The sequence below is a fragment of the Pecten maximus genome, chromosome 11, assembly GCF_902652985.1.
Source record: "Pecten maximus chromosome 11, xPecMax1.1, whole genome shotgun sequence".
Classification (NCBI taxonomy): Eukaryota; Metazoa; Mollusca; class Bivalvia; order Pectinida; family Pectinidae; genus Pecten; species Pecten maximus.
In genome coordinates, this window is record NC_047025.1 from 42,524,213 (window position 1) to 42,596,301 (window position 72,089).

General features: G+C 38.6%; 2 protein-coding genes across 2 annotated transcripts; one reads left to right on the forward strand and one right to left on the reverse strand.

The window, feature by feature from the left end:
* Positions 1-6,732: 6,732 nt before the first annotated feature.
* On the reverse strand, positions 6,733-19,346 carry LOC117338627. The gene is made up of 8 exons (XM_033899983.1): positions 19,282-19,346; positions 18,887-18,974; positions 17,460-17,625; positions 15,357-15,424; positions 14,765-14,907; positions 14,465-14,538; positions 13,207-13,347; positions 6,733-7,652 (listed from the first exon to the last, which is right to left on the reverse strand). Exons 1-8 carry the CDS (start codon positions 19,344-19,346, stop codon positions 6,733-6,735), a joined length of 1,665 nt encoding a protein of 554 aa, XP_033755874.1.
* Positions 19,347-53,462: 34,116 nt separating this feature from the next.
* On the forward strand, positions 53,463-54,101 carry LOC117338628 (basic salivary proline-rich protein 1-like). The gene has a single exon (XM_033899984.1). It carries the CDS (start codon positions 53,463-53,465, stop codon positions 54,099-54,101), a length of 639 nt encoding a protein of 212 aa, XP_033755875.1.
* Positions 54,102-72,089: the final 17,988 nt, after the last annotated feature.

The following is a 72,089-nucleotide window of genomic DNA, read 5'->3' on the forward strand; positions in this document are numbered from 1 at the left end:
TATTTTTATTAGATATTACAATTATCATGCATGTTAATTTCATTGTACAAATGTAGTTATCCTTGATATCATAATGTACACACACAGGATTGTTTTTTAACAAATGAGCAGGTTAAACATGGCAATTTAATTCGAGTCCTAGTTTGTCTTTTTAGCGACTATTGACAAAAAACAAATAAGCTTACGAAACTCGCAGGAACAATTGAGGTCTGTACTAGTCCCATTGGTCAAATTATTTGGAAATACTGTATACCTGGTATGTTTCGCCGGGAATCGCCCCGTGTTATTTTCGCCCTTGAGCAACACAAAAGATATTCGGCCCGTTTTAATTTCGTCCTAAACTACAATTAAGAAATGTCTTTTCCTCGTTCACAATCGGAAAATTCCGTTCGGAATTCTCGATACAATTGCACTCGGAACACTCGGGATTTATCGAGTTCCCCCATTTTCTTTTCTTTGCATATCCCGTTGAGGTGTGAAATGTAATCAGGTGTGAAATATACTTTTAGCCTATATTGATTCAAATAGTGTCAGGTATGCATGGTCGATTTTAAGCAAACACGATCAGTGGTAAGTTCACCGTGCCGTGACTAAATAGAAGTCTACTGACCAGTGTTTTTTGTTCATTTTTCATCGATGGAAGCCACAAGCGATGGTGAACTCAAAAAATAAGTCTTCACAATGGCAAGATATTGATGCTATTTTGTGTGCATCATTTTAGAAAATGATTGCATTTTAAAAGTTACTTACTATTTATAGCTTTTTTAAAAATCAAATATACTAAACCTAGTATGCTGTCTTAGCCAATATTCTCGATTTAACTCCACGTGATATCGCAAATTTACTAGGCCTAGATTTAAATCAAGATTTTATTTCACATGCATAGATTGGAATAAAACAATAACTTATTTTATAAATTTAGTGTAAATATATAACACGTGTTGCTTGTAAAGGATAAAACACACTTGAATAGTACGAGGGTATGTTTTGGATCTGACTACAATTACCCTATGTACGATAACTTATAAATCCTGCAATTGAGCTTTAAATTTTCGCCGTCATCTTAAATTCGCTCTATCATCAAAGGGCGAAAATTACCAGGTATACAGTAATATACTAAAAATTATACAGCACTTAATCGAAATAGACTTTATTTTATTACCGGTTTTTTTTGTGTGTTTTTTTTGCGGTAAGCTGATTTACAAGCTGAGTTGGGCATTTTTCGGTAGAATGATTCCGCAGCTAAGATGGCGATTTACGGTAGGATATGATTGATATTTACGTTATGATGATTCCGAAGCTAAGAAAAGTACATGTGGTAGACTGATTCCGTAATTTGGATTCTATAGCGATTGTCTTACAGGTTCTTTCTGAAGCAATTACAACTTAACTCTTTGCTTCATTTATTGCCAGAGAGGAAGGTTGAGACATGTTCAACAGGGAATTAATATCTCACAGTAACAACATAAATCTCTGTCATACCTATGTAGGCCTATCCTAAATGTCTGCCTCGGAAATTGTATGGATATAGATATCTGACAACTAAGGTAATGATGAAATTCATCAGATATAAGCATTAAAAACAAATTGAGTTACATACAGTAGAGCTAACATAAAATAAACTGCATAATACCGCTTTTTCCTCCTGCCAGGATACCTCAGTGATACGAAGGGCCTAATGCTGACCCAAAAAAAATAAAATCTTAATGAGGAGATAAAAAGACCCGTAATTAAATAAGTTTTATTGTTTCCAAAAGAAAACTGAGAGACTGCGTCAAAATCACACAGTCATCTATATACTCGTACCGACGATTCTTGTTGGTTGGTTGATGTCATGAAAGGACGGTGTCTCTTGAAAACCGCAGCCTCCCAAAAGACACATACGCACTCGCCACACGCATACATGTCGCACGCACGGGAGGCCGTCCTTAAATGACCTTAGCCTTAGCCATAGGACGTTAAACAAAATAAACCAAACCAAACCTCTTGAAAAGGGTCATCGCCGCTTTATATTGTTATTTTATGTCGTAGGTTAACATTTCCGTATATCATGATAGTTGTCCTATTCCCAATATGATGAGCGCTAAGCAGGAGAAGCAACTACCATTTTTAAAGACTAGTATGTCTTGGCTTGGGGACAGAACCCAAAGCCTTCCTCACAAGGGCCAATCTGATTAAAATGTAGATGGTCATACTCACTACGTTACATGAACGTCGTGAGAATGATCATCTATATTTTAATTAGATTGCACAGGGGCGAACACTCAACAAAAGTGAGGCATTGAGTGAATTAATAAAGACTTGCCAGTACAGGTTTTTAACTAAGTAAAGCATTTCACTGATACATAGCGATTAAATATCTACTCTCGTTTTCGCCATTGCATTGCATATCCATCGTGTTCCGTCCGTCGTCGTCCGCCGTGCGTAAGACTTTTTCTTTCAAAACGCTACTCCTCCTTTACCCTTGGGTGGATTACAACTAAATTTGGTGTGAAACATCATAGGGGGAGGGCAATCATATTTGATATAAATGAGGCTGGTGTGAGTCCTGGGGCCAGAGAGCCGGGGCCCAGAAAAGGGAACTTTTGTGAATCTTTGCTATAAAATCCTACTTCTCTTTACCCTTTGGTGGATTACAACTAAATTCGGTGGGAAACATCATTGGGGGAGGGCAATCATATCTTATTTAAATGAGGCTGGTATGAGCCCTGGGGCCAAAGGGGTGGGGCCCGATAAAGGGAACTTAGGTGAATTTTTGCTATATAATCCTACTCATCTTTTACCCTCGAGTTGATTACAACTAAATTTGGTGTGAAATATCATTGGGGGAGGGCAATCATATTTTATATAAATGAGGCTTTGGTTTGGTTTGGTTGATTTTGTTTAACGTCCTATTAACAGCTAAGGTCATTTAAGGACGGCCTCCCGTGCGTGCGACATGCATGCGTGTGGTGAGTGCGTATGTGTTTTGGGAGGCTGCGGTATGTTCGTGTTAAGTCTCCTTGTGATAGGCCGGAACTTTTGCCGATTTAAAGTGCTACCTCACCGAAGCATACTGCCGAAGACACCCAGCGGCACACCCCACCCGGTCACATTATACTGACAACGGGCGAACCAGTCGTTCCACTCGAAATATGCTGAGCGCTAAGCATGAGTAGCAACTACCATTTTTGACTCTGGTATGTCTCGGCTAGGGGACAGAACCCAAATGAGGCTGGTGTGAGGCCTGAGGAGAGGGGCCCTAAAAGGGGAACTTTGCAATTGTTTTGCTTTAAAATCCTACTCCTCCTTAATGCTTTGGTGGATTTCATCCAAATTTGGTGTGAAAAATCATTGGAGGAGGGCAATCATATTTCATATAAATGAGACTGGTGCACGTGTGAGCCCTGGGGCCACAGTGGCGGTGCCCGAAAGGGTAACTTTGGTAAATTATTGCTTTAAAACCCTACTCTTCTTTAACTCTTCGTGGGATTACATCCAAATTTGGTTTGAATTATTACAAGAGGATAACAATCACAGTTTTTATAAATGATGCTTATTGTAAACCTGGGGACAGAAGGGCGATCGAGGCCCCAAAAGGAGAACTTAACAAAAATTTTGCTTTAAAATCGTACTCCTTCTTAGTGCCCCTATTGATTACAACCAAATTTGGTTTGAAACATTTTAAGGGAACAGCAATCATAATCTATATAAATGAGACAGGTCTGAGCCCAGAGGAAAGAAGGATGGGGCACCCAAAAGGAGCACTTAGGTTAAATATTGCTTTTAAATGCTACTCCTCTTTACCGCCTTAATTGATTACAACAATTTTCAGTATGGAACATCATTGGGGAAGGGAAATCCCTAATTGATATAAATGAGGATTGTCCGAGCCAGAGGGACAGATGGACATTCCCCTAAAACGGGAACTTGGCTGACATTTTGCTTTACGATGCTGCTCCTCTTAGATGTTAAGAGGACGTTAAACTAAATAAACCAAACCAAACCAAGCTCCTCCTTTAAGCCAAAAAGGATAAAAAAAAACAGATTTGATCTGAAACATAACTGCCTGCATATAAATAATTTATGGAAATGATGCTGGATTGAGGGGTGTGTCCCCGCTGTAAGTGTTTCAGATGACCGTTAAGGCCCATGGGCCTCTTGTTAGATAAATGACTATTCTTGGTATCGCCCATTTCTTTTCTTCACGTCTTCCTCGCCTCCCTATAAGTCGCGATACAGAACATCGATCAAACACTCCTTTTTTGTTTTGTGTTTTACGATTTACTTTAGTACTGTTTAACAATTTACAATATACAAAATTAGACAAAATTAAAGACCAAATTGTTAAAAATTCAATCAGTACCTTATATACTCATACCATTAAAATATATAAAATAACGGTTGTAAGCTAATTGGATGTATATATCATATTCCATGGTCAAGGGCAATATAAGCGACAGAGAAGCTATATCATATTCCATGGTAAAGGGCAATATTAGCGACAGAGAAGCTATCAAACAACCTCTTCATACAATTTACGCTATAATATCTACCACGAATTTGTTTAAAATCTGCAAATAACACCGGGTAAAGATTTTATTAAAAAGGAAACACCAAATCGTAAAAAGATTAAAGGTGGTTGATCACCGCTGAGGCAAATGACAATTTTCGGGTTAAATTGAATAGTGCAAAATCAAAAATTAACTTTGTCCTCAATTTAATTCCGCCTAACGATGGGTTCCGAAAAATGAGCAACTATTTCAATAAAGATTGCAATCCCCGACTTAACTAAATTGTCGAGTGACATACGAATGAAAATCCAATTCAAGGCTCTTCAATCCCTTAATGCAATGCGAAACTTCATACGCACTCACCACACGCATACATGTCGCACGCACGGGAGGCCGACCTTAAATGACCTTACCTGTTAATAGGACGTTAAAAAAATAAACCAAACCAAACCAGTAAACAGAAAATGGTCACTTATTGATAGAGCACGCCTGTGTCAATACATTTCTAAAATTTCCAAATAAACTGTATTAGATTGTCATATCAAAAAGGGCATGACTACATAACTCTATGATCACTTCCAACTCAAGAAAAAAAATCGATTGGATAATGCCTATGAAACCTCGTTGGCAGCCATATTGATGCTAATAACCACAAGTGACAAGTACAGTAATGGTATTTGATGGGAAAGCTGAATCATTATAAATGGGATTAGCATATTGTTTAATAATTCACTTATATGTAATAAACAAAGTATTCATACTTGATTTAACGAAAACGTATTATGACACCTACAAACAATTTATATCTGAAAAATTTAAGTTACAGATAATCACAAGTTTTAAAGTTTTAAAGACATCACATTTTTATAGAGAAAATGATAAGAAACCATATATGATTATGTTCTTGAATTGTTTGAGAGGTGCCTGGTTAGCGAAATGGAGTTTGAAATCCAAATAATTCCAATACTGTTTGATGAAATAATAATTATCTTTCCCCTTATACGTGTATGGCCAACTACGAACATCACTGGTCAATCTTGTTAGTTGCTACTGCTGCTTAGCGCTCAGCATATTTGGAGTGGGACGACTGGTTCGCCCGTTGTCAGTATAATGTGACCGGGTGGGGTGTGCCGCTGGGTGTCTTCGGCAGTATGTTTCAGTGAGATAGCACTATAAATCGCAAAAGTTCCGGCCTATCACAAGGAGACTTAACACGAACATACGGCAGCCTACCAAAGCACACATACGCACTCACCACACGCATACATGTCGCACGCACGGGAGGCCGTCCTCAGCTGTTAATAGGACGTTAAACAAAATAAACCAAACCAAATCAAACCATCTTGTTATACCTTACACGATGTTGTATTGTTAAGCTCCACTGAAACGTTAATAATCAAATGTTAGGAAATTGTTTCATAAAAAGTACGTTAAAAATTAATCACGAGCCTGTTGGACTTTGTACATGTTTTTACGTTGCACCCATTGTAATGTTTTGCACGATATTATCAAAAAACAAACATAATATATTTAATAGTATAGACTCATTTAACATAACGCAAGCGTATACTTAATTCCGACGTAATTATACGGTATGCAGTAAGGTCCCAAATGTTACACTCCCAGCAGCTATTTTTGGTACAAGATAACACCATTGTCAATATAATTATATAAAGTATGATTAACCTTTAGCATTTCGACATTTGTGTTATAGCAGATAATGTTAAACATAAAGATTTATACGGGAATGTTACTATTGAATCCCCTCGTACAGTGTACGTACAAGCGCGGCAATTTTCCTATGAAAGAAATATTTGCTGTAGTGTAAGAGTACTCACCTGATAAATATCCACAAATGGAGTTAAAAGCATCCGTTTAATCCGCGAGCATTCGAAGCAATATACAAACAATATGAAGTAAAAACACAGCTGAAGTATCGGTGATAGGCACTGTGCCTTATACAACACCAAACCAATTAAAACTAAATGATAATAAACTGTAACCTCAAACATTCATTTATCGAAATTTAAGTAAAATGAATGCTATCCCAATATCGAGCGTGATATATAAACAGGTTGTTGGTTACACTATATTTGTTTTATATTTGGTCAGTCACATATAAAATGCAGCCATTTTCACACCAATTACGAAAACCAACAAACATTTTGGGGGGAAATCAAATTTTCTTTTAATATCAATAACGACATACTAATTTGACAATATGTAGAATGTATATGAATTACAGTTCTGTCGCCTTGCGACTACCTACCCCGTGGGTGTTTGAGTTAAGGAGGTTCATACGCGGGTTACCACTGAAACTCACACGGGACATCAACATGCTGTTCGGACTACTGTTGTGGTCAAACGACCGCCGGTATTCCTTCACTTTACATATTAGTTTTTCGATGTTTCTTCTGAATTTTTTCCCTGTGGCACAATAAAGAAAAAAATTTATTGAATGATTTGTGTACATCAGCAGTTCTGTGATAGTTTTAGCGAGAGCGAATCGGGCTATCTGTTGTAGTGTGTTTAACTGATTATCCATTAAAGCGGTCACTATCAGAGATACGTTGTTTGGTAAAGTCGTTACCATGAATGTGAACGATACAGCCAATAACATCAGCGTTAATTTGATACTACCCTCTGTAGGTAACTTTTTCTGTAATTGATTATTCCTTCCTGATTTACAATTTTGTAGCTGACACCGGAATCGTCGTGCCAATAGTACCTGCCTGATGATGAGGAAGTTGAGAATGGCCAGTATAAAACATGGTACAAATGAGTAGATAGCGGCATCCACCCAGGGCCAAACTTCCGTTAGGGCGTATGTGTACCGCTCATTTGCCTCGCACGTAGCAATGTCCGAGCCGTTGGTTTTGGTTATGGACAGATCCACGGTCCACATAAAGTGGACATTAATGGCAAGAATGGTGAGAAACATGACAACACTGACTCTCCGAGCCTTTTGGACGCTACACAGGACAGTAGCCTGAAGGGGATGGCATACGGCAATATAACGCTCCACTGTAACTGCCACAATTAGCCATACCGAAAAATCACTAAAAAGGTAACTCACCGTCACTGTTAGCTTGCATAACCACGCCGCGTGGTCTTTGATGTCCACCCCAGTCAACTCACCCGTCCAGCGCCTCAGTAGTCCTATATACAGAACCAAAAGATCAGTAAGGGCCAACACTGCCAGGTAGAAGTATGTAGATACCCGAGTCATAGACTGGCGGAGAACGAAAAAAGAAAACAGATTGCCCACGGTACCTATCAAGAGCAGTATTGGTGGTATATATAAAAGAAGTGTTTTGTTTACTCTGTAGGCATGGTAGTCCATTAAGGGCACTTCATAGGTATGAACGAACATGCTTTTGTTTGACATGCGTATGCTCACTGACTCGTACATTGGTATGTGAGAGAGACTCTCGCATGCAATGTAATCACAACGTTTAAAAAACGCAAGCTGTCAAGTAAATTGAAGTGTCAAAGGAGAGCCGCAGACACCCGACTTTTCGGAGTGTGTTTTCCTTTAAACTGATTTTACACATTTTTCCGAGCACCTTTAACATAATCCTGATCACGGTAGTATGTAGCATGTTTCCAGGAGCGGAAGTGATGAGATGATGCACTGAGTGTGAAGATTGTTGGAGACGAGGCGCTGATTGGGACCATGCTGTATCAGGGCTGGGCCACACACCAGTTCACCACGGAGAGACTGGCGCCACACAAGTTGACAGACTGGAGACATCGAAATCGATATGCGGAGTTGAATCCTATTGGCTGGTTGCACTGTCATTGTAATCCCGCGTTTGCTATCCATCTCTATTTTGTTCTTCACAACAGTATTTCGGTATTTATTTGCTATATTATATCCCCCGTTAGTTGTTTTCCATCAGCATCTGTACATTAGAATTTTCTGTTTTCATTCACTCTATAGCATATCCCCCTCACATTACAAAAGGTCTATCAACAGTGAAATGTCATTAATTAATAACTGATATTAAACGAAACAACGTCAATCAAACTATTTCTGTAAAAACACTTAGGTACACACACGAATACAATAAACAAGATATTCCAGAGGGATCTTGGCGCCAACCATTGAATGATCTATATAGGCTCCATGTCAGATTGATCTCTCTATTTTTCCCTTCCACTTACTAATCTGTGTAAATTGAGAAACGTCCCTCCAGTACTTTACTGCCTTGTAGGTAGGGCGTAAGAATTGTACCTGCTGCCCCCATTGCATGATCATAAGAGGCGACTAAATTTGGGATCTTATCTTTTCTCTTAACAGCTTTCTTCTTCCTAATGTCTCCCTTGACAATGCCTCACTTTTGGCCTTTAGTTGAGCGTTCGCCGCTGTGAGGAAGGCTTTGGGTGCTGTCCCCTAGCCGAGACATACCAGAGTCTTTAAAAATGGTAGTTGCTGCTCCTGCTTAGCGCTCAGCATATTAGGAGTGGGACGACTGGTTCGCCCGTTGTCAGTATAATGTGACCGGTTGAGGTGTGCTGCTGGATATCTTCGGCAGTATGCTTCAGTGAGGTAGCACTATAATTTGGCAAAAGTTCCTGCCTATCACAAGGAGACTTAACACGAACATACCGGAGCCTTCCAAAACACACATACGCACTCACCACACGCATGCATGTCGCACGCACGGGAGGCCGTCCTTAAATGACATTGGCTGTTATTAGGACGTTAAACAAAATAAACCAAACCAAAATATAAGACAGCTTAAGAATCTTAAGACTCACCTTACTCACACCCCAAGTAGACGAAGCATGCATACATACCCCTATGAGGTTAGGTCCTGTAGTCAATGTGCCAGACGGAAACCTGGTCCTGGGTTAGGTCGTTTCCCATTAGAGTCATCTATAACTCAGGTTTCTCAACCCTTGGACAGAATAGCAGTAGACATATTAGGGGACTTCAGGAAACTGAGAATGGGAATCTTAACATCGTAGTAGTAAGTGACTATTTCACCAAATGGGTGGAAGCATATCCAGTAAGAGACCATACTGTCCTCACGGTTGCGCACAAGTTATGTTCAGAATTATTCAGTAGATTTGGGGTAACAAAGCAAGTACACTCAGACCAGGGTAGAGAATTTGAGAGTGAATTATTCAAACTAGTTTGTGAAAAGCTGGGAATAAAAAAAACGAGAACATCCCCTTATCGTCCGCAGTCTGATGGTCTAGTTGAACGCCTGAATAGAACCCTCTTACAAATGCTATCTATGTATGTGAATGACCACTATAACGATTGGGACGATCATCTCCCTTATATTCTAACAGCATACAGAGCAACACCACATGTTAGCACTGGGTGTAGCCCAAATCTCCTAATGTTAGGACGGGAGATAAATCTTCCCATAGATATAATGGTAGGGATGCACCCTGGGGAAGCTGAAGTCCGTGTCATAACCTGTATGTGGACTGGCTCCAGAGTGCAATGAGATAGGCTTTTGTAACAGCTAGAGAAAATCTAGGAATAGCTGCATCTCGGCAGAAAAAAATATTATGATAGAGGTTTAAAGGCCCGTCAGTATAAGGAAGGGGATTATATCTGGCGATGGTACCCCCAGGGCTACAGAATAAACGTGGTCTTGGTTGGTCAGGACCCTATAAAATAATTAAAAAAAACCGTCAGAAGTAACATACCAGATTCAGAAAGCCCCAGGTCACAATCCAATAACAATCCATGTAGACCATGTTAAACCCTATCAAGGCAATACAAGAGATCCCAGAGGGATCTTGGCGCCCACCATTGCATGAACTTTATAGGTTCCTTGTCAGATTGATCTTTTCTCAACTTTTCCCTTCCTCAAAGTCTTACTAATCTGTGTAAATTCAGAAACAGCCGTCTGGTACTTTTCAAACAAGGGGAACCTATATATAAAGTTTAAGATTTAGCGATAGCGGCTGTCTGTTGTTTTCGGATTGGTCCCAAAATGCAACACCAAGGGGAACCTACATATGAAATTTGAGAAAGATCCCTTCAGTACCTTCTGTAAAATAGCGATAACAAACTTCAATTGCCAAAATACAAGATGGCTGCCTGTCGGCCATGTTGTTTTCCTATTGGTCTCAAAATGCAATATGCATAACTAGGTACCAAGGGGAACCTACATATGAAATTTGAGAAAGATCCCTTCAGTACTTTCTGAGGATAAGCGATAACAAGAATTGTTTACGGACGGACGGAGGGACGGACCACGGACGCAGGGCGATTTGAATAGGCCACCATCTGATGATGATGATGATGGTGGGCTAAAAACATCAGATGTATGGCTAGAATGAGAATGAACCATTAGGAGGGGGTACGGATGATGAGGGAGAAGGAGAGTATGAGTACCATAGTCCAAGGGAGGTAACTACGCCTGTGAGGACCAGGGCTGAAAGGATTATTAAACCAAAGAAAATATTAACACCGGAATAATAACAAGAGATCCCAGAGGGATCTTGGCGCCCACCATTGAATGATCTTCATAGGTTCCATGTCAGATTGATCTTTTCTCTTTTTTTCCCTTCCTCTTACTCATCTGTATAAATTGAGAAACATCCCTCCAGTGCTTTTTAAACAAGGGAAACTTGTATATACATATGAAATTTGATATTTGGCGATAATGGTTGTCTGTCGACAATGTTTTCAGATTGGTCCAAAAATGCAATACAACGGACCAAGGAGAACCGACATATGAAATTTGAGAAAGATCCCTTCCTCAGAAATAGCAATAACAAACTTCAATTGTCAAAATCCAAGATTGCTGCCTATCGGCCATGTTGTTTTTCGATCGGTCCCAAAATGCAATATGCATAACAAGGCACCAAGGGGAACCTACATATGAAATTTGAGAAAGATCCCTTCAGAACGTTCTCAGAAATAGCGACAACAATCTTCAATTGACAAAATCCAAGATGGCTGCCTGTCGGCCATGTTGTCTTTCCATCGGTCCCAAAATGCAATATGCATAACAAGGCTTGGTTTGGTTTATTTTGTTTAACGTCCTATTAACAGCTAAGGTCATTAAAGGACGGCCACCCATGGGTGCGACATGTATGCGTGTGGTGAGTGCGTATGTGTGTTTTGGGAGGCTGCGGTATGTTCGTGTTAAGTCTCCTTGTGATAGGCCGGAACCTTTGCCGATTTAAAGTGCTATCTCACTGAAGCATACTGCCGAAGACATCCAGCCGCACACCCCACCCGGTCACATTATACTGACAACGAGCCAACCGGTCGTCCCACTCCAAATATGCTGAACGCTAAGCAGGAGTAGCAACTACCATTTTCAAAGACTTTGGTATGTACGGACGGACGGACCACGGACGCAGGGCGATTTGAATAGCCCACCATCTGATGATGGTGGGCTAAAAAAAAAAGTTTTGGTTAGAGCTAAAAACTTAATTAAATACTAAATATTACTTTTGATTTTGTCATTGTAGGTAACACAGTTTTGTCACTTTGCCATCAAAGATGGATGTTGTCCAACTGTTTGTAGACAAGGAGAGGGAGGAACTGGACAGCGATATGCGAGTATGGTGGACAGAGGGAGGCCCAGGCATGTTCAGACAAGGTTTATGAAACATACAAACAGATGCGAACCCATTGGGTAGAGGTGCACAGAGCAGAACTGGTCAACTACCGGTGTCAGGTGTGCTCATTTGTTCAATACTGTAAGCAACAGCTCACCAGGCATTATGTGAGGAGACACAAAGTAAACCTACAGGAGGCCAAGGGCCTGGTCAGTGATACAAAGGGAGTGGTGGGACCCAACAAAAAATATGTCCACACCGGGGGATTTGTGATCCCTCTGCGGCCCGTGACTGAGCGGGTGGCAGCCAATAGGGAGAGTGTGTCGCGCCAACGGCGTATGGCTGCGTCATCTGGCCCAGGGGTGCCCAAAGCTCATCCGGTGCACCGTTATCATAGGGACCAAGAGGGGAAGTACTTCGCCACTACGAGGACCAGAGGCTGGGGAGCTAGCAAGGAGGAGGAAGTACTTGACACTGGCGATGACGACTACCTAGATTTGATGTGGTGATGACAGGACCAAAGAGAGTGAAATTGGGAGACATTGGACATTTAGTCCTCGCGCGCGTGTGAACATTTTCTTTGGATTAATTCTTCAGTGCTAAATGATTAAATTATATCTATAAATTTAAAGGACACTCGAACCGCATTTTCAGCAACAGAGACATTATAACATTATTATTTGTGCTGGTTAATTGTTTTGTATTTTATATTTACCAAGTGTTAAACATTTGTTATGCTTGATTTACAGAGCAGATATACATAGTTTTGATAGACATTTATTTGTGTTAAATTTTGATATCAATTTGTTAGATATTGTTGCCAGTTAATAATATTTTTGATAGATCTAATCCATTTACCTGCTATGTTAATTGTTTGCAGGAATTGATTTATTTCAAATGATTTTTGGATCTCATTTTATAGCGGGGAATATCTTGTTAAAATTGAGTTATGCCGGGGTTTACCTTTGTTTTTTTTGTACATAGATAGCTACCTTTTTCAAAGAACGGAGGAGTGTAGCGGGGGTGCTATTATTTGTGTTATGTTAGGTTATTATTTATGTTACATTAAGCTGACTAAGCGTTATGTTCAATGTTTAATTATACTGGTCAGCTTTATACAGGTAGTCTGTGTCAGTGTACTAGGGATTATTGGAGTTTGTACTCTATGTACCTGTGACGTATTTGGCTTGTTGTTTGTTTCTGTACACGTGTCCTGTGCGAGGTCTGTGTTTTTCCCGTGCTTCTGTCTTGTGTAACTTGGTCTCGTCTGGGTTTCGTCTATTTTCCTCTTTTTCGATTGGTCCACCGTTTCCTATTGTCAATTTTATGTATAAGGTTGTGTTCCTATATTTCGGTGAGCAGAGCGCTGGATTAGTTTCCTGTGGTGCAAACCTTCTCTTCTCTGCGGTAGGTACTTAGGGTTAATTGGGGGTTATGTTAGGTTCGTTAGTTTAGATTATATCATTGTGGGATGGGGAGCTATAAAGCCGGGAGGGGGTTAGTTTCGTAGCTTAGCTATTAATAGATATGGGGGTTTTCCTTAGTTGTTAGGTCTATTATTATCGTTCTGTGCTCTGTATATTTGTCCTATGTTGTAAATACTGACATGTTTCTCATAATAAATTGTTAAATTGTATTTCTATAGTTCTTGTCCTCCTTTCCGAAGCTACAGTAGAAGTATTTACCCATCGACCCTGGGTTGACTGGTGTACAGGGCGAGACGTTTATTTTCCATACTTTCAATCTAATTAAAATCTAGATGGTCATTCTCACTACGTTACATGAACATCTAACAACATCCCATAAGTGGTCACGTTGTGATGACCTTTGATATATGTATATTTTACTTTCAGGGCGTCAATTTGTCATCCATCGAAGCAAGCCATTTCGTCACAGCATGCATCTGAAGCATGGAAGAAGACTTATATAGGCTTGGCGTGTTGTCCGATTCTTTGAACAATGCTGTATTTGCATGCATAAATATTTGTATTTATTATATATGCATTGCTCATAAAATATTTTGAAATAAAAACATTGTCAAAATCCAAGATGGATGCCTATCGGCCATGTTATTTTCCGACTGGTCCCAAAATGAAATATGCATAACCAGGGACCAAGGGCAACCTACATATGAACTTTGAGAAAGATCTGTTCACTATTCCTTTTTGAGAAATAGCGATAAAAAACTTCAATGGTCAAAATCTAAGATGGCTGCCTGTCGGCCATATTGTTTTCTGATCAATCCCAAAATGCAATATGCATAACTACAGACCAAGGTTCGGTCCTTTCCGAGAAATAGCGATAACATACTTTAATTGTCAAAATCCAAGATGGCTGCCTGTTGATTTCCGATTGGTCCCAAATGCAATATGCATAACTATGAACCAAGGGCAACCCACATATGAAATTTCACAAAGATCCCTAAGTACCTTCTGAGAAATAGCTATAACAAGAATTGTCGGACGGACGCAAGACGATTTGAATAGCCCCACCATCTGGTGGGCTAAAAATTAGAAATATGGCTATTATTATTCATATCTTATTGACAGACTTGCACAGAAATGTTAACGTTTCTAATATGTAAGCAGTTTGGGAAAAAGAAGTTTTACAAATGTTGTGCCGTCTAGAGAAATGAGGATGCGGTGGCTGAAGTAGGCTTTTTTTGCGGAAAAAGCCCAGTATGACACAAACGAACTTGAACAATATACTAGAAAATCAAGTGTACGAACTTTCGGTTTTTCAAGATGAAGATATAGAAAAGACGTGCCGAAAGATCCACGGTTTCCTCAAATCGGACCTGGACATTGAAATAGAAAACGCCGATATTGACGTAGCACATAGGTAAGTACAGATCGGATAAATCATCGTGAAGCTAATGGAGCAGAAGAAATCTTACTCCGAATGGGAAGATAACTTATCAAAACCTTACTAATTTCACAATTTAACCATCTATTCATAGCTCTTCCAAACCCACATGATACTTATATAAAAAATATCAACAATATATTAAATGAATTTCTTTGGTGTGGAAGGATAGATAAAGTTAAACGTGATGTTATAATTCAATCATACAACGAAGGTGGTTTGAAAATGATTCATTTGCAATTTTTCATAACAGCCCTAAAAGCAACGTGGGTAAGGCGGATGCAAGAATGCAAGTTGGATGTGCATTACAGATGAATATATTGATAGGTTTTCTTAACTGTGGAATCCATAAACTTAAAATTACACTAGAAGAATGATGTACTAGAAGCATGGTATCAAACAGTAGCCTCATCCAATATATATAATCAACAGATTTGCAAAAACCCGCTATGGAACTATAATATAAAAATAAGTAATAAACATGTTTTTGGTCAAGAATGGTACAAGAAAAGAGTACTGTTCTTCTGTAATATTATCAAGTAAGATGGTACATTTTATAATTTATGTCTGCCCTGCAGGTAGGGCGTAAGAATTGTACCTGCTGCCCCAGTGGATCATAAGAGGCCACTAAATTTGGGATCTTATCTTTTCTCTTCTTTCTGAAAATGTCTCCCTTGACAATGCCTCACTTTTGGCATTTCGTTGAGCATTCGCCGCTGTGAGGAAGGCTTTGGGTTCTGTCCCCTAGCCGAGACAATCCAGAGTCTGATAAAAATGGTAGTTGCTGCTCCTGCTAAGCGCTCAGCATATTAGAAGAGGGACGACTGGTTCGCCCCTTGTCAGTATAATGTGACTGGGTGGGGTGTCCTACTGTGTGTCTTCGGCAGTATGCTTCACAAGGATACTTATCACGAACATACCGCAGCCTCCCAAAACACACATAGGCACTCACCACACACATGCATGTTGCACGCATGGGAGGCCGTCCTTAAATTATCTTAGCTGTTAATAGGACGTTAAGCAAAATAAACCGAACCATTATAATTTTAAAGATTTCCAACAAAGATTTGATATTAGATCCAATTGTTTGACATTCCATAGTATAATAAGAGCAGTTAAACATTTTACAAATCGTAAACAAGAAAACTTTTCTTTGAAAAAGTAGATCAGTTTAGCCAATATACCTTTAAATTTTAACAGTATATTGAAAAGGAACAAAGGTGTACATGATATATATAGTCTTATGCCATAATGAAATAAAACCTACCTCACAAACGAAATGGTCTGTAATTTTCAATATCCAGGAAAAACAATGGAAAGAAATTTATGCCTCTCCTTTCAGAACAACACTCAATATTAAATTAAGATGGTTACAATATAGAACTAATCATAGAATTATAACGACAAATACACTTCTACATAAAACAGGCATAAAACAAAATCCAACCTGTACCTTTTGTAAAACAAATCCAGAAACCATTGAGCATCTTTTTGGGGATTGTAATCAAGTTTGTTCTACATTGAGAGAGTTTTAACAACTGCTTGCAACTAATAACATTCAAATTGATTTTGTAAAACAGGAATTTATTTTTGATACATTTAGTTTTAGGGCAAGGATCAGATAAATGGAAAAGTTACGGGCATCACGCACAACTTTTTAAAAGTTATCAAAACTCTTCCATTTTAGGCTTTGGTTAAAGCTTAAAACCTCTTTTTGTTTGTTACCAGTAAAAGATAGCTTACTGTATCATTTTGAAAAGAAAATGCTTCAAAGTTGAAAAGGGAAAAAGTGATGGATGTAACATTGACAATTAAGATCGAGATTTTTTGCTAGTTATGGCATTTTTTTAACAAATATTTTCACTTTATCTGAAGAAGCATACCAAATATTATCTAGCCTTTAATTCCTGCAGGATTTACATATCTTTAATTAAAACATTATAACCCTTTTTTGTCAGCGGGATGGATGTAACGATATCAACAGCTATTTTTAATAATTGGTTTGAATGTTAGAAAAAAGAATTAGCATACCTTGTAATTATTTCAAGAAATTTAAAAACTTGTTACTTTAAAGAAGAATCTCTATTGTTTCAATAATATATAATCAAATATGTATTGATTTATTTATTGTTTCTATGTATGGATGTAACTTTTGACGGATTGACATGTTGATAAACTGACACTTTGGTTGGACGTAACAGTTTGACAAATAACACTGCATTCAAAATGAAGACCAATCTTAGTCCATTTGTTTTTCAATACAGACCTTGTTTTTTGATAATTTACATTACATTTAATGAATTTAAGGTTTGGATAAAAGTGTGTTTTTTAATTCAAGAAACAGAAAAATAACAAAAACGTAAGTTAAGTGTAAATTTTCAACTTTAATATTAACTAAAGACACGGACATCATCATCTGTTGCAGCATTGGAATCAAAGGTCTGAAAAAGAAGAAATATTTTACATTAATTAAGTTGCATTGCAAATATTGTATAATGAAATAAATATTCATTACAGAATCTCTCACAACAAGTTTTGGCTTCAAGTACATGTACCTACCTTCAAATTTATAATAGAACCTTGACCCAACCATCTCCAGTGAAGGTGCTGAAAGGATTTTTTCGACATCAGATGGCAGAACATTGTTTAATATAGTGTTCTGCACCCATAGTTTTCCTTTCCCCTTTTTCTCCGTAAAGAAATGGACAAGGGGCCAATTCTCAACCTGAAATCAGAGAACACTGACAAACATATATATCGCTCTTACATACATGTATAACATTTAATAATAATTGTGTTCATCAATTACTGATCTCTATTGAGTTAATTTGTTTTAATAATTGATTATTCAGACAATATACTCTTATTAAACAGTCTTATAGTACCATACATGGACATATTTTAGAGAACAAAACATGCTTCAATACATTCCTTGATATGTGCATGTGGACAGTAAAAAAAATCATTGACTTAGATGTAATTTAATAATACTGTTTACTAAGAATCAAGGATATTTTTTAGAACTTTGAAAAAAAAAATTATTACAAAATTGCAAGAAATTTCAGATTACCATGTTAAGATCATATATTTTTGTACATGTACATGTATGTATGGAGATCAAAAATTAAAATTTGAATGAAATGAACACAGCAGATCGATGGACCATCTCATCAACCACTCCTTTAAATCTAATGTACAACTTTCTCTTAGCAATACTTCCTTCTGATACTTAAGATTTCAGGAAATATTGCTATTTAAAAGATAACAAATGAACTTTGTAACATAACAAAATATAGAAGCGTGCCTCAAGAAAAAAACCGTTAAGACCTTTTTCTAATTGGTTGCTTGTGAAGTGTTTAAATTTCGCGGTTTTAAAATCCAAATGTATTTGCGGGGTTTTGAATTCGCGATTCATTGTTATTAAGTGTACAGTGTCTATTGTACATGTAAGTACTAAACATTTTGCTTGGGGATTTATATTCGCGCACTTCATAAAGATCGGGAATATAGCGAAAATTAAACATTTAACAGTACTTGTCTTGACATAATTTAAAATTTAATATGTAGATCTATATTATTGGTATTTTGTCAAAAACCTGCTAGTAAGATTAAGACATTAATATTATCAGTCCTTTGGTAAAAATATAGGGGAAAATAATTTTGAAAGATTTAAAGTGTTTATACTTTTAACACGCTGCTATATGATATGCAAAAACACAAGCCATCAAAATATAAACAAAAGTTTACCAATAATTCACTTACAACAGCAGGATACATGGAAGTGCCATGCTTGATAGAGACATAAATCCCTGGGGTAAAGCTATCATGAATAGAATGCAGGGATATGGATAACTGGGAAACAGGAATGATATTATACAGAGACAGATGATTCATGAATACAAGAAATTGTACTTGTAATGTTATACTGTCACTCGGTGCATCCACTATAAACTGACAATCTTTCACCAGCATTCCGTGGCGTGCACATGCATTAATTGATCAAGAGTAAGGACTTTTGAACCTTTGTCCACTTTCTTAGGTTGCATTCCTCTGCCTTTTAATCTTTCTCTATACCTGAAAAAGGCAGTACAACATTCTTAAAAAGTCAAATTGTTTCTGCAGTGTTGTTATATACATCACCCATACTCGTTATATCTATTTATTCCAAGTTAATTTACTTTGCAGTACTTAGTAACTTTATATTTATGTAAAAAGATATTAATCAATTGACGACAATTTGCGGGATTATTTATTTTTTAGCAATTGTGATAAGCAACATCGCATGACTATGTCTGCAGTTCGCTTCTAGGACTGAAATAAATAACACATTTAACACATTTATTTCACATATTTTCTGTTTACAACAGACGTTGACATGTACCTCTTTTGTCTCTCCTTTGACTTGGCATTATCTTCTTCAATTTGCGGGCCCTGCAGGTAGGGCATAAGAATTGTACCTGCTGCCCCCATTGCATGATCGTAAGAGGCGACTAAACTTGGGATCTTATCTTTTCTCTTCTTTCTTAACAACTTTCTTCTTCCTAATGTCTCCCTTGACAATGCCTCACTTTTGGCCTTTAGTTGAGCGTTCGCCCCTGTGAGGAAGGCTTTGGGTTCTGTCCCCTGGCCGAGACATACCAGAGTCTCTAAAAATGGTAGTTGCTGCTCCTGCTTAGCGCTTAGCATACAAGGAGTGGGACGACTGGTTCGCCCGTTGTCAGTATAATGTGACCGGGTGGGGTGTGCTGGTGGGTGTCTTCGGCAGTATGCCTCAGTGAGGTAGCACTATAAATCGGCAAAAGTTCCGGCCTATCACAAGGAGACTTAACACGAACATACCGCAGCCTCCCAAAACACACATACGCACTCGCTACACGCATACATGTCGCACGCACGGGAGGCCGTCCTTAAATGACCTTAGCTGTTAATAGGACGTTAAACAAAATAAACCAAACCAAATATACTATGAAAATAAGTATTTCAACTATTTAGAGTTCGTCTGTAACAATTGACAAAATGTGCATACAAGGTATAGTCAAAATGTTACATCCGCACGGCTATAAGGTGGTCAAGGTGTGACGTCCGTTCATTTCATTTATTTAGTTCTGATACGCGGAGGCTACATAAAAATAATTGTTAACTTTTTTCAGTTTTGTAAATAGTGAAATATCCACGAAATAAAAAGTTCTCCATTTACGGAAATATCTTTTTCGATGGTATTTTGAACGCCTGTAACTATTTACTTGCATGTGTCAAGATTGGTTGTCAACCCATTACGTCCATTCGCTATGGTGTGCTGCTGGGTGTCTTCGGCAGTATGCTTCAGTGAGGTAGCACTATAAATCGGTAAAAGTTCCCGCCTATCACAAGGAGACTGAACACGAACATACCGCAGCCTCCCAAAACACACATACGCACTCACCACACGCATGCATGTCGCACGCACGGGAGGCCGTCCTTAAATAACCTTAGCTGTTAATAGGACGTTAAACAAAATAAACCAAACCAAACCATTCGCTATGGAATTGTCAAAATGTTACGACCGACCAGCGCAATCGACAAATCATCCATTTACTCGAGATATCTGCAGCATGAACCAAGTTGTCTGGTTTAATATGCATTTAAAGCGTATTGGATAACAAATGGGACTATAATATTATCCTGCTGTTATGATTTCGTCATTATAAATTGATGTGTCGCCCGTAACTAAAGGAAAAGCATGGACCGATTGAGTGTACTTACTCACGCGGCAGCCATCTTCCAACACCTACAACTTCTGATGACGTACTACACACATTAGGCATCTAAAGACGGAAACGGCAGTACGTGTCTCGAAAAAATATCCGGGATCATTAAAATATTGATCACGAACGGCCGTAACGAAATTGGCCGAACTTGACGTTGGAATTATAATGTATTAAATTATTGCATAACATAGATATAATTTTTAAACAATACTTTATTTTTAATACTATTTTAGTTCTGGTGTTTTTCATTAATGTACCTTTTACTTATGTTGAAAACCACACTTAATTTACCAGATTTGTGAAGACAATTTGTTGACCGTGCGTACGCATGTGGGTTAATGTTGCATTTATAATTAAAAAGAACAAAAAACGTCATGTTTAAATATAAATTCAACATTTAATGATTTCCCGGTTAGTTCTGTTTGTTTTCTTGATCGGATTTTAATGTTAGGTGTCCAACGTCTTTATCGGGATGTTTTCGTCGTTCCTCGTGTTCTCGCGTGGTCACGTGACCGGCACGAAGAACTACATTAACACTTGGTCGGAAAATATGGCCAGAGCACCCGACTAACGTATTTTGTCGTACAGACAAATATGATACACTTATTCATCGTGCTAAGAAACCGAGAAAAAGTGCTGTACATTCTTCTATTTATTCAAGTACGGTTACATAACGGCGTTATAAACTGGTGTTAATTGACGAAGTGCCGATTAATTGACTACTTTTTAAGTAATATTGACAATGTTTGTCATTTTCGTAAGAATGTACAGCACTTTTCGTTGTTCTCATACAATTACCTTCACGCTCTTACCTGTTTCATAAGTATTGATTTAGGGTAGTCGGGTGCTCTAGGACGATTTATAGGCAAGTGTTAATGTTCATTCTCCAATATTGGAACTCTTCAGTGTTTTAAGTATCGAAATCGGCATATCGAAACGAACGAACGTTAATAAACGAATGCAATGGATCGTCATTAATTCAATTAATTATTTACATATGATTTCCAAAGACATAAGGTATAGTTAGAAGTTTTCGGATGTACACATGCAAGTTTGTAAATTCGTCATATTGATAAAACCACCGTCCTCGTCGTTGCCATGACAGCCGATCGAAGCTGCGATCACGAATGCACTGACAAAGTGAAAGTTGAAGTATTTTTCGCAACATGCCGTTTAAACTTAAAATTACATTCACACCTCATATTGATTGGGGTTGTTTAATCATACCTGATCCATTGAATTATCAGAAAACTAACAAAAACACTAAAAACCACAAAATGAAGCCTTCGTGTCAGGCAGTGCAGACACAACGCGGGATCTGTAAACAATGTGACGTCATTGGAATGTACAAGTTGCAACAATGTACAACAATGTATATTTTACATGAATACACTAATGAGCAAGAAAACGGGACGCAACATTAACCCACATGCGTATGACGTCCGTCACACCAAATTTCGGCTTTCGTTTTTATACCTTTAAACACGCTATTCCTTGTTCTATATTGTCTTTTTATCTAATTTGATATCTTATTTCAATTTGTTTGAACAAATTTCCCCCATATCTTCAGTGACAAAATTGTAAAATGGAACTTTGACACACTTGGGTCTGATTGCTCTTACAATCCACTCAAGTTATGTTGACATTTTAAACAAATCTGAATGTTTTATCAATTTATCAGCATTTTAAATCAGCATATTATTTCCGATGTATCTATAACTATAAATGAAAGAAAACAACTATTCAGATATTGTATACATATCATTTTAATGAATTGGTGATATCTCATGTGTGACGCCCTAACTTTTCCATTTATCTGATCCTTGCCCTTTAATGAAGCCGATTTGATTGTGGATAATCTTATTTTACTACTGATTAAACAATACTTGTTTAAAATGAAATGTTTGGAAAATAATATTAACATTACAAGTTTAAAGAACCATTTACTCTTTGATCTCAAATCCCATAAAGTTTTAATAACTAGGCATAAGGCGTACAAAAATAACAGACTTACAACATAAATTGGAAAAATGGCTTCTCTTATGATTTAATATAATATTTCAATATAAAATATATCATTGCCATATTATACATGTATATACGAATATTAAAGACATTGAAGTATGTGGCTTGCTATCCCAACCCCCGTGTGTGTGAATGTTTATATTGATAGGCAGATACACTTTGTATATTCTCTTGATATATTGATATTGTTACATTGTATAAGACCAATTCAGCCAAATTGACCCACTTGGCCCCGCCCCTCAGGCCCCCCGGGGGGTCAGCCTCACCATTTGTAGAATTTTGGAACCCCACCCCATAATGATGCTACCAGGTAAATATGAGTGATATCCATTACTTAGTTTCAGAGCAGAAGTCGTTTATATCAATTCTGTAAAACTGACCCTTTTTGGCCCCGCCCCTCAGACCCCAGGGGGTCAGCCCCGTCATTTGTACAATTTCAAATTCCTACCCCAAGGTGATGCTACCAGTAAAATATGAGAGATATCCTTTGTTTGGTTCCAGAGAAGAAGTCAATTATATGAATATAGCCAGATTGACCACATTTGGCCCCGCCCTTCAGGCCCCTTGGGGGGGGGGGGGGGGTCAGTCCCATCATTTGTACAATATAAATCCCAACCCCATAGTGATGCTACCAGGCAAACATGAGAGACAGGCATTGCTCGGTTTCAGAGAAGAAGTCGTTAATATCAATAAAGCCAAAATGACCACATTCGGCCCCACCCCTCAGGCCCCTGGGGGGTCAGCCCCATCTTTTGTACAATTTTGAATCCCCACCCCATAATGATGCTACCAGGCAAATATGAGCGATAGCCATTGCTTGGTTTCAGAGAAGTCGTTTATATCAATATAGCCATATTGACCACATTTGGCCCCGCCCCTCAGGCCCCTGGGGGGTCAGCCCCATCATTTGTACAATTTTGAATCCCCACCCCATAGTGATGCTACCAGGCAAATATGAGTGATAGCCATTGCTTGGTTTCAGAGAAAAAGTCGTTTATATCAATAGCGCAAATATGACCCCTTTTGGCCCCGCCCCAGAGGCCGCCAGGGGGTCCCCTACCCATAGGGATGCTTCTGACCAAATTTGGTCAAATTCTGATGTGTGGTTATGAATTATGGTTATGAAGAAGTCAATTGTTGACGGACGGACGACGGACGCAATGGTATGGCATAAGCTCGCCTTGGTCCTTTGGACCAGGTGAGCTAAAAATGTGCCGTTATAACAAAATACCTTTTATATGCTTTAGATCGATACAATACAATATGTGGTTCATGTTATAATGTTCAATACACGTGATGCACTGACTCTGGTCCTCGTGCCTAAATATTATCGATCGTGAGGAAGGCTTGAGGTGCGTCCTTAAATGACCTTAGCTGTTTATAGGACGTTAAACAAAATAAACCAAACCAAACCAGCTTTGGATTCTGTAACCTTGCCGAGACATAAAAATGGTAGTTGCCACTCCTTCTTAGCGCTTAGCATATTAGGGAGTCGGAATGGTTCACCCGTTGTCAGTATAATGTGACCGGGTGGGGTGTCCTGCTGGGTGTCTTCGGCAGTATGCTTAAGTGAGTTATCACTATAAATCGGCAAAAGTTCCGGCCTATCACAAGGAGACTTAACACGAACATACCGCAGCCTCCCAAAACACACGCATGCACGGGAGGCCGTCCTTAAATAACCTTAGCTGATAACAGGACGTTAAGCAAAATAAAACAAACCAAGGACGGACAAGGTCAACCTCGTTTGTCTGGGCGACTTTCTATAGAAAGGAAAACATTCACGGATAGTTGCTTTGGTCGATTGTAATTTGTTATACACATATTGATTCTAATTTTGCCACTGTGATTGAAAGACTTTTGTCAAAAATGATTAAACATCGATAAAGTGAAGCTGTGATAATACCGCTTTTGCGGCGCGACTTGCTTTTCATTACCAGGTATCCCCGTAGGTCAAAGAACCCAGCAAAATATAACATGGCAACTTTAAGAAAGATTGTGGAGTGTCTTTGGTACCGAGAAAGTGTCCAGCGATAGAGACCCTGAGTAGATAACTGTTATCGTTACATTGTTAGCTCTAATGTGTTCAAGGGTGAGGTAGAAAGAATGGGCTTCTGGTAAGAACATTGAAACATCATTTGAAGGTCGACATCCTAAGGCTGCATCTGTCGTAACCATGGCTGCGGCTATCTGGTTATTGTCTTTGGAACCATTATTCTAGAACGATTGAAGATCACTATTTCTGACTGTAAATCTAAGATGGATGTTTTGTTGGTTTTTTTAACACACAAACATTTAATTCCCCAGAACATGTAAACATTGGAAGGCTGCCAAGGTTGGGGCCTTGGGGTCGGCCTTCGAAATATAAACAATGTCCCCGCACACGGGGGCTCTCACTCGCCACACATGATACACATCTCATTTTCTCACACTTAAATTACCACATGACAATAACACAGACTATTCCAATAAATTATAATTAGCAGAAGTTTTTTCTAAAACATATATACTTATTGTTTTATTACAATCAACTTTAATTGTTATTGAACTAAATTTGAATAACATATATTGTAGTAAGGCATACTTATGACGTATTTCCATTTAATACAACTTTTTATTCCATTTCGTCGAATTAGTTTGTATAAAATTCACTAATTTGACGTGAAATTAAAAAAATGAGATAGTTTTTTTTTTTTTTTTTTAACATGTAATATTTATATAATTATTTAAAACAAATATCCGGCTTGGGTGAGTCCGGTCGGCTCATTGTTTATCACCGGCCATGTGTTTCCGCTGCAGAGTGATGGCAATGTGTTTTGCTCGCGATCGTGTTTTCTGCGATTATGGAGTTAAAGATATTTTTGTCGTATATATGGATGTAAGTGTTGTTATATTTTGCATATGTATGCTGTCTATTCAAAACATATACAACCTAATACCATATTGGCAACCAAAAAAAAGTGCGCCACGTGTCGGTCAGCTTGCAGGCTTGGCCTGCTAGACAACATAAAGTTTTAAAAATAAATATATTTCCATTCATATATATAGATCATTCCATGAATCCTTTATTATATATATTATTTACATGTATGGGTTTATATTATATATCTGGTATTGACTACGGTTATTTGTGATGTTAGCGTGTAATGTATGTAATTGGGTCATTCACAGCTGGGAAAAAAAGGTATATAAATCTTGGCCATGCTTGTTCTAAGTATTGTGTGTGTCTGTGCACGTAGATGTATATTGTCTGGAAATGGTATTTAAATCTTGATTCTATTATTTCTGTACTGATTGGTGTTAATTACTGTATTAATTAATTTTCCCTTTCAATTTCAGTGATCATGACTGTTTTCAAGAGGTGTGTTTAGTTTTGAAATATGCAGTGTTTTGGGATAATACTACGCTGAGAGAAATTGAAGAGCAGCTTTGAAGATTGGAGAAAAAGTTATTAATATGTTCCATCATCAATAAGTATTGTTTTAATGTAACAAGTAGGTTTATTTTTTTTGGTTTTTGCCTTACTTATGAAATATCCTTTGTAAATTGAATATCCTATTATTGTTAGCATCAAGTTGTTGTCATCACAAATCGGATATTGCATTTTATAACCAATTACAATGGTTTTTAATGTAATCATGTTTTTGTTATAGCCAATTTGAGCAAAAAAAAAACATTTATTATTCTATGAAAGTTAACTAAGTATGAACATTTTACGAAGAAGTGTTCATAGTCTTCAAAAGGATTGTTGCATGCGTTACAGTGTGGATCAGGCGATACTTTCCATTGATGTAATATTTGTTTAGTTGTCAGAATTTTATTTAATAATTTCCATCTGAATTCCTTCAATTTATTGTCTTCTATTTTGTGAAATATAAAGCTACAGGCATATGTAAAATGATTTTCTGTTAGATTTAGGGAATTTATCCAGTATAGATAAGAGATTGGATTTTCTGATCGGATTTTTACAAACTGTTTGTATACATTTTGGTTTTTACTTTTAGTTATGTCTAACTTTGATTGTTTTAATGATTTTATTGTTATTTTTTCTTATTTTTTCACAGTTATATTTTCTATTTGGATGTTGCTGTCTTTTATTTTCTTAATCCATGCATCAGGTATTGACTTTTTTTATCTGGTTAACTTCACTTATCCAGTTTGTTCTTTTTCTTAATTTTGCAAGTATTATATGTTCACTTATATTTGCATTATTGTCCAAAATATCTTTAACTGTTAATATATCAGATTGTATCCAATTTTTGAAGCATAAACATTTCCCTTTAAGTTTTATAAATCTATTTCCCCAGATTATTTGTGCCAGAATGTCTTTATAATCTTTTGGCTCCTGGATATTTGAGTTTAATGTAGTTAAGGTTGATATTATTTCATAGTAGAAAGGTGAAATATCCGCTACCCTTTCTGAATGTTTCAAATTATCTAAATTCATTTTACATATAAGCAAATTCCCTCCAAATCATTTTCTGCAGCCAAGTATTTCTTAATCCAACTTATTATGATGGTATTTATGTGTGATTTTATGTCTATCATGTTTAATCCACCTTCAATATAGCTTCTTATAATTGTTTTTCTCTTGATTGTTTCTCTCTTTCCATCCCATATGAAGTCAAATATTAGCTTTTCTATTTTTGTAACTATATGAGTTGGGGTATATATACCGGAATATAGATAGGTTAGTTTTGGAATGATGAGTGATTTAATTATTTGCACTCTCCCAATGATTGACAGTTTTCTTTGTTTCCATAGGTTTATTGTTTTTGTGATACTTTCTATTTTTTCTAGCCAATTTTTTTTCATCATATCTTTATTATTTAATCGAAAATATACTCCTAGTGCTTTAATTGATGTTTCAGACCACGTGATTTGTTCAAAATTGTCTTCTATTCTAGCTTGGTTCCCTAATCTTAGGCCTTTAGATTTTTTCTGTTTAAAATCAAACCAGAATATGAACCAAAAGTTGCAATGATATTAAGTGCTTTTTGTATATCTTGTTTTGATCTTAGAAAAAGGGTTGTATCATCAGCTAGTTGAGATATCTTATATGGTCTTTCTTGTGTAGGATGTACTTTTAAACCGTTTATTTCTTTATTTTTCCTTATGTTCATTGCCATTACTTCTACTGCTAGTACGAAGATTAATGCAGATGCAGGACATCCTTGACGGATGCCGCGTGAGATGTTAACTGGTTCTGATATCCAGCCTCTATTGCAAACGTTACATGTGATGTTTCTATATAATAATTTTACCAAATCTATAAACGACTTATTGAATCCAATTTTTTTCAAAGTTTCAATAATAAATTCCCATTCAATGGTATCAAATGCCTTCTCAAAATCCAAAAACAAAATAGCACCACTAATATCTAGTTTTTCAATATTGTCAATAATATCTTGTATTTGTCTGATATTGTAGCCAATGTATCTATTTTTGATAAAGCCATTTTGATCAGAGTTTATAATTTTAATTATAAAGTCTTTCTGCTAAGCAGCGTGCTATTATTTTATAGTCAGTGTTAAGGAGAGTAATTGGGCGCCAGTTCTTTAAATTGAGTGGATCCCCTTTTTTGTAAATCAAGGAAAGTATTCCTTCTCGTTGTGATTTTATTAGGGTTCCCTTGTTGTAACCGTCATTGAAACATTTAGGTAAAAAGTTTTTAAGATATTTTCAAAATTTTCTATAAAATTCTACAATTAACCGATCTGATCCTGGTGATTTGTTTAGTTTCTTGTTATTGATTGCTTCAGTTCATTCTTCTGTCGTTATTAGTTTATCACATGATTCACCTTCTTCTCTAGTTAGGGTTTTTTCAAATGGTGTTCTCTCAATATATTGCTTATTTCTGTTGGATCTATGTTCTTGAGGTATATAATATCTCATAAAATCTTTTCAGTCTATTTAAAATATCACCTGTGTCATTTAGTGTGTTTTCATTTTCATCCTGTATTTTTTAGATTGATTTTTTTATTGTCTTTTATTTTCTAATGATAGGAAGAACTTTGTATTTTTTTCTCCTTCTTCGATCCATTTAAACCGTGATCTTATTTGTGCACCATACGCCTTAGCTGCATATACATTTTCTAGTTTTTTTTCTCAGTTTCAGTTGTTCTTCCATGTTTTCATTACTTTTATACATATTTTCTAAATTTTCCTTCATGTCTTTTATTTCATCTTTTCTTTGATGAGCTAGTTGTTTGCTAAATGATATACTTTTTTCTCTTATTTCTATTATACATAATTCCCAAGCTTTTTCAATTAAAGTATGGTTTTGAACTGAAATGTCCTCTGGACCTCTTGTTTAGTAAGCTGTTATTAAGCTTCCAGTACCCAGGCCCTCTTTGTGTTATTTTAATGTTGATTGTTAATGAGACTGCTTGGTGATCAGTTACTTTCATCATTGCTGGCCTTATGTCTGATTTTATTATTTTTGGTATTAAGTCTTCTAAGAACAAGTCTATTCTACTTGCCGCTCTGTTGGGAGTTTTTTCTGCGCCAGGTGTATTGCTGTGTTTTGGGGTTTTTTTATCCGCCAAGGACCAACTAAGCTGTGTTCTTTTTTCAATGCCTTAAAGTTATATACTGGTTTTTGTACTCTGTTTATTGATTTCCTATCAATGTTTATATCTTGGATTTCATTCCAATCCCCTCCTATAAGTATGTGCCCTTGGGAGAATTCTGATAAGAGAATTTAGTTTTTTATAGAAGGTATTTCTGTGATGCCTATCGTTTGGTGCGTATATATTTACTAGTGTAAAGGTGATATCATTTGCTTTTGTGTTGATCATTAAAATTCTGCCTTCTTTGTCTGACCATATATTTATAATTTCATTTTCTAGATTATTTTTAATGATAGATACCCCTCTGCTCTGACTTGTTCCAAAACTGTGTTGTATATAACCGTTCCATTCTGTGTTTACATATCTATTGTCTTTTTCTTCAAAGTGTGTTTCTTGTAAAAAATATTATGTTAGCTTTTTGTTGTTTTATCCAATGCTGTAATCTGCTTCTTTTTTGTTTGTCTCTAATGCCTTGTGTGTTTATTGTTATGCAGTGCATTTTGTCTCTCATGGTGATTTTGTATATATAAATGTATATGTAGACTGTATATGTGATTTACACACAAATATGCTTATGTACATGTATATATATTTACCATATATTTCATGTATTGCTTCACACTTGTACAGGAATATTTTATATATTACTTCCTGTGCACCTATGAATATTTCAAGCATATTCTGGCATATTTCATATATTACTGCAACCATATTTCTACATCCTATATCTTTAAATTCACACATGTATTTTTCATACTTGATATGTATTATTGCACTTAAGCATGTGTACATGTATATCTCAATCATTCATGCATACACACATACATATGCATACATCATATATGTTAACTGCATAAAATTCAGTATCAATAGAATATGGATTGGTTTGGTTTGGTTTACCTTGTTTAACGTTCTATTAACAGCTAAGGTCATTTAAGGACGGCCTCCCGTGCGTGCGACATGTATGCGTGTGGTGAGTGCGTATGTGTGTTTTGGGAGGCTGCAGTATGAACCTTTGCCGATTTCTAGTGCTACCTCACTGAAGCATACTGCCGAAGACACCCAGCAGCACACCCCACCCGGTCACATTATACTGACAACGGGCGAACCAGTCGTCCCACTCCTTGTATGCTGAGCGCTAAGCAGGAGCAGCAACTACCATTTTTAGAGACTCTGGTATGTCTCGGCCAGGGGACAGAACCCAAAGCCTTCCTCACAGGGGCGAACGCTCAACTGAAGGCCAAAAGTGAGGCATTGTCAAGGGAGACATTAGGAAGAAGAAAGTTGTTCAGAAAGAAGAGAAAAGATAAGATCCCAAATTTAGTCGCCTCTTACGATCATGCAATGGGGGCAGCACGTATAATTCTTACGCCCTACCTGCAGGGCATTCCCCGTGGGTTGTGGTAGGGTTTACCGCAGCGTTTAATCTGGACGTACCAACAACTGTATCTAGAGATATTGACCTTGAACTGCTGGGATCTAAGCCCGTAGACCCCCCCCCCCCCCCCCCCCCCTGTGCTTAATGTAAAGGGAAGTAACTCTGGTTTTCGTCTTTGTGGAATAACATAGCGTTGCCCACCCGCATTGTCCTGTGAACTACTCGAGTCAGAATCGGAGTCAGTGTTTCTACCAGACACTTCATTATTCCTCCACCGGGTTAACGGAACTCTGGGAACTTTGCGGCTCACCTGTTCCCCCAGTTCATCAGATTAATATTATGAAGGGCAACAACATATTCCGATGCAGGGTTCGTAGTCCCCTTTTCGCACCGCACCTTATATACAGGTATCTCGGAATAGGCGATACAGACCACCCTATATGGATCATGCTCCTATCTGTCTGCTAGATTGTGTTTCCCCTGGAAACCTACCTTTCTAACTAGCACTCTGTCCCCTACCTCTATGGTACAATTCCTGACCTTAGTATCATACCTAGCTTTGTTTTGGTCAGCCTTATGACCAGCTTCCCTAGATGCAGCTTGGTATGCATACTCTAGTTTCTTTCCGAGTTTGTTGACATATGAGTCATGGCCGGTCACACCATCGCTGCCCTGACCAATGCCTAGAAATACATCTATGGCAAAGCCTAGGGTGCCACCCAAACATCAGAAAGTATATCCAGTAGAGTCGCTTGTTGTAGCGTTGTAGGCATGGACCATTGAGGAGACATATGGTTTCCAGTCTGCCCTTTTTGTCTTCTGTCAGTGTAGCTAACACATCCAGGAGAGTCTGATAAACCTCTGCGGAACAATTCACCAAAGGGTGATAAGGTGTGGTGCGGGTTTTCAGGACTCCAGCGAGATTACATAGTTCCTTCACAAGCTTACTCACGAGGTTACGACCTTGGTCGCTGTGCAACTTCTCGGGAAAACCATAATGGACTTTGAAATTCTCATACAAGGCCTTGGCTGTGGTGTAGGCGGACTGATTACGACATGGCACCGCTTGTGCGTATCGTGTGAAATGGTCAACAATAACCAAGATATTCTCATATCCACCTTCTGATTCTCTAAACTGAGGAAATCAATACGAACCATCTCTAATTTCGAACTTCGTATGGAATGAAAAGAGAGAATAATGTCAAAAACATTCGAAGAAGGGAGTATGGATATTGTTGATATAAAAGGCTTTATTTTCAGCAGACAAATAAAATCAATGTACAAGATAATAAAAAGTGAAAACGACACATGTAATGTGATTGGTAAACACTGGATTAGCTATTTAGATGAAAAATACAGAGAAGATTACTTCTTGTGCAAGCTATCAGACATTCGAACACTAGATTTATCCAAAATTCCAGTTTTTTATAGAAACCTTATTGAAGCATGGAAATATTTTCAAAAGTCCAGCCTCTCCAACATTATCAGAAATGGTATACTTGATCAGCCCATCTTTGGAAATCATTGTATCCAGTATAACAGAATGCTTATATGTTTTACTTCCTTTCTAAAAAGTAACATTTTTAGGTCATCTGACCTATAGCCATCGTGCTTCGTCCGTCGTCGTCCGCCGTGCGCCGTCCGTTAACTTTTCACATTTCACATTTCAATCTTCTTCTCAAGTGTCCACAAGTGGGATTAAGCTGAAACTTGCCAGAAATGATCCTGAGATAGTCCTGACCAAGTGTTGATTTTTTTCGGGTCGGTCCAAAATCCAAGATGGCCGCCATAGCCGCCATCTTGAAAACACATTTTAAACTTCTCAAATTCTATCGGGTGCTATTGAGCTGAAACTTGCCTGAAACTTGACCCTGATATGATCCCGACAAAGTGTTGTTATTTTTCGGGTCGGTCTGAAATCCAAGATGGCCGCCATCTTGAAAACATATTTAAAACTTCTTCTCAAGTTCCACCAGTGCTATTGAGCTGAAACTTGCCTGTAATGATCCTGATATGATCCCGACCAAGTGCTGTTATTTTTTTGGTCGGTCAGAAATCCAAGATGGCCGCCGTGGCCACCATCTTGAAAAACACATTTTTAAACTTCTTCTCAAGTTCCACCAGTGCTGTTGGGTTGAAACTTCCCTGAAATGATCCTGATAATGATCCCGACCAAGTGTTGTTATTTCTCGGGCCGATCCAAAATCCAAGATGGCCGCCAAGGCCGCCATCTTGAAAACACATTTTAAACTTCTCAAATTCTATCAGTGCTATTGAGCCGGAACTTGCCTGAAATGACCCTGATATGATCCCGACAAAGTGTTGTTATTTTTCGGGTCGGTCTGAAATCCAAGATGGCCGCCATCTTGAAAAACACATTTTAAACTTCTTAAGTTCCACCAGTGCTATTGAGCTGAAACTTGCCTGGAATGATCCTGATATGATCCCGACTAAGTGCTGTTATTTTTTTGGTCGGTCCGAAATCCAAGATGGCCGCCGTGGCCACCATCTTGAAAAACACATTTTAAACTTCTTCTCAAGTTCCACCAGTGCTGTTCGGTTGAAACTTCCCTGAAATGATCCTGATATGATCCCGACCAAGTGTTGTTATTTTGTCGGGCCGATCCAAAATCCAAGATGGCCGCCATAGCCGCCATCTTGAAAACACATTTTAAACTTCTCAAATTCTATCAGTGCTATTGAGCTGAAACTTGCCTGAAATGACCCTGATATGATCCCGACAAAGTGTAGCCCTGCAGGTAGGGCGTAAGAATTGTACCTGCTGTCCCCATTGCATGATCGTAAGTGGCGACTAAATTTGGGATCTTATCTTTTCTCTTCTTTCTTAACAACTTTCTTCTTCCTAATGTCTCCCTTGACAATGCCTCACTTTTGGCCTTTAGTTGAGCGTTCGCCGCTGTGAGGAAGGCTTTGGGTTCTGTCCCCTAGCCGAGACATACCAGATTCTTTAACAAGAGGCCCAAAGGGCCTTAACGATCACCTGAGACTTGAAATATTTCAGTTAATTTAATTGACCCTTTTTGGCCCCACCCATCAGTTCTTGGGGTCAGTCAGGGCCAATATGTGCATATCATTAAGCTGTCATCCCATGCTGATAATTTTAAGAAAGTTAGAATGAATTCCAATCTTTAAAAATGGCAATTGCTACTCTTGCTTAGCGCTCAGCTTATTTGGAGTGGGGCAACCGGATGCTCTTCCGGTTACAAGCTGGGCTGGTTTACGTTCGCTTGTTGACATTGCCCTGCAGGTAGGGCGTAAGAATTGTACCTGCTGCCCCCATTGCATGATCGTAAGAGGCGACTAAACTTGGGATCTTATCTTTTCTCTTCTTTCTTGATAACTTTCTTCTTCCTAATGTCTCCCTTAACAATGCCTCACTTTTGGCCTTTAGTTGAGCGTCTGCCGCTATAAGGAAGGTTTTGGGTTCTGTCCCCTAGCCGAGACATACCAGAGTCTTTAAAAATGGTAGTTGCTACTCCTGCTTAGCGCTCAGCATATTTGGAGTGGGACGACGTGTTGGCCCGTTGTCAGTATAATGTGACCGGGTGGGGTGTGCTGCTGGGTGTCTTCGGCAGTATGCTTCAGTGAGATAGCACTTTAAATCGGCAAAAGTTCCGGCCTATCACAAGGAGACTTAACACGAACATACCGCAGCCTCCCAAAACACACATACGCACTCACCACACTCATACATGTCGCACGCACTGGAGGCCGTCCTTAAATGACCTTAGATGTTAATAGGACGTTAAACAAAATAAACCAAATTCGCTTGTTGACAGATGCTAGCAACGGTCTGCAGTTTGGAATCATGTACGTAAAGGTAAACATAGCATGTAGGTATGGGACGCAAGTTAGGGCATTATCGTTCATCAAGTTTTAAAAGTAGACGAGAGAAGATTTTGACTGGACAAAGAAGGCGATGGCACGCGGAGAGAGTGAGAGACGTGTTGTGGAGTTAGGGGTATTTGCTGATGGTTTGTCTGGTTGTAAAACGTGTGGAATACCCCTAACTATATCACATACGACGCACATATTGAACTATGGCCTCAGAGCTTTATTAAAAATTCCCTGCGACAACACTGTGTAGACCTATGAATACTATTCCAACGGAAAAGACACGACCATCAAGTGTTTGACATGAACACAAAGTTAGCCACAGGTAAGTGTGTGTGTGTGTATATTTTTTTCATAACAGCAACCTGTAGTAGGGGATAGCCTGCAGATTGCCATCCATATACATGTATTACATATACATGAGGCTTAATGAAGATTAATCCCATATCTGCATGTAGCTAATATTGTAGACTATTTACGATGATTTCATTATATTAGCTCAAGAAAAATATTCATTTTTTATTTTAATTTCACCTGAACATATAGACTCTATTGATTTTAAAATAATTTGCTGCCAAGTGCCTATTCTACATATCTGATTCTTGCAAAACTGGAATATCAAAACATAGACCTAACGTTTATGAGAACAAAAATGTAACACATTAGGTAATTGAATATTGGAATATTTTTTTTTTTATTAAATTTCATTATTTGAAAATAATCTCTCTTGATTTAGTCTAGCAGTATAAGCTTAAAATTATTGAACCATATAATATTTATAATGCAAGTTGAATATTTTTTTAAGTTTTAAATTTGTCTCTATAGACCAGGATATATATACCTGGTAATATTATATAAATCCTCTATTTTGGAACCAAAAACATTCACTATATTTTATATGTAGCAAGTTGTAATTGTAGATACTGTACATAATGGTACGGTCACTTTCTAGTTTGACTTTAAAGGAGTTTCCCTTAGCTCAGTCATGGGCCAGTAAATTGAGGGTCACATGTTTGGGCCAGACTGGCTGCTCTCTACTATTCCTTGAACTTTTACATGTACATATAATAAATAAGCGAAAGTATGAACAAAATTTTAAATCACATTAAAATATTCTTAGTGTTCATTTTTTAACTATATGATGCTTACAGTGTACATGACAATGTGCAGTAGGACACTCTTTATATAGATAAACCTCTGAGCTACATGTACATATATCAATACATATTGTTCACTTAAAGTTTAACTTAGTGTCATATTCAGTAAATACATGTACATGTATATAAAAGTTTATAATGTACGGTGTGCTGTGGAGCTGTTGCACACTTTTTTTAACTATTGTAGTATCTAATATACAATATGTAAAACAGTACATTCTATTGATACTTTCTAGTTATATATTATTATTGAAAACTGAAAAAAATAGTGAATACCTCGGTATTGCAATTTTATATCAACAAAACATGATACATGCATTAGCTGTCATTTCAAGTTCTACATTTATCATACAATTATAATTTGACACAATTTAAGCAATTCTCAAATTTATTCTTCAATTTATAAGTGTGCTACATGCAGGCATTTGAACTACACAAGTGAACATTTTGCCAATATCACTTAATATACCAGCAGTTAGCCATGCAATGCTTGATAGAAGACAACGAGAAACTGGGGAGGTAATGGAGGCACTTGCAAAAGAATCAACAGAGCAATGGATGAATGAGGGGAAAAATATAACAACAGAGTAGGATTTATACATAAATTTGTGTTTTAGACTTCCAGTCTTTAAATAAGATTACTGAACATTCATGGTTAACACATGTATGAGTGAAAATATCAACCTAGAACAATTTAGATCTTAGTAGAAATTGAACAATATTCCCGATCAAAATAAAAAATCTATAATATTAACATGAAATTCGACTATAACAAAAAGACTATTGAGTCATTATGAATTTTTATTTTGAATCATTAAGTTTAACAGATAACAGTATATTTTTAGAATGAGTGTTACTTACACAACAATTTTTTTATCGGGATGACAGAAGACAATATTGAAGTTTCTGTAGACGCAGGTTGGCAAAAGAGAGGCAGTGGGAAAGCATATAACAGTTTGTCTGGTATGTATATTTCAATAATACCATGATACTCTTTCATATATATGTATCTTGTCAGGTACAGGTAGGTCTATTCCACCCGAGGGGAGAACATTTTATAACATAAACACCAAAATCTGATTCAGCAATAAACTCCAAATGGCAAACATATAGTTTGCGCATGAACTAAAACATCTTATTTAGTGAAGGATTAATTTTGAACAAGGTTCAGGTTTTACAACACTTTATGATACCTCGGGTGGAATATATCCCCATCCTTCACCACAACATGCATGTGTGAAAGAGTCTGAGTAAAGTTTATTTTTTGACTTAAATGTTTTTGACTATAGTATTATAGGCTCCTTGTCACTGAAACATCTTTTTGGTCGCAGGGGCTTGGCAACATTTTCCAAATGATGGTCCATATATATGTTTGGACAATCATGCCAAGCCCCTATGTTTTTGGTCATAAAAAAACTCACTTACATGCAGTTAAGGTGATTTATGTACTATAAGTAGGTCATTGTTACCAAAATTCTGGCAATTTTTGAAATAAATAATTCAGTTATCACTAAAATGCTTGTCTGAGGACAATTTCTGTTCTAGGTGTGTGTGAAGCATCTACATTATGTCATTTATTTATTATAAGATTTTGTTCTGTACAATTATAGGGCATTGTTCTATGATTGGCAAAAACACTGGCAAAGTCACTAACTACAGAGTGAGGTCGCGATCCTGCAAAGTGTGTACAAGTGCGGATAGCAAGGACCAGTCACCTTCTGACCACGACTGTAGAAAAAACTAATGGTTCAGCAAAGGCAATGGAGCAGGATGTGATCGTAAACATGGTATCAGATTGCATAAACAGAGGCTTTAAAACACAGACTATAATAGCTGATGATGACTCCACAACAATTGCTAGGCTGCAACAAAATGTAAATGTCAACATAAAGAAAATGTCTGACAAAAATCATGTTTAAAAGAATTTCAGCAAAATCTTGTACACACTTCAAGCGATAAAAACTGACAACCACCATCATCAGATATATAATTAAATGTTTTAACTATGTAATTGCACAAAACAGTGGAAATACTGAAGGAATGAAGAAAGGTCTTGATTCACTGTCCAGACATCCATTTGGTGACCACAGCTTATGTGATAAAACCTGGTGTCGATTCATATCAAATCCAAAGGAGGTTTCCAGATCTCTTCCTCATGGCAAACCTATCACTGACCCGCAACTCCAGCAAACTTTGACCGAAGTATTCAACACCTATATTCATCATGCTGAGAAGCTTTCATCACTTGAACGCACCCAGGCTAATGAAAGTTTTAACAGAATTGTTGGTTCAAAGGCTCCAAATTCACAACACTATAGTGGTTCAGCTAGTTTGAACTACAGGGTAGCTGGGGGAGTTCTGCAAAATAATTCTGGACACACATACCTATCGATGGTGAGTTTAAAATTAAAATAATTATATATTCAACTTAATATCTATCTTTAGCTTGAGCTTATGCCATACCGTGGCGTTAATCGTCCGTCTGTCCGTCGTCCGTCCGTCTGTCAACAATTTACTTCTTCTTCAGAACCAAGGATCGGAATGTGACCTAATTTGGTCAAAAGCATCGCTATGGGGTGGGGACTCAAAATTGAACAAATGGTCAGGCTGCCCCCCCAGGGGGTCAGCCCAAACATTTGTACAATTTTGAATCCCTACCCCAAGGAGATGCTACCAGGCGAAAATGAACAATATCCATTGTTTTGTTTCAGAGGAGAAGTCGTTTTTACCAATTATCAAACTTCAAGATTCTACTAAAACATAATTATATTAACAATTGTCAGTGATACTGATAATGTTTTATACACTCTTCAAATGTTATTGGGAGCGTCTATCGACAATTTGGTTTCCAGAGCATAATTTTCTCAAATATTTTCGATTGAAGAAATGAGGTAAAGGATTTGTATACCTAATTATAATGTACATGTAGAACTAGAAATGGCAAAATCTGAAAATAAAGACTCATACACTAGCTTAGCAGCTAGTGTCTTTATCCATTATAATATACATGTACATGTATTTGTATATATCTAAGTAAGTTAACCAAGTAGACTATCAAAAGTATTTCCTGTTGTGAAAGCATTGACTATAATTTCTGGCATTATTTACCAAATAGAATGCAGGCAAACACAGCAAATGAAATCAGAGAAGGCACGTCATACCATCCCGCCATAGATACCCTGGACATATCAGCTGATTCCATTAAAGAAATTCCTGAGCCTCAACCATCACCTACAATGGAAACTTCACCTCTACCAAAGAAATTTTCAGCAGTTTACTTTGACCTTGAGAGTACAGGGCTAGGTTAGTTAACCCCTACAAAGATCCACATTTCATTTATATTTATATTGCTAAAAAAATACGAATTTACATACCTATGCATTCAATTTCCAACCTTATTGATTATACATTGATATAGACAGTTTCTGCCATAAGTATGTGTCTCTTGCACTGAGGTTATCATTTTAACTTTTTTGTGATATAAACTCATCCTATATATTTTTATACACTATTTCTGGTATAAGACTTTATTAACATGCATTTAAATGAATAACACTCTTATTTTTTGCAAGCTAGGACTTCTCACATCACTCAAATTGCAGCAGTATATGGAGAGGAAAGCTTTGACACCTATGTGATACCACGTATCCAAATATCGCCTACATCATCTACAGTTACTGGGCTCACATGCATAAACAGGACACTTTTTTTATAAAGGCTACCCTATTAATTCTGTTTCAATTTCAGTAGCCATACAACATTTCATTACATATTTGAAGAAACAAACACCACCCGTGTTCTTTGTTTGACACAATATTAAAAATTTTGATTGTCAAAGCATTGGAGGCTGTTGGTAAAACGGACGAATTTCTAGAATGTGTGTCAGGATTGCTTGATACTAAATTACTGCTTAAGATTTGGATGCCTGACCTTCCTTCATATTCACAACCAAATATGTTCAAACTAATAACCAAATCTAACTACGAAGCTCATGATGCTGTACAAGATGTTATTTCCTTACAAAAGCTGGTGCGTGAGAGTGAATTAGAAATATCTTATGAGAGTTATGCTAATGCCACATTTTCGGTTGATGCAAAGAGAGTACGAGTGAACCTACCTTCTTCGAAAGGTTTGGTAGGGAGAAAGATTTTAAGCGAAGCTATGGCTAGGAAAGCTGCAGGCAGTGGAACTGAACTATAGTTGTTTGAAATTAGCATACACAAGGAATGGAGTGGATGGTATCAGAAATTTTTTTTGAGAGAAGTGTGGTATGAAAGGGGATTAGAGTGACCAGATCTTCAAAAATTGCTGACACTGTTGGGCGATATTTTTCAAAACTGCAAGTGTGTGTAAATAAAGTATAAGCAAAACTGACAATGTATGATCAAAGATTTGGTTTGGTTTGGTTTATTTTGTTTAACGTCCTATTAACAGCTAAGGTCATTTAAGGACGGCCTCCCGTGCGTGCGATATGCATGTTTGTGGTGAGTGCGTATGTATCAAAGATCAATTTAAAATGTTTTGATTGATAGCTCTAGATATATACTGTTAAAAAATATGTCGGTCATTCTTTGGTATGCCAATCAACAAGTTTTTAGCTTTGCGTACGTTTTTGGAAACCTTATAAGTCTAAAAGTGGAAATGATATTATGGCAGAATAATGTGTCCGTATAAACTTAAGTATTTGGATAAGTTAGCTAAATACAAAGTATACAATCCACACCATTCTTATCTTATTAATGCCTACGTTAGATGGCTATCAGTGATATAATGGCAAATTTCTGCTGAATATTTACCATTTGCCATGTATTGAACTTCATATTTTTAGCTAGAAAAAAAACTTTTTAAAGTTTGAAAAGTGGAATTAAACAAAAACTTTATGAACTTATCCAAATACTTAGTACAAGTAGAAAAATTGCAACAAGTATATATTGACACATTGCTTATGTGGCAGGATCGATTTTAATATACTGTTAATTTGTGAACTACATGTTTGTAGTCACTTGTAGAGTTGTTGTTTGTATGTATGTAGTTGAATTGAAGAATGCTGATTGACGCTGTAGAGTCTTCTTCATATTTATTAAGTACACGTTGCATATTTTACATGTCAGGTATTTTTACAATGTACATATGTATGTCCAGTGAGAGAGAGTCGCAAAGTGTGTCCCCGCCCGGCCTACTGGCCGGGAACTGACCCGAGGACCAGTCACCTCCAAAGGCTGTCTCTCTCCTAACTAACTCTTCTTGTCTCACTACTTACTTTTATATTCTAGGGACGATGTGAATTACCTAATCGAAATCAGGTAATACTTAGGTAAATATATAACTCGTGTCCACATAGACAGAGTTCTGATGTTAATGACATTGTATACCCAGGGGCAGTGTCCGTGTCAACAGGTAGTAGCCACGTCTACACATATACTGCCCTTTGGACATACCGTGCCTTCTGAATATAAATTTCCGTATTCTTAATAATTTTGGTAGATTTTAAAATTAATCATTATACTTCAAATTGTATTGTCTCCGTAATTGTTTAGTCATATAGTGATTAGTTCCCGTATATTCTGTACATCGTCTTAACGTATATTCTAGTTATTGTGTCATATAGTCATTGGTCAGTTTAGTCTTTGTCTTACGTCATAGTCCTATGTCTTATTTCATTGGTTATTCGATTTCGCGGTATTTCTTATGTTCCGGTCATTGTATCATTATGTGACTGGTGAGCGAACCGAACATACCGTGTGTGCTGTTGATACAAGCTTAAGAATATCGACGTCATGTAATCGTAAGTCTAGTTTTAACTATTCTCCACATTCCCACTGATTCCATTTATTAATTATGATCAGTATCAAAAGTAAGATTTATATTACTTTGATGTGAAATAGTTTCATGTATTATATTCATGTAAAACTATACGGTTAGCCGGTAATGATTTCAAGTAATACTATTTGAATCTGTTTAAATCCTTTTTCTCGATAATGTACATTATAATACTACATAATGATGTCTTTAATCTAGAAGGTCATTCTCAATACTTTACATGAACATCTAACAACATCCTAAACATTGTCTGTACATTCTATGCACGAATGTTGATTGTGTTTGGCAAAGTTTGCTAAAGAACATGTTTTCCATTTTAGCAATTTGTATTGATAAAGCATTTATTAAATTGCTAAAAGAAATCAAATATTTTAGCAAATTTTACTAAGGTCATTTTTCTGCTACCGCTAACGCAGGTAAGGAATAGGATATACCCTTACCAGGAACCAGATGTTGGAACAGGATCATCAGTCTGAACTATAGTTCCTAGAGAAAAGAAGGACACTTGAATCCAGTAAGATATAGAGATCATAGTAATATAGGAGAAGTCGAGCTTAGTTTTACTAAACCAGACATGTATGATGGTAGGACAAGCTGGACAGAATACCTTACTCATTTCAATCTGTTGTCCGCTATTAACCATTGGTCAACTGAGGTCAAGGTACTGACAGTAGCTTCCTGTATGACAGATACAGCACGCAGCATACTCGGGAGACCCTAAGACAGAACATTTTTCCAACTTTGAGTCACTGGTACCAAACCTTACTGCTAAATGTGAGTCCAAGAACCAGAGTGAGATGTATAGAGCAGTAGTAGAGGCTAGAACGCGTAAACATAAGGAGACATTAGTGTAACTAGCACAGGATGTGAAATGTCTTGTTAGGTTGGGATACCCTACCGCTCCAGATGAGGCGAGAGAAAGTTTCGGATACAAATATTTAAGAAATGCCATGAATGACCAAGACATGGAATGGGCCGTGTGCCAGGGCAATGGAGAAACGGTAGATGAGGCATTGAATCTAGCATTGAAATATGAGGATTTTAAGGCGGGGTGAAATAAAGGGCGTTCTGAGCGCAACAATCTCAGAAAGTGTACATTGGAGGAGAGTGAAGAAATAGTAACTCAAGACCAGGTGAGAGGCTAGAGGAAGGTTGAGGAACAAATAGTTAGAAGGGTGGTGGCTATAGAAAAAAAGTAAAGAGTGAAAACAGTAAGACAAGATATACCTAAGATGAAGGTGCAGTCAGTTGTTTTAAGCGCAAGAAACCAGGACACAAGGCTGCATAGTGTACAGGAGGAATTCTTTGCTATAATTGTCAGAAACCTGGACATTATGCTCGAGAACGTAGGAGAAACAGACACCAGAGAACTAACAATGATTTGGGAACACAAGGTCAAGGTCATAGACTCATTGAAGGTCAGTAGGATGACAGAAACAGAGAGCCTTTCTTTAAACCAATAATGGCAGAGGCAGAGGGTCATGCCCCAACCAGGAGGAAGCAAAGTTGTTGAAGGACCCAACAATGTAATTGAGATAACAGGCAACGGGACAAGCCAAGATGGGTTATTTGTATGGGCAAAAATTACCAGAAATCGGTGGATTGTCTCATTGACACTGGAGCCACAATCTCAGTGTTACACAGAAGGGTGTATAAAAGTTTACCTGAAACAGAAAGGCCAGTATTAGAAAAAGACTGGAAAATTGAAGATGGCAGATGGAGTGTTCGATGGTTATGGCGACTTTCCCACTTAGAGTACAGGGATATGTCTTACCATGCAAGATGATTGTAGCTGACATAAAGGTACCAGTTGTTTGGGTTATGACTTCCTGAAGAAACCGGATAGTGATATAAAGATTGGTATGGGAACCATCACACTTGGAGGACGTGAAGTACTTGGAGAGTCAGAGGTCTAATACATTTTTCGAATTAGGATGGCAGCGAAAGTGGTGGTACCAGGAGCAACTGAGGCCATAGTTCCGGCAGAAATTGTTGGAGATTACCCTGTAAAAAAAGATGCTGTGATAGAAGGTGATAGTAAATCTTTGATAGAGAGAGGAATACTAGTAGGTTGGTGTGTGTTTGACACTACAAGACGAATTATACCAGTTCGGATGATGAACATGACGGATCAACCACAGGTGATACATAAAAGAACCACGACTGCCCAGTGTGAGACAATTCGCCCAGAGCAAGTAAAGAGCTTCAATGACAAGGAATCAAACACCAGAAGAGAAAATAAGACACATTCGACAACCTTGAGTGAAGGATGACCACTTAACCAGTGAACTTCCTTCTCATCTGGAAACAATATTAAATTGTTGTAAGACAACCCTGGTTAAGGAGCAAGTACATGATGTTGCTTGGCTTTTGAAGGTGTTTGCTAGAAATAAAGATGATTTGGGAAAGACTGGTATAGTTGTTTCTGTGTAGACACAATTAGTCGTTTGAGTTGGTTCTCGGTGCAAGAACTACAAAGTGGATACTGGCAAGTGGATGTCGTCCCTCAGGATAGAGAAATGACCGCTTTTGTCACCACCAGTGGCTTATACGAGTTTCAATCCAGGACATTTGGTCTTTGTAATGCGGCAGCTACGTTTGGGCGTCTCATGGAGTGTATACTTCGGAAAGAGTAGTGACATTCATGTCTGATAAATGTGGTAGATCATCTTTGCAGATTCCCTTGAACAACATTTAGAGCGACTTGATGCATCTGGTTCACCCGTTGTCAGTATAATGTGACCGGGTGGGGTGTGCTGCTGGGTGTCTTCGGCACTATGCTCCAGTGAGGTAGCACTATAAATCGGCAAAAGTCCCGGCCTACCACAAGGAGACTTCACACAAACATACCGCAGCCTCGCAAAACACACATACGCACTCACCACACGCATACATGTCGCACGCACGGGAGGCCGTCCTTAAATGACCTTAGCTGTTAATAAGACGTTTATATTGCAGAAGACTGATAATGTACCATTACGGACAGCACAACTATGTGAGCGAGACCAGTGTGAGGAATGTTGGAGGTTTCACTCCGTCGAGAGGTTGAGGAACCACGTCAAGAATGACCATGGCCCCAAAATGTTTTGCACTGAGTGTAACTGTTCAACAAACAGAGAAAGGCGGCATAGGTTGAGGGACCGCATGAGGACGCACTACCGAAGACCTATGGCGAGGGGAGGAGGAAGTAGGCCTGAGGTTAAGGCAAGGGTTGAGTTCCCTCCCCGTGTGAGAGTAGCCACTACACCACCACAGCACAAACTACTGGAGTCGTCACTACCCCTGTCCCCTTTGCTCTCAGAGTGCAATGGATCCCCAAAGATCTCTATAGGTGATGAAGCAGAGTTTCATGATATTGTAGCCGAAGCTATGGGATGGGACCAGGCATGTCTGCCAGTCAGCCCCATTAGCCAGGCAGCTGGATGCCAGCGACACTTGCCAGGAACAGAGAACCCAGAGGACAGCCCCATCTGCGCCAGGTAGTCAGTCCAGCTTGCCGGAGACTGGGAACCTGATTTAAATGCCTGCTACACCTAAACATTGGATTGGTTTGGTTTGGTTAATTTATTTAACGTCCTATTAACAGCTAAGGTCATTTAAGGACGGCCTCCCGTGCGTGCGACATGCATGCGTGTGTTGAGTGCGTATGTATGTTTTGGGAGGCTGCGGTATGTTCGTGTTAAGTCTCCTTGTGATAGGCCGGAACTTTTGCGATTTATAGTGCTACCTCACTGAAACATACTGCCGAAGACACCCAGCAGCACACTCCACCCGGTCACATTATACTGACAACGGGCGAACCAGTCGTCCCTCTCCAAATATGCTGGGCGCTAAGCAGGAGCAGCAACTACCATTTTTTAAGACTCTGGTATGTCTCGACCAGGGGACCGAACCCAAAGCTTTCCTCACAGGGGCGAACGCTCAACAAAAGGCCAAAAGTGAGGCAGTGTCAAGGGAGACGTTAGGAAGAAGAAAGTTGTTAAGAAAGAAGAGAAAAGATAAGATCCCAAGTTTAGTCGCCTTTTACGATCATGCAATTGGGGGCAGCAGGTACAATTCTTACGCCCTACCTGCAGGGAATCCTAAACATGGGAACCATTTGGTTTGGTTTGGTTTATTTTGTTTAACGTCCGATTAACAGCAACAGCCCAACTTACCAGGGACAGAGAACCCAGAGGATAAACCAACGCAGCTGCTTGCCAGAGACCCGTAGCTTGAAGGACACGCCAGCCCTATTTGTGCGAGATAATCGCTTACACAGACACTACGTGCCAATGATATATCTTGTGTCAAAAGGGTGGGGACTGCCACACTCCCAGACGAAACCACCTACAACCTTACGGACTACTGGACCAGGGATCCAGAGTGCAAGGGAACGAAAGAGAGAGCAGTCCAGACTGAGTGAGTATTGAAAGAGTGGTGTGAGTGAAGGAGAGTGTTATGTTGCAGAGAATGTATGGATCATGGTGCATTTATGTAAATACATTATAACTCATTGTTAGTTTTAGCGAGCGAAGGTGAAATATCTCTGGAAAGCGAGTCAATATTGCTAGTGTTGTGTGGCATATCAGACGTGTTAATTTACTTGAAATTAGAACTTATTTAACATTTAACATGAAAGGCTAAATAGTACTATGTAAATTTATTTATAGATGTTTATATTGACCATGATGTATCGATGAGAGTGGTTCATGTCGCATTATATATATGAATATAAATAGATGCATTGTATTAATGAAAATGATATACAATAGGAACAGGTTAGTGGACCTGTGTATATATAGTTAATGTATCTTATTATGTTATTTGTAAGATTCAAGTTCAAGAGATTAAGTCATATGACCCATGTATATAAGCATTAATATATCTTGTTACCAAGATTATTAAGTAAGAGTTGCAATAATTGGACTTATATATTTAAAGTTAAGGTATTTTATTAGTGAGAGATGTACAAGAGATCAGGAGAGTGAACATAATGTGATAGCTGTGTACAATACAAAGAGTAATGTTTTTTTCTTGAGTTACAAGATTTTGTTTTTAAGTGTAATGTCCGGGTCGGACATTTAAGTGTGCTGGGGTATTGTAACGTTATAGGGTAACATATTAACTAATTGTTGTATAGTTTATATACAAATTGTACTGCTCTCATAGTGTTGTAGTTTATCGAGAGCATGCCGATATTTGAGGGCTGTGTAGCGAGTCGTTTTTTAGTTATTTCAGAGTTCACATAATATGTCCATTATTGATTATGTAACTCGCCGTTTGTATAGATCGTATGTGAACTGTAACTATGCGTTTTACCTTTGCCAGGTGTTATGTATCGGCGTAGTAAGTCATATTTGTCAGTTTGTCTCGGTGTTTACTTCAAGACATGTTTTTGCCGTTACTGTGTATTGCGCATGTCTGTTACCGGAAGTATATGTATTCACATTTCGCGGGTGTTAACCAATCAAAGTTGGGTCCCGGTACGTGAATATCTCGGGACCGAGTGCCGTTAGTTTCGGGACTCTGACATTCCATCGTCAGTCACGACCCAGTAGCCGTCCTTAAATGACCTTAGCTGTTAATAGGACGTTAAACAAAATAAACCAAACCAAACCAAACCGGTGTGTGCAGTAGGTTTTTAGGTCTCGAAACCGCTTGCCATGTTCAGGCGCGATTCATTCCTATTTGTCCTAGGGAACCAAACTTAATGTCTTGTAGAAATATGAACTGGTCTATTTATAGCAGGGATTTCCCCGTCTACTACGTCATTGTCAAATGTAGGTAATTGCTTACATTAGTAATAAGGCTACCGCATCAGCTTTACGACTATCGTTTAGTTGGGTTATATAGTCAAGCGGCATCTATAGTCACATGAATTTAATCAGTCTTAGTAGTATGTGCTCATACACACCTAGAATTATGTTAGAGTAGTGAATCGGAGTGAAAATTGAGCAGAAAGCTAGCGATAGACAACTTTGAGTACTTGTGTATCACAGTTACGTTATTGTGTTAATGGTTGATGTACCTGTCATTAGACTTTACCTAAAATGGTTTGGTTTGGTTTATTTTGTTTAACGTCCTATTAACAGCTAAGGTCATTTAAGGACGGCCTCCCGTGCGTGAGACAAGCATTCGTGTAGTGAATGCGCATGTGTGTTTTGGGAGGCTGCGGTATGTTCGTGTTAAGTCTCTTTGTGATAGGCCGGAACTTTACCTAAAATAAATTGTTATTGAACGGTTACTTTGGCGTTTGTTGACTTTCACCGAGGGGGTTATTATGGTGTAAATACATATATGAGCCTTGTTGACCAGAGGCTGCAGAAGCTCTGCTGACCAAGAGCAATATGCTGTAAAGGCTCTAATTACCAAGACATGTACTATTCTATCTGAATATAGAAAAATATATAGACCCGACCACGTTACAAAAGGCCGAGCAATGCCAGAGTCTTTAAAAATGGTAGTTTTCACTCCTGCTTGATGTTAAGCATTTTGGGGAGTAGATCGAATAATGGGGTGTCCGCCAACATACTGCAGCATCCCATACAACAGCGAGACCGTCCTTAAATTACCTTAGCTGTTGATATAACACTAAACAATACATAACCAAACAAAAAGATTATCATGATTTGTAGTCATTACCATTTATATTTTCTGACAATTACATGTCTTAGCTGTTAATAGGACGTTAAACAAAATAAACCAAACCAAACATGTCTATATACCAATCTCTATTGCCAATCCCTAATGAGAAGATTCTCTGTCAATCAAATGAAAATCTAGATAGTCATTTTCACTAAAATCTAACAACATTCGATAAGGGGTCACGTCGGGGAGACCTTTTGGATGAGTCAATCCAATGACTACTTCCAGAATCTTGGAAGTGAATTTTATATGTCCGAATTGCATGACTAGAGTGCATAACTTGCATAATCTGTAAACTTGTTTCAAGTAATTTCGTCCCACAAAGCACATAGCTAAATACATGCTATGACATCGTCAAATCGACAATTCGCCCTGAAAGTGAAATAAACATATCTCAAACGTCATCAGAACGTGACCCCTTATGAGATGTTGTTAGATATTCTAGATGTTCATGTAACAAAGTGAAAATGATCATCTAGATTTTAATTAGATTGATTCTCTGTGAGCCCTCGGCATTTTGTATTTTTGCTGGTATCAATGATAATATGATAACGGTTCATATTTGAAAGTCTGTAAGAGAATGTTCTTCTAAAAATAATAAAACAAAGCTCTTCATGTCCTGGGGTGATGATGAGTCGGTTTCCACGTACTAAAGAACATCGTAATACCTTCAAGATAACAACGACATCCCTCTGTGTAGCCATCGTCATATGATGTTTGCTTTTAAAAGGACGGTTACATTTTTTGTTCTTAGGCTTATGAACTCGGATCTGTAGCGTGTTCTGATGATGCCTTGTTTAAACCTTTATGATATCTGTAGACTGTTCTGAGATTCTGAATCGTTTAAAAGATTCGTTAAATTGATGGGCAAAAACCTGGCTAGCTACATTTCTTTCATATAAAACTAGATTTGTCAAATGTTACTTCACAAGACTACGACTTTAGCTTGATTTATGAAGGAAAGCTTTTATAGACATTCAGCAATCGCATTTTAACTTGGATGGAACTGGGGGGAAAAAAATCAACTAGTACTGAATATGAGGGTTTGGAGGATGCGCCTAGATCGATCAATATGATAAAGAGCATATTCAGAGCAGCAATACTAACAAGAGGCCCAGGGGCCTTAACGGTCATCTGACTCTAAATTAAAACCCTTATATTATTGTAGTATGCATTCTCTGTAGCAAGTATATAGTGGCACTGTTGGCCATGGTGGCCATCTTGGATATCTGACCGACCCAATAAATACTAACACTTGGTCTGGACCATCTAAGGGTCATTTCTGGTAAGTTAGAGCTGAATCCCACCGGTGGAATTTGAGAAGAAGTTTGAAATAGGTGTTGTTCAGGAAAACCATGATTGCGCAATCATGTTACAAAATGGCCACCATTGCTGCCATGCCAAAGTTTTTACGAGGCCGAAAAAATAACAACACTTTGTTGGCACTCATTCCTTAACATCCTCACCAATTTCGAGCTCAATGGCACCAGTGGAACTGGAGAAGAAGTTTAAAATGTGTTTTTTAAGATGGCAGATATGGCGGCCATCTTGCATTTCAGACCAATCTAAAAAATAACAACACTTGATCAGGATCATCTCAAGACCATTTCAGGCAAGTTTCTGCCCAACAGCACTGGTGGAACTTGAGAAGAAGTTTAAAATGTGTTTTTGAAGATGGTGGTTATGGTGGCAATCTTGGATTTTGGACCGACCCAAAAAATAACATCACTTGGTGGGGATCATCTCAGGATCATTTCAGGCAAGTTTCAGCTCAATAGCACTGGTGGAACTTGAGAAGAAGTTTAAAATGTGTTTTTCAAAATGGCGGCCATCTTGGATTTCGGACCGACCCGAAAAATAACAACACTTGGTCACGATCATATCAGGATCATTTCAGGCAAGTTTCAGCTCAATAGCACTGGTGGAACTTGAGAAGAAGTTTAAAATGTGTTTTTCAAGATGGCGGCTATGGTAGCCATCTTGGATTTCGAACCGACCTGAAAAATAACAACACTTGGTCGGGATCATCTCAGGATCATTTCTGGCAAGTTTCAGGCCAACAGCACTGGTGGAACCTGAGAAGAAGTTTAAAATGTGTTTTTCAAGATGGCGGCTATGGCGGCCATCTTGGATTTCGGACCGACCCTAAAAATAACAACACTTGGTCGGGATCATATCAGGATCATTTCAGGCAAGTTTCAGCTCAATAGCACTGGTGGAACCTGAGAAGAAGTTTAAAATGTGTTTTCAAAATGGCAGCTATGGCGGCCATCTTGGATTTCGGACCGACCCGAAAAATAACAACACTTGGGCGGGATCATATCAGGATCATTTCAGGCAAGTTTCAGCTCAATAGCACTGGTGGAACTTGAAAAGAAGTTTAAAATGTGTTTTTCAAGATGGCGGCTATGGCGGCCATCTTGGATTTTGGACCAACACGAAAAATAACAACACTTGGTCGGGATCATATCAGGATCATTTCAGGCAAGTTTCAGCTCAATAGCACTGGTAGAACTTGAGAAGAAGTTTAAAATGTGTTTTTCAAGATGGCGGCTTTGGCGGCCATCTTGGATTTCGGACCGACCCGAAAAATAACAACAGTTGGAGGGGATCATCTCAGGATCATTTCAGGCAAGTTTCAGCTCAATAGCACTGGTGGAACTTGAGAAGAAGTTTAAAATGTGTTTTTCAAGATGGCGGCTATGGCGGCCATCTTGGATTTCGGACCAACCCGAAAAATAACAACACTTAGTCGGGATCATCTCAGGATCATTTCAGGCAAGTTTCAGCTCAATAGCACTGGTGGAACTTGAGAAGAAGTTTAAAATGTGTTTTTCAAGATGGCGGCTATGGCGGCCATCTTGGATTTCGGACCAACCCGAAAAATAACAACACTTGGTCGGGATCATCTCAGGATCATTTCAGGCAAGTTTCAGCTCAATAGCACTGGTGGAACTTGAGAAGAAGTTTAAAATGTGTTTTTCAAGATGGCGGCTATGGCGGCCATCTTGGATTTCGGACCGACCCGAAAAATAACAACACTTGGTCGGGATCATCTCAGGATCATTTCTGGCATGTTTCAGCCCAACAGCACTGGTGGAACTTGAGAAGAAGTTTAAAATGTGTTTTCAAAATGGCGGCTATGGCGGCCATCTTGGATTTCGGACTGACCCGAAAAATAACAACACTTGGTCAGGACCATCTCAGGATCATTTCAGGCAAGTTTCAGCATAATCCCACTGGTGGAACTTGAGAAGAAGATTGAAATGTGAAAAGTTTACGCACGGCGCACGGCGCACAACGCACGGCGCACGGCGCACGACGACGGACGAAGCATGATGACTATAGGTCATCCTGACCCTTCGGGTCAGATGACCTAATTACAGGCGTACCTTTTATATCCCTGAAAAGAATGTCGCCACTTTAGAGCAAAGTTAGAAATATCTGACAGAGTGCAAAAAGTACAGCTGCTTGACAGAATGTGATCTATTGTAGGATGCCGTAAGAAACAATACGCATACAATCTTTTTCTTAATATAAATCCTGTAGTTCGCCTCCCACAGGGAAAGAACTCAATGACTTCTGTTTTGGAAATTGATAAAGAATCACTATCATAGACAATATAGTTGTTCAGGTTCTCTATGCCCAATGCTATAGGAGAGGGGCAATAATGGAATCATGATTAGCAGTATAAATTGTTCGACACTCTTGAGAAAAACAAGCTGTCAAAATAGTTCTTCATACCGATGGGTTTTATTTGAAGCCTATTTTTTTTTCTGAGGGAGTAAGGTTTTAGGTCATCTGACCCAAAGGGTCAGGATGACCTACAGCCATCGTGTTCCTTCCGTCGTCGTGCGCCATGTGTAAAACTTTTTATTTCAAAACGCTACTCCTCCTTAACCCTTAGGTGGATTTCATCGAAATTTGGGTTGAAGCATCATTATATAAACGAGGCTGGTCCGACCCCCTAGGGACAGAGGGGCTGGTCCTAAAAAGGGAAACTTTGTTTAACTATTTTGCTTTAAAATACTACTCCTTAACCCTTTGGTGAATTTCATTCAAATTTGGAATGAAAAATCATTGAAGGAGGGCAATCACATGTTTAGCCAACCATCATCAGATGGTGGTTATTCAAATAGACCTGCGTCCTTGGTCCCTCCCTCCGCAAACAATTATTTTATCGCTATTTCCCAGTAAGTGCTGAAGGTTTGGTTTGGTTTATTTTGTTTAACGTCCTATTAACAGCTAAAGGATCTTTCTCAAATCTCATATGTAGGTTCCCCTTGGACCGTAGTAATGTATTAGGGCTTGGTTTGGTTTCATTTGTTTAACGTCCTATTAACAGCTAAGGTCATTTAAGGACGTCCTCCCTTGCGTCCGACATGCATGCGTGTGGTGAGTGCGTATGTGTGTTTTGGGAAGCTGCGGTGTATTCCTGTTAATCAACTAATGACCAAAAGCGAGGCTTTGTCAAGGGAGACATTAGGAAGAAGAAAGTTGTTGAGAAAGAAGAGAAAAGATCAGATCCCAAATTTAGTCGCCTCTTACGATCATGCAATGAGGGCAGCAGGTACAATTCTTACGCCCTACCTGCAGGGCAGAATGAAAGGCAATATATAGGCAGCTGTCAGTACAATTAAAAAACTCGATAACTTAGAGTCAAACATATTTAACCGTCTCATACAGAGGTTTCCAAACCAATGATGGATTGTTTTCCTGCATTGGCAAATTTGGGTACCTATAAATCTGACAATCTGACACTATTTCACGTTTCACGGACTTCTTGGTTTTAACGAGCCCAGTGCTTTCTTGGTGTCATTACTTGTATATTAGCTTAGTACCTGCTTTTCCGATTTTTAAGAGTCAGCTCAAGTCTTCAAAAGATACTTGATATTTACCAATGAAAGGCAATGAGGGCAGCAGGTACAATTCTTACGCCCTACCTGCAGGACATCGGTCCGAGATGGTCTTGTTATTAGACCAAGTGGCAGAGGATGGACAGTAGCGATATTACATTCCCTGCTATGACAGAAGGAGACCTTATGAACTTGACACTGGGTGTGTACTGTGGTGAAACAGGACTGAGCCAACAGTAATTGTCCTCCTTGCCGGAATGCCGTGGGCATTCGGGAAGTCTCGGGTGTCTTCGAGCTTCCGATGAGAGCGCGCGAGTCAAGCCAGTCTTGAGATCTACGCCGACCTGTCAACAGTGTTCTACTACCCATATTGTGACTGTTTGTATCCATATTATCTTGCTGTTTGTGCTGCGCCCGCGCTGCTTGGTAAGCATGCTATGTGATATGTCAATGACCATTATTGTATATGTATGTTATATGTGGTGACGCTACACGTGGTTTCACTATATTGGCGTCGTCGGCAGGATGTTTGTTGGAATACTGTCACCATATATGCCACAGACAACACCAGGGTACCCCCAGGGTTATCAGCCCATGTTTCCTTATGGGAATTACCACGGCCAGCAGTATGGCTACCCACCGTATCCCTATTACCCCATACCGCCACCACCTGGTTACCCTAACATGCCACATCCTGGTTACCTGCCACATCAGGGTCACATGCCATCCCAAGATCAGACACCTGATCAAGTTCAGATGCCACCTCAAGGTCATGTGCCACCTCAGATGCCAGTCAAAGGTCATGTGCCACCTCAGCGGCCAGCCCAAGGTCAGATGCCACATCAGATGCCAGCCCAAGGTCAGATGCCTCATCAAGGTCACGTGTCACCTATGATGCCACCCCAGGGTCAAGGTCCGCCACAGATGCCACCTCAAGGCCAAATAGTGCCACCTCAAGGCCAGCCTCCACTGCAACTTAGGCAACGACAACCACCGGCAGGCAACGACCGACGAAATGACACCCCACCCAAGGGGTTGAAGTTTGATGGGAAGGACAACTGGGTGGGCTTCAAGCACAAATTCATGAGGTATGCTGAAGTAAAAAAACTGGACTGTCAACGAAATGAGGGACAATCTCTGCTGGAGTTTGGAAGGAAAGGCTAATGACTACTACGCCAACAAAGTCCAGAGGCATGATGGGATAGGCTTCCACGATTTGCTTCAAAAGCTGGAAAAGCGTTTTGGTGGTATGCTGTTACCAGACACAGCACAAGACCAACTAGCCACTTCCAGTCAGAAAGTCGGGGAGACTATTGAGGATTGGGCAGACAGGGTGATGCAGTTGGCAATACGAGCGTACCCTGATCTTCCCGAGGAGTTTATGCAGCGACAGGCTATGAAAAGGATCTGCCACGGCTGCATTGATAAAGAGGCTGGACAATACGCTGCAAACTTGAGTTGTGATTCGGTCGAGTTGGTGTTGGACAAAATAAAAAGTTTTAAGTTCAATCATCAAACGTTCTTTGACAAATCAAGTGTCAAACGCGAAGTTCGCGAAGTTTTGGTGTCCCGTGACACTGACTCGAGCAGTGATAGCAGTGATGGTGAACCAGAGTTGGTACCCAAAGCGCGCCAGAGTCGACGTCAGTTGGGTAAGCCAAAGAGAGACTTGAATGCCGACAAACGGATAGACAGCCTGGACGAACGGATGGAAAGTGTCCAAGCTGGTATTCGCTCATTACTGCGCCACCTGGAGTCTAAAAAATCCGAGCCCAGGTCTGCTGGTCAACCAAGGTCACGGTCACCTTCGCCATTTCCGAACAACGGCCGATGCTTTTATTGCGACGGTGCCGGGCACATGGTCCGGGATTGTCCAAAAAAGAAAAGCGACAATAGGGCTGCAGACTCTAGTGCGAAACATGTGTCCTTCTCCCAAGGTTTAAACGGGGAGGGATCAGCCTAGAAGGCCAAGGTCTGATCCAAGTTGAAGATGTCCTACAAAAAACGCCGAGACCTCTAGTCATACGACAGTTCAAGTCTCCATCTATGATCGTTATACCGGTATTAGTCCATGGTAAGAAAATTAATGCTATATTTGATACTGCGTCGGAGGTTACATTGATTTCCGACAAGGTTTATCAAGATAAGGTTTACAAGACCCACCTGTTTGTTAATTTTTTTGCATCATTTTGAATGTACCCAATATCTGAAGTATTTTAATCAAGATATTCAACGTAAGAACTGTTTATTTAGATCAGTTAATTTGCAAATAGATAGAAAATTCATATGCGTGTGGTAAGGGTAAAAAACGTGTTTTATTTGAGTTTCTATAGTTTTTCTGAATGTGCATTTTGTGTTCTTTTAGTGTGTGCAAACAGATTTTAAAACGGAGAGAAAAAGAAATTCGTCGAACATTTCTCCAAAGAATTCGTTACAAAATTGCAACTATCGGGGTTAGGTCCAAATGTTTGTTTTTCGATATTTTCTTTTTGTAAATATACTCATTTTAACAAAACAAAAGTATTCCGTGCGTAAAGTAAGAAAACATTCACAGTTAACACCTAACCCCGATGTTTTTTTTCGAATTCGTTACATAATTTCATTGGCTTATAAGTTTGTCCGTTTTCAAGTAATCGAAAAGCTTTTTGCATATTTTTCATCCTTTTTATTGGCTTTAGGTATTCCACACTTGTTTTCATTAAAATCTCGTCGCATTTGTTTTTTTAGAAAAATGCCGCCCGTTACAGACCACCCATTCAAATTCGTTACATAATTGCAAGTCGTGGCGGTTAGATTGAAATAGGTTAAATATTGCAAAGAAAATAACATGAAACATTTAATAAAACTTATCTTTCGTGTTTTAAAATAAAAAGAAACAGTTATCGATGTTAAAAAATCTAACCCTGACCATGTGCAATTATGTAACGAATTCGAATTCGTTTTCTTTTAGAGATATTTCCCTTTCAACTTAAAATATCTAAATAACATATGATACAAATGTATATTATGATATCATATAACAACACTACACTGTCTCAGCTTTCCAAAGCACATTTTATTTTTCCAATAGCTCAACGGGAACCCATTTTAATCTCCAAATGAATGTGTGCATATCACTTTTTTGCATGTAGGTATTCCCTTTAGGAGTCTCCTTTTTGCAGGTAGGTATACCCTTCAGAAGTAAAGGGTATTCATTAGTATCAAGATGGCCCATCCAGTAGCAATAGTAATGTATGATTCCAATCTGGATTTCACCAATGCTAAACATTTCTGCTCTGAAAATGAATTCCACTACCTGGAGGATATTATTATTGGGTTTGGAACCCTTCTGATGTACCTTCAGGTCGAAGTCCAGCAGCTGATGATGTACAATCTTCAGAATGGTCTTATGTACACCATCTACTCGGCACGCGTTCCGCCTAAAATGCAGAATGGTTACTAACTTTCATTTCTGCCTGTAAAACAGTCTTCTCCAGTACGTGCGGAATGGTTAATAACGTTCATTTTTTATTGTAAAACAGTCTTTAAATAAAAGCACTGTTAGAAAGAAAACTCTTTTTATTTATAATTCTGAATGATTGTTTTGACCTAACCTCCAAAGGAGAAATAACTTAAATACTGCAAGGAAAACAACGTGAAATATTGGATAAAGCTTAATTTGTTTCTATTTAAGGGCAAATACACAGTATTGCACATTATCAGGGCTAGGCTTTTATTTAATGTTTTATGTTGTTTTCTTTGCAATACAACAATGCACAAACGTGCAACATAATCATTTAATCTAAATGGCATCGAAAAATAGGGTAAAACTTCTATAGGAAAGTGGAAAGGACGCGAAAATGTTCGAAATTACTTATTGATGATGTGTTGAGAAGAAATTTGCGTGATATTGGTTCTCAAATTTGTACATCTGCTTTTAGGGAAAAGTAAGACAAAAATTCAATTCGTTACATAATTGCATTTCACGGCGGTTAGGTAAAATAATGGATAAATATACATTAAATCATTATAATATTCAAGATTATATTAAATCATTGTTTTATTTCACATATACGAAAGTTTGAATTCGTTACATAATTGCATTTGACCGCGGTTTAGAGTGAAATAGTCTGAATATCGCAATGAAAACAAAATCAAACATTAAATAAACGTTATCTGTCGTGTTTAAACATAAAAATAAACATTTATTAACGTTGAAAAATCTAACCCTGACCGTGTGCAATTATGTAACGAATTGAATTCGTTACATAATTGCAACACATCAGGGTTAGATTAAATATAGTGAAATAAATGTTTATCAGCAGGAAAACGTCTCTTTAAATGCTTTTATTGTATTCTATTGGTACAAGAATGTAACATATCAACTATAATAACCTAACCGCAGTGCCATGCAATTATGTAATGAATTCGAATTCGTTACATCATTGCATTCCACCGCGGTTAGACTCAAAACGTCTTAATATTGCAAAGAAAACGACAGCAAACATTAAATAAAAGTCATCTATCGTGTTTTAAAGAAAATAAACACAGGTATTAATGTTAAAATATCTAACCCTGAGCATGTGCAATTATGAAACGAATTCGAATTCGTTACATAATTGCACGTAGTCAGGGTTAGATTTTTTAACAGTAATAACAGTTTATTTTTATGTTAAATCACGACAGATAACTTTTATTTAATGTTTTATATTGTTTTCTCTGCAATATTAAGACGATTTCACTCTAACCGCGGCAGTTAGAGTGAAATGAGTGATTTTTAGGTGATATCTGCATGTTCTTCTCGTGTATTTTAGTCATTTTTGGTAACAAACTGTTCTCTATTAGATACCGAAACACTGTTTCATCACATTTCACAGTTGTAATTCGTTGTTTTTTAGGGTATATATCTGAGTTTTACGTCACTTTTCCATCATAATTTATGGTGTTTTGCGTGCTAAATTACTGTTATTGACCTGCAAGGCAACAGTTTATTTAGCACTGACTATTCAGTGGCATTCGAAGAGAGAATAACCGAACTTACTGGAATAAAAAACCGAATTCGTTACATAATTGCACATGGTCAGGGATTTGATAAAAAGAGCATTTTCATGATTAATATTACCTTTCCTGTTAAATACAATACGTTTTATTTATTTCTAAATTATCTTTGTACTACCAAAGGCTTAAAAACCACGCAACGTGTAATAACACATACAATAATCTCGGAAAATGAACGAAAACCTACATTAAGCATCATTTTTCGAGCTATTAGCAAATGGAATGATAAAAACAATTGTCAGTTCAATATCAAGATTAAAACACATCAGATGTTGTATCAAAACAAAATAATGCCAAACCTATAACAAAAAATGAAATTTTACAATAAAAAAAATATTGTCAAATTTTATCGTATTTTTTAACATTTATTTTTCAAATGTAAGAGTTACCTCCCCTTATCACACAAAACCTGTTTTAATTAGATTTCAGTTAAGAATAAACTGTTTGATCTACATGAAAATTATTTCATTCATTTGTAAATTATCTTTGCACCAGAAGAAACTTAAAATCAACTCAAGAAGTAATAAAACATTAAATGAATAATGAGAATAAAACAAATAAAAAAGTAAAACCCTTACTCGGAGCATATGCAATTATTTAACGAATTCAATTCGTTACATAATTGCATATGTTCAGGGTTAGATTTTTTAACATTAGTAACTGTTTATTTGTATGTTAAAACACGACAGATAACTTTTATTTAATGTTTTATTTTGTTTTCTCTGCAATATTAAGACGATTTCACTCTAACCGCGGTCAGGTGCAATTATGTAACGAATTCAAAACTTTCGTTACATAATTGCAAGTCAATAGGGTTAGGCTAACATTTTGTGTTATAGACACGTGTATGTGGAATAAAGCAATGATCTAATTTAAACTTTAATATTATAGCGATTTAATATGTATTTTCCCAGTATTTTACCTAACCGCCATGATATGCAATTATGTAACGAATTGAATTTTTGTCTTATTTTTTGGAACACGGCAGTTAGAGTGAAACGAGTGATTTTTAGGTGATGTCTGCATGTTATTCTCATGCAATTATGTAACGATGTCATTGAGGAATTTACTTTGCGAGGTGCCGGTAGGGAGATGGAGATGAAGGGATGCTTGTTGGACTAAGCCCGGTTAGAGCTTGATGGCCTTAGCTTCCAAGAAAATCTGTATGTTGCACCGATTGAGGACGATATGCTGATTGGGTTGGACTTTATGGCAAAGCATAAGGCTACGGTGGATATGAAAGAGAATACTTTTCATATTCAGGACAGAACAGTGCCCTTCAAAACGAAACTGGAGGCCTCCGTTGACGCTGTCTCGGCTATCAGGATCAGAATAGCTCGTCGGGTCACTGTGCCAGCGAGATCTGTTCTTCGTTTACAGTGTGTCGCCGAGCAACCCCTTGAGGAGAAAGGCTACTTCATACAGCCAGAGATTAAGGCAGTCCTTGCGTGCCGTATATGCTTTGACGGTAACCAAGGTCCAACGATGTCATTTATCAACCTGTCCGATAAAAAGGTTACCCTGTTCAGAAATCGGCGGGTTGGTGTCGCATATGAAGTAGATGAGATTGTTCCCGAGGGGTCACCGAAAATGGGTACCACATTCCGTATCCGTCAACTCTCTACATCAGAAGCCACGGAAGTTCCAGAACATTTACAGGACTTGTATCATCGGTCCTGTACAGAGCTTGATGAGAAGCAACGCGCAGCGCTAAAACAGCTGTTAGTTACTTATGCCGATGTTTTTTCTGCGAGCGAATTTGATATCGGGAATTTTCGGGCCATAGAGCACGCCATTGACACAGGCGATGCTCGCCCAATTAAACAGCGTTTCCGCAGAACGCCAAGCTGTTTTGTTGGGGAGGAGGAGAAGCACTTGGAGAAAATGCTCAGAGCTGATGTCATTGAACCCTCAATGTCGGAGTTGGCGTCATCTCCAGTGTCGGTAAGAAAGCGTGACGGGAGTGCGAGATGGTGCATTGACTACAGGGCTCTCAACAATGTTACCAAGAAAGATGTATTTCCTTTGCCGTTAGTGGAAGAATGTATTGACACTCTGTCAGGGAACATGTGGTTTTCAAAACTGGACGACACATGGGGCTACTGGCAGATTAAGGTCAAGGACGCAGATAGGTGTAAGACAGCATTCACCACCAAATACGGTTTATATCAGTTTAAGCGGATGCCCTTCGGTTTGACCAACGCACCTAGCACGTTCTCGAGAGTCATGAGTTTGATATTGAGAGGGCTGCACTGGAAGATAGTACTCGCTTTTCCTGACGATGTGTTAGTCCTCGGTAATGATTTCACGGATCATATGGACAATCTTGCCCAGGTGTTCGAACGGTTTCGTGAATACGGCATCAAACTCAAGGCTAAGAAATGTGACCTATTCCAAACAGAGGTCGAGTATCTCGGTAGGGTTGTAGGGCGCCAAGGGATGGAGATCAGCAAGGGATCGATCGAGACCATGCGCAAGTGGCAGACTCCTGAGTGTACAAAGGACGTCGAGCGTTTCTGCGGGTTTGCCAACTACCACAGGAGTTTTATCAAAGAGTTTGCTGATCTGTCCGTGCCGCTGTACGCCCTGACCGGGAAGAATAAATTTCATTGGGAGTCAGAACAACAGGATGCCTTCGATAAGCTCAAACAAGATTTATGTAGCGCCCCTGTGCTGACAATACCGTCGCCGGAGGGTAAGTTTATCTTGGACACTGACGCATCTGACTTCGCTATCGGGGCCGAGTTGTTACAAGTACAGGACGGAGAGGAGAGATGCATTTCCTATTGTCGCTTTGCGTTAACTCCAGAGCAGCGCAAATACTGCACCACCAGGAAGAAGCTTCTCGCGGTTATTCGTTTTTCGCGACATTTCCGTCACTATTTGTTGGGGCGCCAATTTGAAGTCAGGGCTGACTATAGTAGCCTTAAGTGGTTGATGAACTTTAAGAATCCTAACGGCCAACTGGCACGCTGGTTGGAAGAGTTAAGTCAGTACTGGATGGAGATTCATCACCGATCCGGAGGTAAGCATGTCAACACTGACGCCCTCTCGCGAATGTCCGAGGACTACATCTGCCAGGAATACAGACATAGCGTCTTGCCGAAACAGCTGCCGTGTGGTGGATGTGATTTCTGCACAAAGAGGCACCGCGAGTGGAGCCATTTTATTGACTCCGTTGACGATGCCGTGCCGCTAGCAAATCAGTCACCAGCAGTTAGAACGGTTACTCAGGACGTCGACAAACTCACCTGGGTGCTGGGGTATACTTGGGCAGATATTATTAAAGCTCAGCAGGAGGACCCTAAGCTAGGCATTTTATGTTCTTGGCTTAGATCACGTCAGACTCCCGCCGAAGATGCTTTGATGTTAAGCAGCCCAGAGATAAAACATTATTGGATTAACAGGGAACTGTTTGCCCTTGATGAGGATGGTGTTTTGTGGAAGCGGAATGCAAGCTGCCTAACTAGCAAACTCTTGGTTGTCCCCGAAAATCTGAGGAAGGAGATTTTGGCCCTTACACATGACTTGCCGTCCGCCGGACATCAAGGCCAGGAGAGGACAATCGGAAGATGTAAAACCAAGTTCTACTGGTACAACTTATCAAGGGATGTCAGAAACTATGTTGCTTCATGTCCAACGTGCAATCGCAACAAGAAGCCGAGCAGACCGAGGGACAAACTTTGAGAGTCACCTGTTCAAACAGCTTTGTGAAAAGCTCAAGATACACAAGGCTCGTACAACACCATTTAGACCATCAGCCAACGGACAGGTTGAGCTATTTAACCGCACGGTAATGGACGCAGTACGGTGTTTCACAAGTCGGTCCACTAGCCAGTGGGACGAGTTCCTACCGCTGTTAGCGGGGGCTATCAGATCGGCTGTAAATCGTAGTACTGGGTTCACACCTAATATGTTAATGTTGGGGAGGGAAGTAAACACACCAGTTGAACTTGTGTTCCCAGGTCCTCATCCTGATGAAGATTCTGAGGATTATGAGTTGTATGTCTCGACTCTAGCTACAGAGATACAGCGTGCTCATGAACTCGCTCGTAGTAAGCTGATCACGAGTCAAGCTATCAACAAATGTAACTATGACCTTAAAGCTTATACTAGATCATACGCAATTGGTGACGCTGTATATGTTCTAGATACAGCTACAGTCAAGGGAAGATGCAGTAAACTGTCCCCAACCTGGAAAGGAACCGCATTAGTGGTACGTAAACTCACTGATTACGTCTACGAGGTAATGCTCAGGAAGAAACTTGTAACGATTAACCATGATCGTCTCAGGCTTTGCAAAGATAGAGATCTACCGGCCTGGTTACTAAAACAGCGCAAACATCATGTTAGCAACAGTGTTCACGGTCAACCGGCTGTTGTCACAGCTGACAAGAGTAAGTTCTGTGTATGTCGTGGCCCTGACAACGGTGAACCCATGATACAGTGCGAGGAATGTAGGGAATGGTATCATGGGTCATGTGTGGGTGTAACCAGGGAACATGCAGAGTTAATTGATGTTTATCTCTGTCCTGAGTGTTTGCCAGGGAATAATTAGTGTGTTCTTCTTTCCTCAGAGATGTCTGACAGTCCAAACCAAAAGAGATACTGGAAGCAGGGCCATCACAGGTCAAAAACCCGGACGTCTAGATCGTCAGCGGGGATGCGTGGCCCTCAAAAGATCTCCCGACAGACTGTCAAGGACCTTCGTCGCGGGGAGGAGACAATCCTGCAGTGTGTCCGTCGAGTGAAACAGGAGGGGACGTTGCTGGAGCCTACATCATTTTATACATCTGTAGTGTCTCTAGCCGCTCCTGATTTGAAGGAAGCGGTTTGCCTCCAGTATGATCTGGCCCGGAGACGGACTGATAGACGATGGACCTACGAGACGAGGACCAACTGCAGCTACGATCTGCCAGACGAGTGGATCGAACAGCACCTGCCGTCCGTGGATGGAAGTCGTCTATCCAGACCCAGGAGGAAAGCCGCTGCTACGCCCCGGGAGCCGGCACCGGAGATGTACAAAGACATCCGTCTTAAAACTGACCCGTCACTGTCGGTGTTCCGTGGCAACGCCAGTGAGGGAGAGCCAATGTCGACAGCCAATGACAATGATGACTTGGACCTTACGTCTGGTGTTCCAGTATCTACACCTGTTGTTTCCCAGGGACATCAGGAGGCCATGGACACATTAGCACCGTTGTCGCCAGCACTTATCCCTTCAGCCAGCGAGACCCAGCCTTGTCGTCCGTATTACGAGGGTGATATGGGCGTTGCTGGAACCAAGAGGCCTTTGATTTTGACCGCCAGGGAGCAACCAACGAACAAGGTGACCAGACCTGTGAGCCCAGTGCGTGCACCCTCACCGTCCCAATCTCCATCATCAAAACTAGCCCAGTAGCCAAAGACTGTGCCTATCTTCTGTCCTCTATCTGGTTGTGATTCGATGGACAAGCGGACTAAGCGAAATGCAGTGGCCAAACATCTGCCTGCCGTTTTTGCCGACGTCTGTCCAAACGTTCCTGGCCAGGTAGAGGCATTGAAGTGGCTAGTTAGGAAAGCCTATGGGAGAAAGGCAACTCTACAAACAGCTGTGGACAAGGCCAACACATCTAGGATGATTCCGATAGGGAGCGTCCTAGATCCATGCCATGAGGACGTCTTCAGACAAGCATGTGGTGTTTGTCATCTGAGAGTCCAGGATTGCGTTTGGCCGACTTGGCACTAGGTCTAGATGAAAAGTAGGTCTGTACCCCGCGTCATATGTTCAACCATTTCGTACGTATATACTCATTAGATCGTGATCGTGATCAGATAAGTGGTTGAGTGTAATTGGCTCGTTTTGGTTACTGTAGTCACCAAGTCAAAAATCAAAAGGCGGGCTACTTTTCCGGATTTTTCTGAATGCCCGGTTGTTTTAGAAAAAAACATCTTTAGTCGCCATTCAGGCGCCTTAAATGGCGCAGTAACTGGTCGCCAATTAATAATTTAAAACAGTCGCCACTAAGAGCCCTGTTATACTGCGAAGACACCATTATACTGACAACGGGCGAACCTCTCGTACCTCTGCCATAATGCTGATTGCTAAGCAGGAGTAGCGACTACTATTTTTCAAGACTCTCGGCCAGGGGATGGAACCCAAAGCCTTCCTCACAGGACAAACGCTCAATTAATTACCAAATATGAGGCACCGTCAAGGTAGACATTAGAAAGAAGAAACCGTAGTCACACGAGCGACATTGTTATGATATTGTAATCCGGTTATAGCGTTTGCCAAAAGAAGATAAAAGATAAGATCTCATATTTAGTCGCCTCTTACGATCATGCTATGGAAGGAGGTACAATTATCACGGCTTACATGCATGGTAGTTCTTGGGGTCTGTCAGTCAGGGCCAACATATGCATACCATCAAACTCAATCCGTAATGATAGTTCTAATAATTCTCATTAATTTAAGTAGCATCTCAACAAATAATAGTAATAAAATGTACATGTTCACTAATAATGTAAAAATAATATAATTTTGAATAAGTTTGTTGCTTTTTGATTTATTCTCAACCAACTGATACAGACATACACTTCAAATGCATTACTTGCTTGCTTGATGATGAAAAGCCAATTCCTGCAAAAAATTATGAAAATATCATTTGTAAGTAAGGTTTCACTAACTAACACAAGCTGATTAATCATTTTTGATAGGAGTTTTTCTTCATATCGTCATAATCAAGGTGAACAATATCCATCTTTAATAGTTACGGGTTTTTTTACCTAAAGCCTATTTCATTCAGTCTGTACGTAAGAGTTTACAATAAGTTATTAACAAGAAATAGTATATAACATTAGATATATTACAAGTTTATCCTGTACTGTTATATCATCTGGCTCAGCTGAATAGAAACAATAAGAGTATATAAAAACAACACTTTTTCTAATAATGGTTCAACCAAAGTCCTCACTAATCGAAAAACTTTTTAAGGGCTATATAAAGTCTGATACATGAAGTATGGTATCTCTCTTTTGTTTATCATTACAACTATGTAATAGGATATGGTATACACAGGTGATTATTCGTACAATGATTTACATTCTATTGGAGGATCTAGCAAATATTATTACGTAAGTGCATTAAACAGATAGTGTGAAGCAGTTTCGAAAGATTGAACTCGTAAAATGAAGATTTGATAACGCCCTGTTTACTGTATATAAGATTGAATATTACTGATATCTGAGTCTGTTTATTTCTATTTAACATGGACAGAGCCAAACCTTGTATAATAACAGTACGACACAAAGAGTCATCTGTCTGAAGGGGATATTTGTCTGTGTTTCATCATTAATGGTTGGATCGAAATGATCTTGGATTTCAATTTTGTGTACATCAGTTCATGACTATTTCGTCTGCAACAGAAAATGATTCTTGAGAGGAAAACCGGCTTATCTTCTGATGCAGTCGACTTAATAAACTATCGTTTTCACTATTTTATGTAAATAGGCATCGGGAAAAATAAACCAGTTTCCGTTGTTGAAATAAAGAAAAGGGTCAAAATTGGATTGATTTAAACTTATTGAAAGAAGAGCTTTCTCGTCAATATGTGAAAAATATGCAAGTATTTCCGGTTCCTTTGATCTGTCACAAGGATGTTACTTTGAGATACGATATTTTACATGTTGGATGGACAGAATTTTAATTAATGAGAAGCATATATTTTATTTTTGATTTAGTATCAATTTTGTTTAATCATGTTTTAGATCGTTAAACTTATGGGCAACACATTCAACACACTAGATCTGACAATGACAATGTAATTTCCACCAGTCAAAATAATTGAATGAAGACGTCTCATGGAGGTATTTTTATGTTAAGTTCCAGAATATTATCCAATTTTTCATCTCTAGTATTAAAGCATAATCCAAAACTGGTTATTTATAATTTGAACGTAACACTGTGCATATTCCACAACAGTATATATTATTACATGTATATTACTGAATAAGAAAATGTTAACTAGACAATAGTTATAAAATCAACGAAACTTCCAACAAATTTGTTGGGTAATTTTTCATGCAAAAACAAGAAAAAACATATTTCATTATTATTTTTTTTATATCTTTTAAAAATGACAGTTTAATGAGATACCTTACAGCTTCTTGATTGCATCTATATTGACCGTTCGCATCTGAGAAGGGCTTTGGGTTCTGTCCCCTGGACGAGACATACCAGTCTTTTAAAAATGGTAGTTACTACTCCTGCTTAGCGCTCATTATATACAAGGAGTGGGACGAATGGCTCGCCCATTGTCAGTATAATGTCACCAGATAGGGTCTAATGCTGGGTGTCTTCGGACACACCACAGCCTCCCAAAACACACATACGCACTCACCACATGCATCTATATCGCCCGTACAGGAGGCCGTCCTTAAATGACCTTAGCTGTTAATAGGACGATTTGATTGTAATTTTGTCATATCAATTAACATATCTCTATAATCACGATGATCAGCTAATACATGCAATACTATCATTATACATTGTATTACTATTTCTGATATTATTAAGATAAACATGGATGGAATCGGGTGTAAAAAAGATATTAAAGAAGATATTAGACCAGGAAAAAAGGTGTATAACAGTGTATAATCTGACAGATTATCATGTATTCATCAACGGATATTTAAAAAAAAGTATGTTCTTATATACGATGTTTATCCAACGATCGCTGATGATGGCATTGAATGCGACTGTCTGACTGACTAATAAGGCAGATGTAAATATATCGCAAGATAGTTTTAATAAATATCGAACAAATACTTAAGAGAAGAGTTACACTCCAATTAGAACATCTATGGTCATTCTCACATGAACATCTAGATTTTAATTAGATTGGAAGAGGTATAACATATCATCAGACTTTTGGTATTTAGCTAGTTTTTCCAGCAATTTCTGCAACGACTCCGTCTGTTGTTTTGTACTTTTTTTTCATTTTCGTTCCTCTGTTGCTTCTTTTACTGTATTTTCTCCTATTCTTTGCTCGTTGCTTTCTTGGTGTCATCGATTTCTTCCCTGCCTTCCTCGGAGCAGTTACCTCCGGAAGGAGCCATGTCGGAATTAAAGGCAACGAACTTGTTGACCGCCAAGCAAAACATGCTTTAAATCTGCAGCAAACAAATCTCAAAATACCATATACAGATTTCAAATATATAATTAGTTCTGCCTCCAGAGTAAATGGCAGCAAAGCTGGTCTCTCGATACGAACAACAAACGTTTTAAAGTACAACCGTAACTTAAACCGTCCACTCCGGGTCGGAAGGATCGTAGAGGGGAAATAATCCTCTCTCAGCTCCGTACCGGGCACACATATCCTACTCATTCATTCTTTTTAAAATGAGAAGATCAATCAATATGTTATGCATGTGATGCTCAATTCACAGTGGAGCATTTTTAATAGAATGTTCCGATTTCAGGCATATTCGTGATAAATACTTTCGAGTCCCGGATATGAAAACCCTTTTCAGTTCCGTGGATTCTTAAACAATATTAAGCTACTTGAAAGAAATCGATATCTTTTACCTTACTCCATTTGACGTTCTATATATATCACAAAGTTCACATAATTTATTCGTATATATATATATATTACCATTTTTAACCAACCATTTTTTATCATAATTATCTAAATATACAATACGAATGATTTTTAACATAAAAAATCAAAACGATATTATTGTTTGGCCATACATGACCCTAGTTGTCGATTGGCCGTAAAACTCAAACAAACAAACCTCAGGAAGGAATATTTTATCAATATCTGAAGACCATATTGAATGCGGTATTTCAGGATGCGCGACATTGACACTAATGCATGTACCCTCCGAAGGATCGGGAATAACGGACGATCACGTGTTTTCAAAGGTACAAATGGCTGAATTTGGCCAAGTGCATTATCCAGACCTAGGTGTTGTAGGGAGATAACATTGAGGTTGACAATGGATTGATTTTGAATTACATTTTTAATATAGCTTATTTATACATTTCATTAACACTCGTTAAGTCTCCTTGTGATAGGCCGGAACTTTTGTCGATTTATAGTGCTACCTCCCTGAAGCATACTGCCGAAGACACTCAGCAGCACACCCCACCCGGTCACATTATACTGACAACAGGCCAACCAGTCGTCCCACTCCAAATATGCTGAGCGCTAAGCAGGAGTAGCAACTACCATTTTTAAAGACTCTGGTATGTCTCTGCAAGGGGACATAACCCAAAGCCTTCCTCACAGGGGCGAACGCTCAACTAAAGGCCAAAAGTGAGGCATTGTCAAGGGAGACATTAGGAAAAGAAAGTTGTTCAGAAAGAATAGAAAAGATAAGATCCCAAATTTAGTCGCCTCTTACGATCATGCAATGGGGGCAGCAGGTACAATTCTTACGCGCTACCTGCAGGGTAGTAACGGTACAGAACTGCTACTTAGTAAAACGTTACGGTACAGAACCGTTACATGGTAAAACGTAACGGTACAGACCGTTACTTAGTAAAACGTAACGGTACAGACTGTACTTAGTAAAACGTAACGGTACAGACTGTTGCGGAGTGGACATTTTTTACAATTTTGACCCTTTGGTAGCCTCGACCAAGTGTTTGGTGAAAAGTTTGAACATCAGTGGTTTTCTGTTCAAAAGCATGTATCCATTGCACAACAGTTTTTATCCGATATGAGATTTTTAAAAAGACATACCGAAGGCACGGTACAGACATAGTAAGGATTCCCCAAAGCACGTATATCTCTTATATATCTGGGCTGGGACACCAGTTTGTATCTTCAAAATCGGTCATGTTGTTTTAAAACAACCTTTAAAAAAGTGTATAAGCGGGACATTTCAAAAATGGGTGCCGTTCTGGAAAAATCCGAATTTCTGAATCTTTAACTGTACAGACATTGAAAACCATGGACACGGATTTGATGCTATCTATGGATAAATTCAAAAACTTTTTTTTTTATAAAGCTATCTTATGAGAGAAACCTTATCTGTTGATTAATCATTCGGTACATATCAAAAATTAAAATCTAGTCAGTGGTTTTTTTATTAAAAAAAAACAAAAAAAAAACACTGAAGATAGAATGGTACCCTGCTAGTAGGCATTTTATCGTTACGATCAAAATATAGTAACCATATGACACAGCGATGATTTTTTTTATATTTCAGAACATGATTTAACTGTTTTATCATTTATCACATATATACTTTCTTCTTCTTAGGTTGATTCACATACAAAAAAATGCTGTCTACATGTGTTTTTTTTTTTTTTGCCTCGGACAGAAATTGTCCCGAATTTGGAGAATCACCCATAAATGAAACAGTCAAATGACGTTATTTAAAGTAAGAGGCGCTTATATAATTAAAGTAGTGAAAAAATATCGCAAAACGATGAATTACACTGATATAGATATGCGTAATTTATATATTATAATATTTCGCCATAATGTCGTTTTCCCCCCAAAAGGTGAAGCTAGAAATTGAATAATGTACCACGAGAATGTCTTGAACCTAACACTCTATTCATAATCATCATTTATCTTACAAATCCCTGTGCCTTGAATGATGTTAGCCTACCTCAAATGATGATTTAGTCATTATAAAATGACTCTTGAACTCTCCCAGCGAATAAACTCGGATTACTTCTTCGAAGTAATTGAGGATCCGTGTGGGGTCCATGCGCTCATGTTTAAGTAGGCCTACCAATTGTAAAGCGGCATTGGTAGATCTTATAATTGCTGATGAAGCATTTGTAAATGAATCTAAGTTAACAGTGTCGTCTGCCAGCTCGTCCAAAACCAATATTCTTAATATGTCCTCCATATTGGCGGCCATATTGAAATTGTTTTTCGCGAGCGCTGCGTTCATTGAGCACAAAACGTTCGCCAACAAAACGCCCGCGAACGTTCTCGCTACCGAACGCACCTCTGGTGGAAATGGTACGCACGTGGGTTAATGTTGCATCCCATTCATGTCAAATATACTTTGTTATACATTGTTGCAACTTTTACATTTCGATGACGTCACATTGTTAACAGATCCCGCGTTGTATCACCACTGCCTGACACGAAGGCTTCATTCTGTGTATTTTAGTGTTTTTGTAAGTTTTCTTATATTTCAATTGATCAGGTATGGTAAAACAATCTCAACCTCAATCAATATGTTTTGTGATTGCAGTTTTTAATTAAAAAAAACGGCATGTTGCGCATAACACTTCAACTTACACTTGGTCGGTGCATTCGTAATCGCAGCTTGGATCGGTTGTCATGGCAACGATAAGGACACAGTGTTGAATCTACAAACTTGTATGTACAACGGAAAACTGCTAACTATACTTCATTCCTTTGGAAAGTGACGTCATCCTTTACAATTAACCCTGATCTTTCAATCTGACCGCCAAGCAAAACATGCTCTAAATCTACAACAAACAAATATTAATATACCATATACATATTTCAAACCTGTAATTAGTTCTGCCATTCAGAGTAAATGGCAGCAACGCTGGTCTCTCGAGACAAGCAACACGCTTTTTAAAGTACAACCAAAACTTAAAACATCAACACCAAGTCGGAAGGATCGTAGAGAGGAAATAGTCCTCTCTCGGCTCCGTACCGGGCACACATATCCTACTCATTCGTTCCTTTTGAAACGAGAGGATCCACCGGTGTGTTATGCATGTGATGCTCAATTCACAGTGGAGCATTTTTTAATAGAATGCTCCGATTTCAAATACAATCGTGATCAATACTTTCGAGTCACGGATATGAAAACCCTTTTCAGTTCCGTGGATTCGAAAACAATATTTAGCTACTTGAAAGAAATCGATTTATTTTATAGACTTTGATGTCTTTTACGTTACTCTCTTTTGACGTTCTATTTATATCACAATGTTCACATAATCTATTCGTACATATATATAATTTACCATTTTTAACCAACTTTTTTATCATAATGATCTAAATATACAATACGAATGCTTTTAAAAATGACAAATTTTATCTGATTTTAACGTTAAAAATTAAAAACGATAGTATATTCTTTGGCCCTAAATGACCCTAGTTGTCGATGGGCCGTAAAACAAACAACAAACAAATCTTTCAATCTTCGGTAAGAAAATCAACTGGACAAATACTCGCCGGAGATCAATTTATCAAAATGAAAATCTTTTTTGATCGGAATATTACCATTGTACAAAACACTCAAAGCCCGAAGAATAACCTTTTTTTTTAAATAAAAGTTTTTTGAAAATGTCACTTCGTTTCGAAGTGGGAAAATAAATCGCTGCCAACGACTATCAATACGAGTATGCTCAGACAAGTTCAGGTTGCGATTAGCTAAGGGATTAATCGGCGAGAAAATAAAGATACGGCGAGGCAGCCAACGTCATCAAACAAATCGTATGAATATGAGCATCTGAAGCATTGTCAAGGGAGATATTAGGAACAAGAAAGTTGGTAAGAAAGAAGAGAAAAGATAGATCTCAAATAGGATTAGGGAAATCGATGGTAATTTCAGCCATAATGGGACGAGAGAAATCGTGAGTGATTTCAGCCATAATGGGATGATGGAAATCGTCTGTAGTTTAAGCCAAAATGGGATGAGGAAAAACCTTAGTATTTCAGCCTTAATAGGTTGAGGGTAATCGTTAGAATTTTCAGTCATAATGGTATGAGGGAAATCGTCTGTTCAGCCGTAACGGAACGAGGTCAACCGTAAGTTGTTTCAGACATAATGTGACCGGGTGGGGTGTGCTGCTGGGTGTCTTCGGCAGTATGCTTCTGTGAGGTAGCACTTTAAATCGGCAAAAGTTCCGACCTACCACAAGGAGACTTCACACGAACATACTGCAGCCTCCCAAAACACACATACGCACTCACCACACGCATGCATGTCGCACGCACGGGAGGCCGTCCATTAATGACTTTAGCTGTTAATAGGACGTTAAACAAAATAAACCAAACCAATTCAGACATAATGAGATGAGGAAAATCGTTAGTAGCTTCAGCAATAATGAGATGAGGGAAATTGTTTGTAGCTTCAGATATAATGGTATCAGGGAAATCGATAGTAGGTTTAGGTAGC

Excerpts from the sequence above, each read along its gene's own strand:
- LOC117338627 (XM_033899983.1), bottom strand. The coding sequence starts at position 19,346 with ATGCCCTACCTGCAGGGCCCGCAAATTGAAGAAGATAATGCCAAGTCA. Across the intron at positions 17,626-18,886 it reads CTCTTGATCAATTAATGCAT|GTTGAGAATTGGCCCCTTGT; the intron begins GTGCACGCCACG and ends CTCTGATTTCAG. Across the intron at positions 14,908-15,356 it reads TTACTTATTTTTATATTATA|CTTCACGATGATTTATCCGA; the intron begins GTTCCATAGCGG and ends CTGCTCCATTAG.
- LOC117338628 (XM_033899984.1), top strand. The coding sequence starts at position 53,463 with ATGTTTGTTGGAATACTGTCACCATATATGCCACAGACAACACCAGGG.